The sequence below is a fragment of the Lactuca virosa genome, chromosome 2, assembly GCF_052849685.1.
Source record: "Lactuca virosa cultivar CGN04683 chromosome 2, Lactuca_virosa_CGN04683_v6, whole genome shotgun sequence".
NCBI lineage: Eukaryota > Viridiplantae > Streptophyta > Magnoliopsida > Asterales > Asteraceae > Lactuca > Lactuca virosa.
This window is the reverse complement of record NC_136427.1, coordinates 258933334-259005422: the sequence shown is the minus strand read 5'-3', so window position 1 is coordinate 259005422 and position 72089 is coordinate 258933334. Positions and strand designations below refer to the sequence as shown.

General features: G+C 38.2%; 5 protein-coding genes and 1 non-coding gene across 6 annotated transcripts; 3 read left to right on the top strand and 3 right to left on the bottom strand.

Annotated features, from left to right (window-relative positions):
* Positions 1-15392: 15392 nt before the first annotated feature.
* On the top strand, positions 15393-15466 carry TRNAR-UCG (transfer RNA arginine (anticodon UCG)). The gene has a single exon. It is a non-coding gene; the product is annotated as a tRNA-Arg (tRNA).
* A 21355-nt stretch (positions 15467-36821) lies between these two features.
* LOC145158439 (uncharacterized) lies at positions 36822-38303 on the top strand. Its single transcript, XM_079077335.1, has one exon. It carries the CDS (start codon positions 36822-36824, stop codon positions 38301-38303), a length of 1482 nt encoding a protein of 493 aa, XP_078933461.1.
* A 2220-nt stretch (positions 38304-40523) lies between these two features.
* On the top strand, positions 40524-41984 carry LOC145158438 (uncharacterized). Its single transcript, XM_079077334.1, has one exon. It carries the CDS (start codon positions 40524-40526, stop codon positions 41982-41984), a length of 1461 nt encoding a protein of 486 aa, XP_078933460.1.
* Positions 41985-44686: 2702 nt separating this feature from the next.
* LOC145158437 (uncharacterized) lies at positions 44687-46102 on the bottom strand. Its single transcript, XM_079077333.1, has one exon. The coding sequence runs from the start codon at positions 46100-46102 to the stop codon at positions 44687-44689; it is 1416 nt and encodes a 471-aa protein (XP_078933459.1).
* Positions 46103-54434: 8332 nt separating this feature from the next.
* Positions 54435-55871, bottom strand: LOC145158435 (uncharacterized). The gene has a single exon (XM_079077332.1). It carries the CDS (start codon positions 55869-55871, stop codon positions 54435-54437), a length of 1437 nt encoding a protein of 478 aa, XP_078933458.1.
* Positions 55872-65430: 9559 nt separating this feature from the next.
* Positions 65431-67307, bottom strand: LOC145160893 (uncharacterized). Its single transcript, XM_079080271.1, has one exon. It carries the CDS (start codon positions 67172-67174, stop codon positions 65780-65782), a length of 1395 nt encoding a protein of 464 aa, XP_078936397.1. The 5' UTR covers positions 67175-67307; the 3' UTR covers positions 65431-65779.
* Positions 67308-72089: the final 4782 nt, after the last annotated feature.

The following is a 72089-nucleotide window of genomic DNA, read 5'->3' as shown; positions in this document are numbered from 1 at the left end:
AGAGATTTCTCATACAGAGAGAGATTTGGGAGAGATTTCACATACTTGGAGAGATTTCTCATACAGAGAGAGATTTGGGAGAGATTTCACATACTTGGAGAAATTTCTCATACAGAGAGAGATTTGGGAGAGATTTCACATACTTGGAGAGATTTCTCATACAGAGAGAGATTTGGGAGAGATTTCACATACTTGGAGAAATTTCTCATACAGAGAGAGATTTGGGAGAAATTTCACATACTTGGAGGGATTTCTCATACATAGAGAGATTTGGGAGAGATTTCACATACTTGGAGAGATTTCTCATATAGAGAGAGATTTGGGAGAGATTTCACATACTTGGAGGGATTTCTCATACAGAGAGAGATTTGGGAGAGATTTCACATACTTGGAGAGATTTCTCATATAGAGAGAGATTTGGGAGAGATTTCACATACTTGGAGAGATTTCTCATATAGAGAGAGATTTGTGAGAGATTTCACATACTTGGAGAGATTTCTCATACAGAGAGAGATTTGGGAGAGATTTCACATACTTGGAGAGATTTGGGAGAGATTTGAGAGAGATCTCGTTTGCGACCTTTTTGAGTGTTTGGCTTCGTAACGCAAGGTTTGTACATCCCGTTAAGTCTCGTTATGATTGTTATATGCCCCCGAGGGTTATTGAGTAATGTTTTATCGAGTAGTTCCATCACTTACCCTGATTAGGGTTTAGAATTTCCGAACACGTGAAAACTCTAAGTGATACTTTGTCTTAAGATTACGAGTAGTACAATAAGAATCATAATGGAAACCCTAATATACAAGGGTTAGATGAGTTGACCGGTTTGTCCTGTTGACTTTGGTTGACTTTGACTTGACCAAAAATTGACGGTTGTCATAACCTTCACTTTCCTTTCCAAAACGGCAATCGGCCTCTCAATATAATTCAGGCGCTCATCAACCTGAATGTCATCCAGTGGCACCACTGCCTCCAGGTCCACAATGCACTTTCGCAACTGCGAAACGTGGAAAGTACTATGGATCCGACTAAGCTCCTCCGGCAGCTCTAGTCTGTAAGCCACCTTGCCAACCCTGGCAATGATCCTGAACGGCCCAATATATCTGGGACCTAATTTTCCCCTCTTCCTGAAGCGGATCACACCCTTCCAGGGCGAGACCTTTAGGAGTACCATGTCACCGACCTGAAACTCCAACTCGGACCGGCGTCGGTCGGCGTAACTCTTCTGCCGACTCTAAGCGGTCTGCAGCCGCTATTTAACCTGCTGAATCTTCTCGGTAGTCTGCAATACCACCTTCGTCCGACCCATCACCCTGTGGCCAACCTCACCCCAACAAAACGGGGTACGACATCTCCGCCCATACAACAGCTCGAATGGCGGGGCGCCAATGCTGGAATGATAGTTGTTGTTGTAGGCGAACTCTGCAAGCGGTAGGTGGGAATCCCAGCTCCCACCGAAATCGATGATACACGCCCTCAACATATCCTCGAGGGTCTGAATGGTCCGCTCGCTCTGACCATCAGTCTGCGGATGGAAGGCTGTGCTGAAGTGCAACCGTGTGCCCAGCTCCTCGTGAAACTTCTGCCAGAAGCGGGAGGTAAATCGAACATCCCGATCAGAGACAATGGAAACAGGAACCCCATGGAGAGACACGATCTCGTGAATGTACACGTCGGCCAATTTCTCGGCCGATGAGCTCTCCCGTATGGCCAAGAAATGGGCACTCTTGGTCAATCGATCCACAATGACCCATATAGCATCAAACCCCTTCGTCGTCCTCGGCAACTTGGTAATAAAATCCATCGTGATCTGTTCCCATTTCCACATGGGGATCTCTAGGGGCTGCAGCTTGCCATGCGGCCTCTGATGCTCGGCCTTGACCATCCGACAGGTCAAGCACCTCTCGACGTACCAAGCGATTTCTCGCTTCATGCACGGCCACCAATAGTTCAAACTCAAATCCCGGAACATCTTGGTGGCCCCCGGGTGAATAGAGAAATGAGACTTATGAGCCTCCTCCATAACCGTCTGCCTAACCCCGCCAGACATCGGAACCCAAACTCGACCGCATCGGGTCAATAATCCCCGACTATCATGCTCAAACCGTGTATTCTCACCCTTGATCCTCTCCAGCTTCCAATTCTCCGGTCGCATGCCCTCAACCTGGGCATCTCTGATCAGACTCACAAGCGGGGAGTCCACTGCTAACCTCATACATACCGCTGGGGTGGAAGACCCAGCTGACTTGCGGCTCAAAGCATCCGCAACCACGTTCGCTTTACCAGGATGGTAAAGGATCTCGCAATCGTAGTCCTTGACTACATCCAGCCACCTGCGCTGCCTCATGTTCAGGTTCGGCTGATCCATGATATGTCTCAAGCTCTTGTGATCCGTGTAAATGGTACAACGGACCCCATAAAGGTAATGTCTCCATATCTTGAGGGCGAATACCACCGCCCCCAACTCCAAGTCATGCGTAGGGTATCTTGTCTCATGCGGCTTCAATTGTCGCGACGCATAACCTATCACTCGTCCTTTCTGCATGAGGACCGCCCCTAACCCTGTGATGGACGCATCACAGAACACCATAAAATCCTCAACTCCCTCCGGGAGTGTCAAGACTGGGGCCTCGCACAACCGCTGTCGGAGGGTCTCAAACGCCCTCTGTTGCTCAGGGCCCCACCGGAAATCCACCCCCTTCCTCGTCAGACGAGTGAGGGGTACCGCAATCTTGGAGAAGTTCTGTATAAATCTCCGATAGTTCCCTGCCAATCCCAAAAAGCTCCTGATGTCTGAGGGAGATTTCGGAACCTTCCACTGCATAACCGCCTCGATTTTGGCCGGATCGACCAAAATCCTCTCTTGGTTAACGAGATGTCCGAGGAATTGGACCTCTCGTAGCCAAAACTCACACTTCGAGAACTTGGCCTACAGCCGTTCCCGTCTCAGAACTCCCAACAACTCCCGCAGATGCTCCTCATGCTGCTCATGGGTCTTGGAATACACCAAGATATCATCTATAAACACTATGACCGAGCGATCGAGCATTGGTCTACAGACCCGATTCATCAGGTCCATGAACACTGCTGGCGCGTTGGTGAGCCCAAACGGCATCACCACGAACTCGTAATGTCCATAACGAGTCCGGAACGCGGTCTTCTCCACGTCCTCCTCTCTGACTCTGACTTGATGATACCCAGACCTCAAGTCTATCTTGGAAAACCAAGATGCACCCTGCAACTGATCGAAGAGATCGTCTATCCTCGGGAGTGGGTAACGGTTCTTCACCGTTAACTTATTCAACTCCCGGTAGTCAATGCACATTCGGTGTGAACCGTCCTTCTTCCGGACGAAAAGAATCGGTGCTCCCCATGGAGAACTGCTCGGACGGATGAACTGCTTGCCTAGCAGTTCCTGTAGCTGTGACGACAGCTCCTGCATCTCTGGCGGTGCCAATCGGTACGGCGCCTTAGTGGTAGGGGCCGCACCTGGCACCAGGTCGATCCTGAACTCGACCTGCCTCTCCGGAGGTATCCCTGGAAACTCCTCCGGAAACACATCTGCAAACTCCCTGACTACCGGTACATCGGAAACCGAAATCTGATCCCTAACCCGCGTATCTACCACATACGCTAGATAACCCGCACCCCCGTGCTGAATGTACTGCCGAGCCCTGGCAGCTGAACAAAACCCTGATCCCACTATGGTGCCCTTACCATATACAGTCAGTTCTCCCCCACTTGGGGTTCGAACTACCACTCGCTGGCCCTCGCAATCAATCATAGCACCGAACCAACTGAGCCAATCCATGCCTACAATCACGCACACCTCCACCATGGGGATCAGAATCAAATCTATCGGAAAGGACACCCCGAGAATCTCCAAATCACACCCTCAATAAACTGAAGAAGCAGAAACCCCGTGTTCGTTGGCGATAGACACTCGCAACGGACACTCTAACTCGTCTAGTGGCACACGGAACTCCCTACTAAATGACTGAGATACGAAGGACCGACTCGCCCCCGAGTCGAATAAGACCAAAGCAGGCAAAGAGTTCACTAAAAACGTACCTAATCACAGGTACAACATATAAGCATACAGCAGATATAGTAAATGAGATAAAGGATAGAAACATACCAGCAACCACGTCTGGTGCTGCCTTGGCCTCCTCGGCTGTAAGCTGAAAGGCACGCCCCTGAGCCTTCGGGGGCTCTGCCCTACCCTGTCTCCCATCGGTAATCCTCAATGTAGCTGGCGCTGGAGCCTGCGCCGGCTTGGCCGCCAGCTATGGACAGTTGGTCTTCACGTGACCAACCTGATGACAATGATAACATATCCTCATATCCGAGGTAGGGGCAGACTGACGGCAGTCCCTAGCAAAATTCCCCTCCTTGCCACACCTATGGCACCCGCTACTAGATCGACAAGCTCCAGTATGACCCTTGCCGCACTTTCCATAAGTGTGGCCCTGCTGACCCCCGGTCCTAGAATCAGCGGTCTTAGACCGCTTCGGCGCCGGCTGCGACTGCACTGGGGTCGGCCGCTGCTCCCTCAACTGTAGCTCGATCTCCAACTCACGCCGCCTAGCGGCCTCCTGTAACTCCAATAGAGTAGCACATCGCTGCGTGGCAACAAACTGTCGAATATCAGTCTTGAGCATGCTCAGATAACGTATCATCTGGGCCTGATCAGACGCGAACTCAGGGCAGAACATCGCCCTCTCAGTGAACATGCGGGTGAACTCCGTCACCGTCTCTCCATCCTGTCTCAGACTCAAAAATTCATGTGCCAAACGTTCCCGCTCGACCCGCGGAATGTAACGGGCGTGGAACATGTCCCGGAACTGCTCCCAAGTAACCGCAACTCTCTGCTCATCCATGTATGACCCTGTCGTCAGTCTCCACCAGTCCTTGGCCCCGAGCCTCAGCATGTTCAGGGCGCACCTGACCTTCTGGTCAGTAGGACATGAACACGTGAAGAAACAACCCTCCATGTCGGATAACCACCTCATGGCTCGAATAGGGTCCTGTGTACCGTCGAATGTCGAGGGCTTCGTGTTATCGAAGTCCCGGTACTGGAAACCCCTACTGGCTCATCCCCCTGTCGCGGATATAGCTGAAGCAACTGATGCGACAGCTGTCTCTGCAATAGTCGTGTAGCGCTCATCAAAGTACTCAACCATGGCGGTCTTAATTGACCCGAACATCTCCGGTAACTGAGCCCCGGAATGCAGCAGCAACCTCATCATGCAGGACCTCTCGAATCTTGGCATCCAACTCCTCTGTACCCATCTACACCACCGGCTCAGGTGCTGTCGGCCCCTCCTGGCCTCTATCCCCTGATCCTGATCCCGAACCGGATCCAGCCACAAAGCGCCTCGTCATCACCATTCTGAAACATAACACAAGATATCAGATAATCCATATAAATAACTGGGAGTCAACTCCCTACTAATCCCTAGGGATTGTGACTTACTTGACACGTGTATGGGTCCTGTGCTTTCAGTAGTACGGACCCATAGTACCTTCCACACCTACCCATATTTGCCTCAAGCATCACCACAATGCCCTAACTGAATACTCAACATGGCAAGCGCTCAATCCTCACTCTTAGAGGAAATGCTAAATATCTCACAACTGGCCTCCCGGCCTCACACAACCCACCCGTCCATGGAACTTCCACCAACCCTGCAGCACTAGTGTATGCTAGTCATACATAACGCTGGACCCTATAGACTTTCGAATATCCAATCCTACCCTAAGCTCCCAATCAAACAAGAACAGAACATAAGGCCAAATCAAACATTCTCAGGCTATAAGATCTTAGTTATGTATAGCCGTGATGCATACACTAAGCAACTACAGTAATGATGTCAATCCCATATAAAGATAACCCTAGGCTAGCAGTCATCATGTAATCTGGCAATTCTATCATGCAATTTCTGAAGATCCCTAGCCTAGTACTAACATGTTGTTTTAACATATCACATAATCAAATACCTGTATGGTATTTTGGGGATTCTTACTGGCTCCGGCTGATCGTACATCCTGCATCCTCATTCGCTTATTTTGAAAATCGTTTAGAAATCATTTTGAAAACCTTTCCTTGATTTGAGATTGGATTCACACGCATGTTCCTCCAATTCACTCAAACCAAGGCTCTGATACCAACTTGTGACACCCAAAAATTCAAGCCAATTTAAACTTTTAAAAACATTTTAATCCATTAAGTCATTACATAGTTTGTTTTCAAAATACAGTTATCAGAGTATCCCAGTATCAAATCATAAAATTCATAACAGCGAGAGGAGCGGTACGATCATGCCTTCGCCTTCCCGCGATCACCAGAGGTACCTGAAACAACAACTGAAACTGTAAGCCTGAAAGCTTAGTGAGTTATCCCCCAAAATACCAACCACATAACCATGCTATATAAACATATAACCAAACAGCAAGCATAATGAGCCTTCAGCCTGACTGGACCGCCTCGCAGGCCTTCAGTCTATCTGGACCGCTCTCCGAGCCTTCGGCACGTCTGGACCGCCTCGCAGGGCCTTCAGCCTATCCGGACCGCTCGTCGGGCCTTCGGTCTGACTATCATACCCTCTAGGGTTTTGTAGTCTATCCGGACCGCCCTGGGTATGTTGGCCTTCAGCACAAAGCAGGACCGCCTCAACCCAACACCCAAATCAAACAACAGGTGCATATACATTCATAGGCTATCATAATAACAGACAAACCGATCTAACAGATCACATAGCATAGCAACATCCTAAACCAGGACACCGACTCGTTGAGTCCTTCCTGAACTCGAGAAGTCGTGAAATCCTTGATTAGCTCGTCGAGTTCCCCTTTAACTCGCCGAGTTCATACGTATCTAAGAATTGGGAGAAACCCTAGCCGACTCGTCGAGTCTTCGAACGACTCGCCGAGTTCAAGGCAATCTTCAACGGACTCGCCGAGTTGTTCATCAACTCATCGAGTTCATGCCCATCTTCATATGACTCGCCGAGTTGACCTTGCGACTCGTCGAGTGCCTTCAATCCTTCATCCATACAGATGCTTTTTAAGCCATGCTGAGGCTCCAAATTGTAGATCCAGCTTCCCAAGGCATGTTTATCACGTAAAGTTGCAAACTTTACGTGCATGCATGGTGATAATGACCTAAAACAAGCTAAAGAAGGGGTTCTAGGCAAAAGGGCTTCACCAACATGCTAAAGACTGAGACTTTATGATGATAAGGGCCAAGATGAGCCTAGATCTGAAGTTGCAACTTCAGATCTTGGTTCATCACTCGAAATGCAACACCAAATGCCCAAAATGGTCCCAAAACTCAATATAAAAAGGGGGTTTAACTTGAAGAAGCTCAAGGTGATGACTTGATACCTCCAAATGGATGATAAACTGAGGTAGACTTCAGATCCCCAACTGTTCCTTGTTCAAAACTTCTTGGTCTTCAAACCTTTCCTCACCAAAACCCCTTCCAAGCTAAGAAGCACACCAATATAGAGAACAACACGAATTAGGGTTTCTGAATTCGAGGGGAGCAGTAAGAGAGGCTAAGGGGGGGTAAGTGATCCTTAAATAGGGTGCAAACCCCCGAAATTTAGGGTTTCATCTGCCAGCTCCTACTCGTCGAGTCCCCTATTGGACTCGGCGAGTAGGTCACTTAAACACGCGGACCAACCCGCTGCTACTCGACGAGTCATAGCGCCTACTCGTCGAGTAGACCTTCAACGTGAAGTCTAAAAGGAAAAATATTAATAATACCTGACGGTTGGGATGTTACATTTGGCCCAAAGTCAAACTTGTTCAAAAAGTCAACGGTCAATGGAAGTCAACGAAAGTCAAAGTCCAAGGCTGTTGAGTACGCTCGGCCTACTCAATATACGCCCCGTGTACGCAGCCTGGTCCCACTCCGTCATTAAGTACTTTATCCCTTAGGGTCTTTTGTCTAGAGCTCAGATCTAGACTCAAAACATCGACTTAAGCCATAAAGTTTCCACCTGTATGACTTTCCATGGCTAGAAAAGTTACAAAAGCAAAAACCCTAACTTATTAATCCATTAAGACATCACAACTCTTGCATGGAAGGGATAGATGGACCAAGATCACATTTTTATGGTTCCTAATAGCTCCATAATGGATAAAGTTTCCAACTTTATCCATTAGGATGGTCCAAACAACCAAGATCTAGTCTTTAATTCTCAAAGGGGCCAAACTTAATCAATTAAGTCCAAGTCTCCAACCTTCATATCTGAATCAATATGATGCTTAGATGGATAAAGTTTCCAACTTTACCCATAACAAGGTCACAAACTTTCAAGATCCAAACTTTATGCACTAAAGTGACCAAAAGCTCATAACACCCAAAACTAGCTAGATCTAACAAATGCATCATCAAGATTCAAGCTTTATACCTCCAGAAGAAGAATCAAGGTGAACAAGGTTAGGATCTACAAGATCCAATGCAACCAATCACTTCTCCAATGAGTTCCTTCTTCTCCAAGATGCACCAAGAATACTCCGAAGTACTAAAAAACACAAGGATCTCATAAATGGGGATAGGGTTTCGAAATTAGGGTTAGAGAGGATGGAGGCTGAAGGTAATAAGGGTTTGGAATGAGTTAATGTCTTTAAATAGGGTCCAAGACCCAAATATTAGGGTTTACATCAGGCTTGCGTATGCCCATCGTACCGGGTTGATCCTCCGCAATCAGCCTTGCCTAGTACGTCCAGCATACACCATGTACGCCCAACGTACTTGCCTTAACCCACAACCTACCTAACTTCTAACGGTCATAACTTCTTCGTTCCAACTCCATTTTCGACGATCTTTATATCCACGGAAAGGTATTGAAGAGCCCCACAATATTATCTAGATATCTTGGACTAAAAATTCTCAAACAAAAATCCATATTTCATACAAGAACCTAACCTATGACTTTTCCCTTTCTACACTTCGACCCAATACACAGTTCAAGGGTTAAATCTCTTAGCCATCATTACCTCCTTCCACAAGGACTAATTTACTTCCTTAAGGCCCAATGCCTTTACACAATCGACTTCTGGGCCATGGCCCTGAAATAAGAAATGGCAGGAAACAGGATGTTACATTCTTTTTACTAAATCGCAAATTACAGGTTCTAAATGGGGAAAATATGTCAACAACAAGCTGCGATCAGCGTAGGGAAGAAGACAATGGCGATTTCCAAATTTGACACCTTTGGTCCTTGAACTTAAACATGATGACATAAACTACCCCAAATTCGAATTCTTTTACAGAAATGATATTCCATAAATTGTAAATAGACCCATGGACTAATATTCCAATTATTTTTATTATTATTATTATTATTATTATTATTATTATTATTATTATTATTATTATTATTATTAATTTAACCCCTTTACATCTATATATTGCCTTTTATTTAATTAATTCACTTGCCAAACCTATAAATTTAGTCTTTAATTAAATAATTATTCATTATTATTTATTAACCCTGTTTAGAAATCATTAAATGCAAACAGACATTACAATTTTTCCCTTAATTAATGGCCTACGACACACTGTTACTAAAAATTAACTAAAAGTCAAACTGGTCAGAAGTTAATGGTCAACGACCCACAGCGTCGTGGCAAACCCCTGACCGTGTCATGGTCTAGTCACGACAAAACAGTCGCGAAACTTCCCGTCCACCGCAGTGTGGTCAATCCATGACCCCGTCGCGGTTCAACAGGCATAGCAAAACCTTCATTAAGCTCTTAACCCGTTAAGTCCAAGCCTTAGACTTTCTAGAAGGCTTTAATACTTACCAATGGTCATAAAAAATCGTAACTTTATCGACATGCATGTCCTATGCATGTCTCTCATCATTTTAGGTCAAAACTGAGAAAACATAGTCCAAACTTCAAACATTGCACCAAACGGAGGTCAAAGACTAGATCCATGATACAAAATGCCCATGGGATCTTAACGGACCATAACGTCTCAACATTTATCTTGGAGTTCCCAAGACTCCACTAATAATCCATGAAAATGACTAGAACAAGCATATAACTCAAAATTCAAGGAGTAATATGCATAAAGATCAAATCTTGAAGACTTATAACGGCTCAGGAAGAGCTAACACTAAAAAATCATCACCATAAACCACTTCACAAGATCCCAGGGAGTTGTATCTTCCTTCCAAATCTCCAAGAACTCAAAAAAGATGAAAAGGAGAAGCTTAGGGAAGCTAGGTTTTCAACTGAGAAGAGGGAGGTTGATGAATGAGCAACCCTAATCCTAAATTCTTTAAATAGGGCCCAAGGCACGAGGCCTAGGGTTTTGGGTTGTGGCGGCCACCACGATGTGGACACCCAACATCAGTGGTCTTTATTTAATCGACATGGTCGCGCCGTGGACAACACACAACTACGCCGCTCTGGAAATTCATGAACCAGAAATTGGGTGTTACAACCCGCCACCGTCACCACCAGCCATCACCGTCACCACCAGCCCCACCACCACTACCACAACCGTTGTCGTTGCCGCCACCACCACCATCACCCGTCACCATCTACGTTGTCGCCACTACCGCTACCGCCTCAACCGCTGTAACACCCCTCAAAAACTAGGAGAAAATTTTTCATTTTTAATTAAGGTTTACAATCATAAGATTGATTCCAAAATCCAATACATAATCATCATCATATAAAATCATCAGAGTGAAAATAACAGTGAATGCGGAAAATGGTGGAGAGTGAATGTTGTGCCATCAAGTCGGGTCCTTCCCCTTAGAACCGGAAGTACCTGAAATCACAATACCAACTGTAAGCTAAATCTTAGTGAGTTTTTCCAAAATACCACATGCCAATCATACAAATGGGCCCTTCCTTGGGGTTTATTCTAACCCAAAAAAGCAAGTATGGGCCCCACCCTGGGGTATATTTCAACCCGAACATATCATAGTGGGCCCCGTCTTGGAGTATATTTCAACCCGTCTTGCCATATTAGGCCCCGTCCTAAGGTATGTTTCAACCCGATCACAAAATGTATCACACATTAACTAGCATACTACATAACCATATAATGGGCCAGCCTTGGTGCCTTCGACCAATAATATCGGGAAGAGACTCACCTCGGTCTGCTGATAAGTACTAACTACTCGGCTACTGATCCAAGAAATCTCGCACTGAACATAGACAAAATACCCTAATTAGAAGTGGGTATGACTATGGGCCTAAATTCTAATCCAACTCCTAAGATCAAGGTTCCCCTCTCCACCCTACCCATAGGCTTAGTCAATCTTGGCCCAAACACTGTAATGGGCCCTAAGGCCCAAAGGCCCTACTCTGAACACTTAAGGCCCAAAAAACAAGTCCAAAACATCCTCAGCTCAAAACGATATTCGGATGGCCCAAAATTCAGCCTTAAACTCCTAGAGTCCAAAATAGAGTCCAATACCGAAGAGCCCAATAACCGCAACCCACTGCTGAGTATGTGGGGCGTACTCAGCTTGTACGCTAAGCGTACACGCATACGGGCTTGTACGCGGCGCGTAAAAGCTTGTACGCCCAGCATACTTGCCCTACCTAGCCAACTTCATTCCTTTGCTCTTAATCAGTTAAGACATTAGCCCAAAACTCAAATCTGACTTGTTTGGGTGGTTTATCACGTAAAGTTGTCAACTTTACGTGCATGCATAGCTTAATGAGGACCTAGAGCTCAAAAGAGCTTAATAAATGACTTAATACTTGCACGGAGGTCACAAACACCATAAAGTTGCACCTTTAAGCTTAAGGAGTCCACTAAACATCCAGATCTACAATGTTTGGCATCTCAAGTGGTCTTAACTCTTCAAGACCAACCAAACGGACCAAAAAGGACCAAAACAAGCTTAAGAAGAGATCAAAGCAATAGATAAGCAAGGTATGGACTTTATACCTCCAAAAGCTCCCAAAGATAAAGTAGATGCTGGATCTAGAAGCTCAACCACGTCCACGGCTTGCACCACAAGTTATTCTTCTTGCAAACACACCAAAAATGGCTCCTTTTTGTCACTTCAATCTCAAAATCACCTCTAATGGCAACTTAGGGTTTTTAGGGACGTTTCAAGGTGAGGAGACTGATAAAGGTGAGGGTCCAAAGGCCATAAATGACTTTAAATAAGGGACAAGTCTGAAGGTTAGGGTTTTAGTCTCTGGCCACATACGCCCCACGTATGAGGCTCAGCTGCCCGATCAAACGTGCCCCTCTACGCTAAGAGTACATACATGTACGCACAACGTACAAGGGGGTCTTCTTTGCCAACTTAATTTTTCAAAAAACTTAAAAAGGGAAAAACCTGAATTCGGATGTTACAACCGTTAATGCCACCAACCACCACCACTACCACCACAATCGCGGTTGTCGTCACCTCTATATGCCACATGCCACCACTTCCATTGCCACCTACCACCACCACCTCTACTGTCATCTGCTACCATCGCTACCTGCTACGACCGCCAGAACCACCACCTACTACCCCCTTCGCCACTGCCACTAGCCACCATCACCACAACCGCTACGACCACCACCTACTGCCACCACCACCACTACTGCTACGATCACCACCCTCCGCCACCACCACCACCGCCATAATGCAATCATTATCATCCATCACCACCACCACCCCTAATACCACAACCACCACCACCATCATAACCACCACCGCCTCTACTGTCACTTGCTACCACCACCACTACCATCGCCACTAATATATGTGAACCCAAGATGCAAATTATAAGTGTGGAAGTTCTTCTTGGGTGAAGTCTAAGGTGTTTTACTAGGAATTTAACACCATGGTTGAAAAATCAATATATCATCGCATTTGATCTCTTTTAAATGATGAAACTATGATAATTTGGGTTTGTATATGAGACCTACTCTTGAAATTTAGTTTGCATGTATGGTTTAAGTATGGATTATGATGAAGGAATATGTACACGTTCTCTTGTAATTCTAAGTTGATTGAACATAGATTGTGAAATATTGTGGCATTTTTAGTCTAAAAATCACGAATATTGAAATAAGCATGTTATGGTTGATGTAACTGGTGATGAACAATGGTAGTCTTATTATTATTATTATTATTATTATTATTATTATGTGTATTGAATGGTATCTTTATGCTTGGAATTATTTGGCCAAAGGAATTCAAAGTTATATTTAGGGATATATACACTAAAGTCCCAATATTTTCGTCGATTTGACAAAAAAGTCCTAAACTTTATTTTTTTACAGTAAAATCCAAATTACCGGCAATTTTTGACACTTTTACACTTTTATCCCGGTTAGCCGGTAATTAGGACTTTTTTGTCAGAAAAATAAAGTTTATGACTTTCTTGTCAAATCGTCAATTAGGAATTTACTGTCAAAAAAATAAAGTTTAGGACTTTCTTGTCAAATCGTTGAAAATATTGCGACTTTAGTGTATATATCATTTTTTTTGTTAGAAATTTAATGGTATGATACTCTTTAAGCATAAGAGTTATTGAAACATTATCTAGTCAGCTAGATCCTATTGAAATCCTTAACGGTTGCTTCTTGTTAAATCGTTTTTTTAATCTCAACAAACCGACATTGAAAAAAATGGAGATAATCAAGAAAGAAAGAAAGAACCAGGGTTGTGTTGGCTTTTTGCAGTCCCAAAAATGGAGAAATAAGAAACCGAAAAAAAAAACGAAATTGCCCTTCTTTCCCTTCTCCATATTCACACCCTTTTGACTAGGTATGTGTTGTTTGTGTTTGTATAATCTGTCCCCACTTTTTAGTTCAAGATTTGGCGGCGAAGTAAAAAGAAAGTTTTACAAGTCTTTTCACCCTTGTAAAAGTTTCTTCTTGCTTCGCCGCCAAATCTTGAACTAAAAAAGTGGGAACAGATTATACAAACACAAACAACACATGCCTAGTCAAAAGGGTGTGAATGTTGAGAAGGGAAAGAAGGGCAATTTCTTTTTTTTTCGGTTTCTTATTTCTCCATTTTTGGGACTGCAAAAAGCCAACACAACCCTGGTTCTTTCTTTCTCTCTTGATTATCTCCATTTTTTTCAATGTCGGTTTGTTGAGATTAAAAAAACGATTTAACAAGAATCAAACGTTAAAGATTTCAATAGGATCTAGCTGACTAGAGAATGTTTCAATAACTCTTATGCTTAAAGAGTATCATACCATTAAATTTCTAACAAAAAAATGATACATACACTAAAGTCCCAATATTTTAAACAATTTGACAAGAAAGTCATAAACTTTATTTTTTTAACAGTAAAGTCTTAATTGACGATTTGACAAGAAAGTCCTAAACTTTATTTTTTTGACAAAAAAATCCTAATTACCGGCTAACCGGGAAAAAAGGGGTAAAAGTGTCAAAAATTGCCGGTAATTTGGACTTTACTGTCAAAAAAATAAAGTTTAGGATTTTTTTGTCAAATCGATGAAAATATTGAGACTTTAGTGTATATATCCCTTATATTTATGCTTGGAATTGTTTAATTTACAACACAAATATAACAAATTGGCATATTTAAAAGGATATAACACGTGATTTTCAATGTTATGAGATTATGATATTCTAAATGTGTCTTATGATAATATAAGAACTAGAATTAGATAACAAATAGCAGGATACAATTATGAGTGAATGTTAAATTAGTTGAATGGGTTCATTATACATATAATGAAGTGAACTTTACTCAAAAGGAAGGACAATGTAGAAATTACCACTAGACTAACTTTCCAAGGTGAATACTTGGTAATACATTTATCCAATATGCGATAAAAATATTTTATGAGCTATTACTTATATTTTAGAATAAATGCAATATGTTTTGTTATTAATGATAAAAACTATGAAAAAAAAATATGATTTTGTTTTATTGCTTACATATATTACATTTGATATTTGTGTGTGAATTAATGTTATTGGAAAGCTTATGATTTTATACTAATGCTTATACTATAGTAAGTTGTCACATTTAACCTTCGACATAAGTTCAAGAGTTTAAACCATTTTTTTACCAACAATCTCCAAGTAATGTTTCTTGAAAATTTTCTTTTCTATGTTTGTTGCGGGAATGTTATTAAAAAAATTAGGCATTAGGCTATTCAAAGTAATAATGAATTACAAAGTCGAGAAACGAGAGGAGTTCAATGTTCGGGATGAAATAAAGAAGGGGGCAAAGGGGCAGAAAATCAGAAAATCAGAACAAAACATGAACCGGCATAGGACCGCCGCTCGCAACTGGAACCAGGATCAACGGCGGACAGAAACGAGCAGGAGATGAGGAGTACAAAAGCGGCAGCGAAGAAAAAAAGATGAGAGGCGATACATATATAAGTTAATTTCTATGGATAAATGAACACAAAAGACCGCATAGCGCAGTGGATTAGCGCGTTTGACTTCGGATCAAAAGGTCGTGGGTTCGACTCCCACTGTGGTCGTTTTTTTGGAGATATGATTCGTTTTTACACATTGACCTTGTCATCATTGTCAATAAAAATTGAAACCAATGTTTTAAAACCCGGTATGATGACCGGTTTATGATGTTTTTCTAATTTCATATATTTTTACTTTCTTGCATAATACATAGACATATAAAACCAATAATTTGATGTCCACAAAGTTTAAACATTGAAAAACATATCAAAACATGTTATAGATCAATCTAAAACGGGTCAATCCGGTCCGTATTCGTATCCAAGCCGTATTAAAACGGGTCAATCCGGTTTTAACCAGTTCAACACAAACGGTTCGACCGCGGTTTAAGGGAAACCCGGCCGGTTCGATCCGGTCCGTTTTTTTACAAAAAACTGTTCTCAATTGACCCGCCTTCTACCCCGGGTCACGGTCCAACCGGGCGGGTCGACCCGGGTTTTAAAACATTGATTGAAACAAAATGCTCTACGACCTGCTCGTCAAAATTTCCACTATTAATCTATTTCATGTATCTTAGCTGTCACAACCTGTTTCATCAAATGCCTCAAAGGATCTTACTGGGTAATTATCAAAAGACAGTAAATTCCACCAATGGTTCATATGGTTTGGGTAGCTTGCGTTTGGTCCTTATTTATTTATTTTTTTCACTTGGAAGATCCTTATGGTTTAAATCTATTTCGATTTTGGTGTCTAATATACATAAAACGACTATATGGCATGGGGTAGCTTTGAGACATTTGATGAAACAAACAGCGCAATCCTTCCCCACCTCATCCGTCTTCTCTAGCAAACTCAAAGAAATCAAACAATAATTTTTCAAAAATCAATCTTTATGCAACCTCGCCAGTGACCCCAGTGAAAAATTGATAAGCTAAATCAGAACCATTGTCGTTGGTTTTCAGAACAGTAAAACCCACACACACACACAAAAAAAAAAACATCGGAGACAATTATGTTCCATCAAAAAAAAAGATGGATCTCCTTCCCTCTTCCTTTTCCACCAATAAACCACTAGAACCTATATATACCCTATCATTGGAACCATCTACAAAGGTTGTAGATGGCGGAGGAAGGTGTGCATTGATAGCAAATTTGTTTCATCCATCTTCGAAGATCGAGAAACACTAACATCATAGCCTAATAAAAGCACAATAGTTAAATAACAGTAAAGCTAGCAATGAGCTTACTTTGAAAACAGTTGTTAGCAATTTAAAAAAATCATAATTAAAAAAAAACTGAAAAACTGAAAAACTACAATAGAGTAGTAACCATGCCAGCTAAATTATAGTGGCAATCAATATGTATTTCACAATGATTCGGGTCTTTCTTGCTAAATAGAGTTTGGCAATTTTTTATGAATTCAATTACAATATAGGTAGCTTTTAATTAAAAGTATTCATAGACACATGACTCTTTTCGAGACAATTTTCTAAACCTAATTTTATGTCCTCTTGGTTTCATATACTTAAAATATATTGTTTTAAACCACATGTAACATCCCAAAAAATACTAAGTAAAATTTTTTATTTTAAATCAACCAAAACCATCAATCATTCGTTCCAAAACCATCAAGGTGGGATAATGTATAAAATATTTATCAGAGTACAAATCATACCTTAACTACGGAACATTCGTGGATGCGATGCAAATCACGTCGAGCTCTTCCCCTTAGAACCGGAAGTACCTGAAAACATTTTAAACATAAATCGTAAGCACAAAGCTTAGTTAGTTTCCCCAAAATATTACATACCATACATGGTCATCAAGTTGCCCGGCTCCAGAACCTTAGCCCGAACCCTCACTGGCACCAGAACTGCCAACAAGTCTACCTCACAATGTCACCATACTGAAAATAGACGAGACAAACCATCAGAATGCGCATCAAATATATATACATCGGGGAATTACAACTCCACAAGCTCCCTGGATTCATCGTAGCCCTCCTTGAGTCGAGTACAAATCCTCTGCTTCCAGTGGTACGGGCCCATACTACCTTCCACATCTATCCGTACTTTCCTCAAGGATTACCTTGACTCTACCAAGTCACTTTATAACCATACAATTCCCCTCACAGATAAGGCTCTCATCACTAAATCTCATCCTAGGTTTTCCTAAGGCAAACTCCACACCACTCTTCGCCATCAACTGCAGAAGGAACTCCCGCTAACTTGCTCTAACTAGCTCACGAATACAATTACATATTACAAAAAAAAACCAGATAATTCTTGGAATGAGAGGTCTCACACTACAACGGTTGGACTCAAACAAGAGCTGCACAATAGAGTTAAAACCTAACCTTCTAAAATTATCTAGTTCCCATAATATGTAACTTAGCATATTCGCTTACTAGTTAGCTAAAGTTAGTTACAACTCCTAAAAGCACAAAGCAGGCAACATTCGGGCATCAAGTAATTAGAACCAAGCATCACCTAACCAGGCCATCCTATCACCGACTGATCAGCACTAGCATGCAATTCTACAAGCTCACACAATAGGCATACAAATGCATCTCTCCTAGCATTATATCATGCAAAACTTAGCAGATCCTTAGCCCTAAATAGCATGTGATTCACAGATTCACAGATCAAAGCATATCTATGAGAACCCCTTCTCTAAACTTTACAATATTATTACTCCAAACATGCTACATGCATATTCATAATATAATTTACAAAAGTCTGGATACAAACCAACTATTAAGATTTTTACAAAGTTTTATATATTACATAACTTCCCAGGAATTTATACACTAAGTACAAAAGTGATAATATTAACTATTATACATCTTCTTACAGTGCATGACTATACTAGATGCTTATCACCTGCAATAGTTAAACACTGAGAGGGATAAGCAGGTGACGCTTAGTGAGTTCAATAACAGTTACAATATAACGCTATATCACACACACACACACACACACACACATATATATATATATATATATATATATATATATCAATATGACAGAAGCAATGAGGGACAAAGAACAACAAAAGCATATGTGAATCATATGACATACTTTCCATATCAACCAATGATTTGTTTCAAAGATTTACAATCAATGAGATACAACAATTTCAACATGATATACATCAATAAGACTTTAGCCCAAGTGGCACAGAAAATAAACAATTTCAGATTATCATTTTGCTAGAATATATAGGCTTTCAGCCCTACCTAGCCCGATGCCAATACCAAAAGTGATACGAGTCATGCTCTACATGGACAAAGGCACAAAGCCAATACCAGAAGTGATACGAGACATGCTCTACATGACCAAAGGCATAAATCCAATACCAGAATAATACGAGACATGCTCTACATGGCCAAAGGCTCAAAGCCAATACCAAAAGTGATACGAGACATGCTCTACATGATCAACGCTATAAAACCAGTATAACATAGGAAAGCACATTGAACATATAACACATAACATATAATTGTCCCTATATTGAACTCGCTGTGAAATAACCGAATGATAAAATGTTGATTTGGGCAGCACTTCGTTTCTAGATATGACTTTCTTTGATGAAACCGGGGATTTTAGTTGAAAACCGGGCTTTGTGTGGGCAGAGTTTTGACTGAAAATATTATTTTCTCGGGGTCTTCGGTGCGTCGGGGCTTGCTTCGGGTGTTGGGGTAGTTCCCTAGGCTTCGGGGGGGAGTTAGGGTAATTTGAGAGAGAGTAAAGGGTGAAAGAGTGTCAAATTTGTAAACAAAAACCGGAATACCTCGCTTTCTATTTATAGTAACCGAAGTCCAGCATTACGCTGGGCGTAACTCCTCGGTACGTTGGGTGTACCTCGTACGCAGGTATGCTGCGCGTAGATTGATATGTGGCATGTGCTCGGTTCTCGGGCCTCGGACGTGTTGAACCTGCATGATATGTGTCCTTCGTCCGTAGTACGTTGGGCGTACGTACAAAGTACGCTGGGCGTACGGCCTCCTCGAAGTTTGTGCCTAAAACTTCAAAAATTCATATCTTTCGCGTACGAGCTCCGTTTTTGACGTTCTTTATATCCACCCTTACGTGAAATTATACTCTACAACTTTCGTTTAGACTCCGTTGGCTAATTTTGACTTCATTTTTAATATTTTATTTTTAACAGGCCGGGACAGGAAAAGTCCGTTAAAATTTATAACTTCTTAATCTGATGTATGTTTTCGTCTGTCTTTTTTACCGTTGAGCTACTATTGACGAGATCTTCGATTATCGTTTAGGTTGTGTCAGCTAAAAATTGTTCGATCTATAATTCGAATTTCGAGTTGCGCACTACTATGTTGAATCTTAGAAAAATCATAACTTCTTCATACGAAGTCAGATTTGGACGTTCTTTTTATGAAAGTTCTCGGTTTAACGAATACTACGACTTTCATTTAGATCACAAAGGCTAAAAAGTAGTTTATCGTAAACTCACTTTTTACATCATATGACGTCGTGCCGGTTATGTCGCGAAACTTTAATAAGTCATAACTTCTTCGTTATAACTCGGATTTCAGTGAGGTTTTCGCCTAAATGTTTCTAACGAGATAATTTATATCTTTCAATAACATTAGTTTTACTTATTTCCAACTTAAATTTTACATTTTCGTTAATTTCAATATTTAACTTTTGATTGGAATCTCATAAGATTTCTCATCACTTTCCGAATGATTCTAAACATAGTTTTACTTCAAATCTCATAAAACTATCTTGTTAGAACTCAACGCTCAAAATCATATATTATATAATAATATTCACAATCAAGCTTACAAAATACGATAATTACACTAGGTTAATAACGTGTATGTTACAATATCTAATAACATGTATGAGTATTTTGGGAAACTTACTTGAGCTCGGCTGATTGCATGCACCACACCCTTTCTTATTTTAGAAAAACTCTTTCTTAAAATATATCTTTTTTTGGAAAACAATACTTTACCAAATCCTCAGTTTGAGTTCAGACACACCCGAGAATATGCCCAAATCCCTCAACCAAGTCTCTGATACCAACTTGTAACATCCCAAAAATATGACCCAAAAATTTCATTTTTAATTTAAATAAAAAACAGTATTCCAAAACATTGTTCATACAACCCAGAAAAATAAGTATATCAAACATCATAAAATCAGAGTGTGTCCCAAAACAGAATCCATATGGCATGTGCGATGCAGTCAACTCGAGCTCTTCCCCTTGGAACCGGAAGTACCTGAAACATAAACTAAAAATCGTAAGCACAAAGCTTAGTGAGTTCCCCAAAATACCACATACCATACATACATATCATATAACGAGCCCCGCCCAAAGAGTATAAAGGGCCCTGCCCAATGAGTATAACGGGCCCCGCCCTAACTCGATTAATGGGCCCCGCCAAATGAGTATAATGGGCCCCGCCCACATACAAATCATATAGAAACTAATAACATACACGATAATCATCGGGCCCCGCCCAGAAAACATACAAGCACATACACATACTAGTGTCACACAGACAATGAGTATTCTAACATATCATATCATGGGTCGGCATTGGTGCCTTCGACCCGCTATACATGGTGAGGAAACTCACCTCGAATGCTGAATCTCACTGAAGATCCCTAGTTGTTGTCCGGACGACTCCCCAAGCTATCAGTACAAAATAACACCCAATTAACACTTTTGTTCTAAACTATATCCAATAATCCATATTTAGGGTAAAATTACCATTTTACCCTTGATCTAGTTAACCCAAAACTAAGGCCAAAATCCAAAATCTAAAAGGCCCAAAACCAAATAATCCTTCATGGCCCATTTATGGCCCAATTTTCCCAATTAGGCCCATCCCTTTCATGGGCCTTCCCTAAGCCCAATAATCTTTTCCAAGTCCAAGATAATTGCTCTCAGAAGGCCCAACAAGAGCTCATAAACTCAAGCCCAACAGGAAGCCCAAACCCTCGGCCCAACTTGCAAAATCCCTCTGACTGAGTACGCGGGACGTACTCAGTTGTACGCTAAGTGTACTCACTGCTTGTTTTGTACACTGTGTGTACAGGCTTGTACGCCCAACGTACTCATCCATATAGCCAACTTTTCCATTAAGCTCTTATTGCTTAAGTCCAAGGGTCCAAACCACATATCTGATTCATGATCAACATCTAGAACCATAAAGTCATTGACTTGGTGACTTTGTATGCCCCAAATGAACTGAAACTCGAAATATAACATTCTACTTCCATTAAATGAACTCAACTCATGCACGAGTGAGTTCCAACCCAAAAGATGTTGACTTTAAGACTTAGAAACCTCAAAAACGTCAATAGGGGCAACTCATAACTTTTGGTATTGCATCAAGCCACCAAAACGCACTCATGGGACCAAAAGTTAACCAAAATCAAGCTAAAACTCGATCTAAGCTATGACACATCAAGTTAAGAACTTTATACCTCCAAAGAGTGCCAAATGATGATGATGCTCTGGATCCACAAGCTCTCACTCTTCCAATGTAGCTTCAAGATGATCTCTTTCCTTCAAAAGCACCAAAATACACCCAAAATGACCCTATAAGCTCAAGAACACTCTACAATGGAGTTAGGGTTTCGTGGAGGCTGATTAAGGACAAAAGGGAGGTTGATAGAAAATATCCTTGGGACATAATGTTCTTTAAATAGTGCTCAAACCCTAAATATTAGGGTTTTGGGTCTGTACACGTACGTCGTGCATACCAACTTGTACGTTCCGCGTACGTGCATGGCATCCGCGACTCATTTACTCATGTACGCCCTGCGTACATGGGATGGTACGCCCAGCGTACGACACCCCCACCAACACCAAAAGATTAAGTCCAAGATCTTCAAAGCCCAAAACAAAATTAAATGAGGAACCAAATTAAATAAATAAATACCTTAGAATTACCTGGCGTTACAATTAGCATCTTCAAAAGGCTCATATAATAGGTACTCATCCAAAATATATTCCTTCTTTTCGTATCTAAGAGTGATCCTTAGAGAACAAGTCCAGTAAGGTAGTTCGGACCAGCAAGTTTGTATCGCGAGAGGAGTTGAAGCAATGAGAAGTTTGATGATAAGGTATATGCGGGTGAACATGTGCACTGTCACCTGCAGTCATTTATAAGAATAAACAAAGTTTAAGATTAGTTTAATCAATATTTTTTTAAGATAATTACCCAGCTATAAAATTATTTAACAAAAGGTTAGGATCCATATTTCGCTTCAAGATGCAAAGTGGACTAGCTGAAATTACACAATGAAATTATTTAGGTAGGCAAACTTTTGCCAATTTCAATCTCTATGAAATTCCAAGATTTATCGATGTGAGAACAAGGATCTGATTGCGCAGGGACAAGGCTCAAAAACTCAAACCTTGAGTTAATGCTTAAGATCAATGTCTGCTTCTGATTATAAGTTCCAGTCAATTCTGGAAAGACCCAGTCAAGACTTAGAGATGAGAATCAACAAAGTATTTCAGGTATTTAATGGAGAATAATGAGTATAATCAAAGTAAAGATAATAAATGAACAAGTAGAATGTTTGAAAGAGTTTGATTTGAGAGAAAGATGCATGTGAAGTAAATTCAAATATAGCTATCTTTGGAGAAACAATCCGTCTTCTATTCTTGACACTAAACACTCCTTAAATAGGAGAAAGGAGTACATCGTACAAACTCAAACACATACATAGGACCGGAAAAAAGAGTTACCTCTGACACTTTGATTATCCATTTTGAAAAAATAAACTAAGTCCTATGTACTGTTACATCAAACTAAAAGACAAGCATAACTAATGCATAGACGGATAGACTGATTCAGACTTATTCTTTGTTTGGAACATCTTCTCTTTGAACATACTCTCTACTCCGGACACAAACTTCACTTCTGACCATAGACTGGCTCCGGACCATATTCCACTTCGGAACTAAGACTGACTTCGAAACATCCAAAGGTTAGAGATTGCTAGAGGTTCACTTTAAGGTTCCAACAATCCCCCCCTGAGTGAACTTAGAAATCCAATCAGCTTAGCTCGAATCTTCCTTGATGAACATGTATTCCCTGTACAACCATTCTCTGACTCCGATGTACCATTGCAGCTAACTTATGAACTTTATCTTCACGTGCTCAGGTGCTTCGGATTTTGATGCTCGATTGATGAACTTTTGAAGGGCCTTGGTGGAAACCAGGTGTTTGTCAAGGGCTTGGAAGAAGTCCTTCTGGTTTGTTTTTCTTTGAAGATAGACAAAACCTAGTACTGGTTCATCAATGGGTCCCTCTGCTAAAATTTCAGCTCAAAGTCACACTGGCAAGTATTTCTCGGTTCCGAACAAATGGGCCAGCTCAAAGTCACACTGCAAAATTCAGCAACATAATCTTTGAGGAAGCTCAAAGCAGCGTGGTAAGCTCCCATACTAAGATCATCAGATTGAATGCTTTGGAAGTGAGCAACAATTGTCATAATGTCGTTTGGGTTGATCGCAGGGAAGTCAGTATCAGTGATGGTTTTCTGAGTTGGTTTGTTTCGGAAGATGTGGTACCGGAACAACACATAATTAAGTTCGAATTTGGTCAAGATCTTCCTTGCGAATCCAGAAATTTTGGTGATCCATTTCCAAGACCAGACTTCTTTTTGAGGAAGTGCGTTCTTGGAATAGAAGGTCTTTAATCTTTCACGTTCAGTCTGGATGATCATTTGAGGATCATCTTCCAGATGGAGAGGAGCAAACTTTGTGTAAAACTTGCTGAAAGGAGAGAGAGGCAAGTCCATCTGGTCCGAATCTTGATTCGGAAGATCATAGTACATGAAGGGCACTATGTCAACGTCTTTCAAGATTCCATCTCTGCAAAGAGGAGAGATCCCTAGCATCGGATGAGGATTATCATCCTTAAAGGATTGGATCCGGATGCTTTCTTCAAGAGCTTGATTGATCTCTTCCTGGGACCAACCACTTCTATCTTTCAAGGGAGGAGTGGAGTAGGAGAAGTCCGAAATGGGCTTCTTGCCCTTGTCTTTTTGTTTATGGAGGGTAGAGAGGATGTGTTGCATGTTTAGATCAACAACAAACTTCGGAAGAGAGGAAGGCAAGGGCTCTTCCGGAATATCATCTGGCTTCCGGAGTGGAGAGCCTTCATCGATAGGAGCGATTTTTGGATTTGGAATTGGAGGCAACATTTATGTTGTAGCTCGGAAGGCGTCAGCGGTTAATTTGGTTTTTGCCTTAGTCTCTTCTATGCTTCTATGAAGAACATCAGCCAGGGTAGATGGCCAAGAGACTGCTGACCAAATTATTTGCTTTTCCTCCATTAGCACTTTAGCAGGATATTTCCTTGGAGCTTGAAGTCCTATTATTCCGTTGTTCACATACACATCTTCTTCATCACTTTCATCATCATCAGCAGCAGCACCACCTGGAGAACCTAAAAGGATTTGTAGAGAATTATCAGAGCTTTCATCTCGGATTCTGAACTCTGAGATAGGTTTCTAGGGTTGAGATCTTGAACTGGGGCCTTCTCCCCCTCTTGCAACGGAAGGCCCGACAATCGGTGCAAGCATAGTAAACTCCTGTAGGTTCGAAAACTTGTCAAACACCTTTTGAAAATTGGTGTTGAGCTGTAGAGTAAGGGCATCATAAGCTTTAATTGTGGGAGACTGAGCTTTGAGATGATCAAATAGCTTGGAGAGAATGGAGAGCATCTCGTCGAACTTGTGATTCGGAACATCCACAATGTTCCAGCATGCCCTGAGAATCTTGATTAGAACCTGCTGCATGATGAGATTTATCTCATCCTTCTTCCGGATCTCCTTCTCTAACCGCTGAATTTGCTTCTCATGACGAACATGAGTTTGTTTGATGAGGTCGTTTGTGGCACTGACCAAATCATCATGAACGTTCAGCATCTTTGTGATTGTGTCGAGGTAGTGATCGATAGAAGCATCATATTTTTGTACAACTTATTCGAAAGTATGCTTGAGGCGGAGAGAAATGAGCTGATCAAGTTGAGCTTCTCTTTCAGCAACAGTGGGTCTGGACTTGTTGGTTTCGGACAGGGATTGAAGGATTGCGTCAATCTTGGAATCCAGTCCAGAAACCTTTTCATCGATCTTCGTATTGAGTGTGGCCACAGAATTTTCGATGGCATCAAATTTCTTCATAGTGTCAGAGACATTGTCTTGGAGTTCCAGAAGGGCAAACGGATCGATGTAATTGCCTGCAGAAGATCCGGTGTCTGAAGTGGAAGTCCGAGACTTGTTCTTGTCATCTTCTTGGTTGACTGGTTGTTCGGATGTGCCAGGATGAGTTGTATCAGCGTTGACGTTCTTGGGAGTTGATTCAGTTTCATTTTTAGGAATGACTTGGACTTGATCCTCTATTTGAATGTCTGCATCAACCGGTGCCAAATATGATGATGAGAATCCGAAGTCGAAATCCGATCTTGATGAGGGAATTGAGGAGAACAACTGTGGAGCCGCAATCGAGGCACCTTCATCATCAAACATGACTTCATTTCAGAGTTCTTTATTTGGATCGGAATGCATTCCATCATGAAGATTAGTCTTTGGAGTTTCTCCGAAAGCGAACTCCAGATCTGTCATTTCGTCAATAGGGGCAACGAAGGGCAGGTTGCTTTGAATGGCCCTATTCCTCATAGAGATGAGAGTTGCTTCGACCTGAGACCTGGTGAGTTTCGGATGTCTTGTACAAGCCCTGTCAACAAAATCTTCCCATAAAGGATCGTTAACACATGGTCGTCTTGTACCCTTACCGGGTATCAGACCAGTTGAGGCACCTAAGGTTGGAGGGACTACTCCAGCCTTGGAATGCTTAGGGTCCGGAACAGGAGTTTCGGACCGTGCTGTGTAGAAGGAAATGGGATATCAAGTGTGACTCATGGGTTTGTTCCAAGGGGCAAGGAACTTTTATCAACACCGGCATAACCTTGTTGGGAAGGTGAGGGTGGATTATTAGGAGACTCCCCGTGTGTGTGTGTGTGCCTGTGATATTGAAGCTCTGAAGGGAACTTCGGAAGAGTGGGTGGTGGGGTAGAAGGATGGCCAGAGTCAACCGGAATGTCCTTGGATCCTTCCTTTTGAGAGGAGGAACTGACTTTGGTTCTCTTTCTGGCTTTTAGCTTTGAGGGGGATGTTTTCCTCTTGGAAGATTTCTTCTTTTTGCCACCTGAGGGAACAGTCTTGGCCACTTCCGGAGTGGGCTCAATGGGGACCAGGGCAGATTGTGTAGGACTATACACAATCGAGGTCTCCAAATGATGTTTCAAGTGAATAGATCCGGAAGGTAGGACGGCCAAAATATATTCCGGTAAGCGTCTAATTGGTCCGAATGAAGTTTGGTCCGAAATACGATAATGTCTAACGGTTTTGAAAGAAATAAATACCTATCTTGGAATCGTATCCACCGGAATTGGTTTGGACCTTTCACGGTAGAGTTGTTGGATCGTCAGGGCCCAAAATCTAGGGCTTGAAATCTCGTTTGGCTTCCTTTTGATGGCAAACTTCTGAAAATCTTGCCATAAGACTTCAGGAAGATCAACAGCGTTGTTCTTGTCGGAGAAGATATTGTACACCGTGTACAACCACTCTTTGCTAAGGGTATCCGTGTTTTCCGGATAAACCCCTAACAATGAAGTGCATCGGAATGGTCCAAAGGCCTAAGACGGCTGATTTCTTGAACTTCTTGGCTTTGTATGCTTGATCGTAGCCAATGTGGGTGAGGAACTGTTGAAACTCTTCTGCAGTGGGTTCTTGTACCTTGAAGTTTGAAGGGTTTTCTTTGACTCCAATAGCTGTGAGAAATGTAGACTTGTGGACAGGAACTATGCGATCACCAGTGATCTTCGTCTCAAGAACATCGTTCTCGATTTTGATACACTCGAACGTCGTGTGAAGAAGACGAAGAGGGATTGGTGGGTCTGGAATCTTGGTGAGTGGCACAGCAATTGGGTGATGAGCAATGAACTCAATCATCACTCTAATAGGCTCGTCGAAATCCATAGGATCAAGAGATAACAGTTGCATCGTGTCTCTGAGAAAGGGTTTATTTGACTGAGACGATGATGATCCCTTGGATGATTTCTTCTTTGCAGCAGTTTTGGGGATTTTGGGAGCAGTTTGAGTGATTTTGGGAACAATTTGGGAGATTTTGGAAGGAGGTGAGGAAGCCATTGTTGCAGGAGGTTGAATGCTTGAAGAACACAGTTGAGAGAAAGAAGAAGAAGAAGAATACTTGGCTCTTTTGTGCGCGTAAAGGGTAAAAGGGGATATGAGGAGGGTTTATATAGGTTAGGAAAATGGGTCGGGTTAGGAGTGTAATGATGAAATCCGAAAAGGAAATGGGTCGCATTATTTAAGTTGCCGAATATGGGTGAGTTGACCTGCAGTGATTAAAGATTTCTGTGGATTGAAGTGCAAAATAGAAACCATCACTAGGTTGATGGGACGTTCACTTTTTGGAGACATGCAATCATGGATCGAGTTTCGAGGGTGAAAAGATAGGCATCATCAAAAAGTAACCATTGAGAAGAAAAATGTTTCACCTGAAAACCTTTTGGACTTCATCATGTGTTTTGATTTCGGAACAATGGAGTTCCAGAATGTTTTGAAAGTGGTTTCTTATCATGATGAATCCGGGATGAAATTGAGTGATCTGGGAACATGAAAAAGGTCTGAGATAGGTTATGAAATGAATTTTTATGAGTTCCGGAGCCGAGAGTTAGGAGTGAAAAAAATTTATGAAATTCCAGAGTGAAATTTGAAAAGTTCTGGAGCAAAATTTTTGAAGAGATTCCGGAGTGAGTTCTGAAATGTTCTGGAGCAAAATTTAAAAAAAAAATCCGGAGAGAAGTGAGTTCAATACCATTCCAGACTTGAATTTCGGGATGATCTTATGAAGTAAGTTCTGAGGAGAAAATAGTACCAATGTGACTATATTGGTCATGGACTTCAAATGATGAGATGAGTTGTACAAATTAAAACTCCAAGAGGTGGTTAGATAAAAAGATACATAAAATGACCCTATTTATTTCGAGAGGCAATAGTTTCGAGATGAGAGAAAATTTTAATTTTGGAACTAATTTTCTTTCTGATGTTGCCATCAGAGAGTACAAACATCTTGAAAGAACTGAGGATCGGGCATCATCATACCCATTTTGTTCAGAAAACCATTGAATTTGGTTTCGTCTAATGCCTTAGTAAAGACATCAACAATTTCATCGTAATATGGAACAAAAATAAGTTCGATGTGACCATTTAAAACATGATCTTTAATAAAATGGTACCGTATGTCGATGTGCTTCGTCATAGAGTGCTGAATTGGATTGTGCGAGATTACAATGGCACTTTGAGAATCACAATAGATTAGGAGTAGTTGAAACCGATAACCATAATCCAAGAGCTGAGATTTCATCCAAAGAACTTGAGATGTGCAACTAGCAACAACAATGTATTCCGCTTCAGCTATTGAAAGTTCTCAATGGTGGAGTGTATGGAGCAGAAAAGTTGTGGTTAATACCCTTCTCGGTGAGAAAGTTCTCAACGGTGGAATTTGTGAATTCCGAACCATTTTCACTTCGGATTTGCCTTACTGGGAATTTGATGTGAACTTTAATTCCTTTGATAAAGTTGATGAGTTCGGAGGTTGTTTCTGACTTGAGCCTTAGGAAAAAGACCCAGGTGAACCTAGTAAAGTCATCCACAATCACAAGAATGTATTTTTTTGTGATGAAAACTCTCTACTGTTGTGGTCCACACAGATCAATGTGCAGAAGTTCTAATGGCTCCGAGATAGATTTTTCAATGATGATGGGATGACCCTTCTTTGACTGCTTTCCACACTCACATGCAGCACACAATTGATCATTTTCGAATTTGAGAAGTGGCAAACCTCTTACCATCTCACTGGAAACAAGATCATTCATATACCTAAAGTTCAAATGAGCAAGCCTCCTATGTCACAACCAACTGACGTCAGGAACAGCTTTTGAGAGTAAGCAGAGTTGGGGCTTGCCAGTGATCATGTTGATGTCAAGAGGATACATGTTCTTGTTATGGTTTGACTTGATTAAACATTCCTTCCGGTCTTCTGACATGACATAGCTGTGTTTATTGCAGAATTCAACTCGTCGATTCACATCAGTGAGTTGAGCCACACTTATCAAATTATTCTTCAAGTCAGCTATATATGCCACGTTTGAAATGGAGAAATTTCCATTTGTAAGGATGACATAACTTCGGATCTGAGAGTTGGAGTTGTTTCCATACGTCACATAGCCAGCATTTGGTGAAAGTTTGAGATCTCCCAGAAAGTTCTTCTGCCCAGTCATGTGTATGGATCAAGCACTATCAATATACCATATTGTTTCTTGCTCCGAAGCATAGAGTGCCTGCAAAATTAGTGATTTGTGGAGTTTTTAGGCTCTGAGTTAGGTTTTGGGACAAAGGCACGAGTCTTAGGCTTCGGTTGTGACTTTTGAGCAACAGGTGTTTTGGAAGGTTTGTTCCGAGATTCCTTAGGAAACAAACAAAAAGCCGTAGTTATTTCATCTATCCAATAATCATACTCAACGACACGAGGATTGGGAACAACTTCTCTCGGACACTCAACTTCCGGAGCAGTGGGAAACAATGTGTCTTTAGGAGTCACTGTTTCATTTTTGTGATTTTTTACTTTCCATACAAGATTTTGTTTTGAAGATTTTTGTGAAACTCTTTTCTTTAAAACGTGTTCTTTGGTAGATGATACATTTGGTTTTGAAAGTTGTTGTGGTTTGAAAATTGTACCATCAGATTTGGCTATGAAAACAAATGAAATAGTCCGAGGAGAGTTAGTTCGAATGGTTTGAGTACCGACAATAGGCTTTTTTGGAGTAGGACTGACCACTTTCTTATGTTCTACTGTATTGGGAGGATTAGATGGCCTTTTGAGAATCTTAGTGGGTGCAAAAGTGTTGTGACTCTTTGTTGGAGGGTTGACAGTCCGAGATACACTCTTTTTGGATTTCTCAAGGAATCTAGAATTTTGTCTCGACTTAACTTCCTTTTTGTGAGCATTCCGAGCTTCTGCCTTAGGGTCAACAACATCTTTCCTGTTCAACATGGGCTTCCTTTTGGAATGAAGCGAAGATTAGAAGTATGTCCTACATAATGATGGTTGAACACAGGCTTGATTGGAACTAGTTTTGTTTTGGAAATCACTTGGGGTTCGGAATCACATGAATTGACGAATCATCGACGTCACTGTTGGGTTTTGAGCATTCTAACACTCCTAAGGTGTTCATGCAACCCTAGAAACCTTGGATCTATGTTTTACTAAGATACATGCAAAATTGGTTTTCCAAGGTTCATAATCCTATCTAGCATACATGGGGAACTTTTAATGTAAAAGTAAGCTAGAAAACATACCTTGTAGTAGTTTGGATTCCTTGAAAACCTTGTGAGCCTAGCACCCCAAGTGTGATGCCTCAAATGTCTCACACAACACCAAATGCTATTGGAATGACTTGAGAGAAATGTAGAACACTTCTAAAATCGGCTAGCCCTCTTCTTTCTTGCTTAAGTCCCGATTTTGGTGAACATAAGGATCCTTATATAGTGTGTTACAATTAGGGTTACACCATGTAAACCCTAATTGTCATGACCTTTCATTTCCATGACCCATGGGTTCTATAACCACCATGGAGCATCCATGGATCATCCTATGGGTTTTAGCCCAAATTGATAATCCATGGAGCATTAGCCCACTATACAAATATGAGTGATTTACACAATCAACCCATATATTTAATTAGTCTTCTTTTGATCACTTAATTAATTCCAAATTAATTCTTGATCAATACTAATTAAATAATATTATTAATATATTAGAACTTATAATATATTAATAAACCTTAAGTGTTATTTCTCTCATTTTAGTCTATCCAAATGCATGATGTCATGCAACCCAAATGGACCATACCAACCGGGTCAAGTACATCCCAGAAATAGTTATGAACTTAGACACCTAATCCAACAGTCACTATCTAAAGATGTCCAAACACACTCAGAGAATTCCGGTCCAGTTGTCTCAGGAAAAATGTCCTCAACAATACAGTTGTTACGAGGGTTGTGGTTTAGAATTTGAACGACAGAGTTCGGAATACTAGATTGGGATTTCGGGGTCCGATTCAGGTCCAGGTTTATCAGAGGCGGAAGAGGCATGGAATCAAGACACTTGACAACTATAATCTTAAACTCAGGAATTAGTGATGAAAATTGGTCAGAAGTCTCAGGAAGGGGTGACAAATGTGAGACAGGGGTGTCCGAATGTTTGATGTTCGGAACGTCTCCCATAAAAGTTAGGTTTTGTAACTCCTTCAAGGGACGAGCAATATGTTTCAGAAACTCACTTCCGAGACCAGGAGCTTTTGACCAAGGATGACGAAAATTTTGAGTCATCTGTTCATTTGCTTCAAGAATGTCAATGGAATTATGCAAAGCATCTATTTTAGCATTGAGACATTTGTTGTCAGATATTAAAATATTTCTTTCAGAATAAGTGATTTCATATTTGTCTTTAAGAATGATACATTCATCTTGTGACATTACAAGCTCTCATTCTAAAGACTCTATTTTCAACTTCTTATCCTCAAAACGTAATCTAAGACGACTTAATTCACTTTCCTTCTTCTCACTGGCTTCTATGGCTGACTCATAGGCTTTGTAAATGATGTTCATATCTGATTGGATCTGGGTTAGATATGGTTCACAAAGAGATAAGTCAAAATTATTATCAGTAATCATAGATTTTACCTGTTGAACGATGCTTCTTCCAGGTGGATCGTTGGTAGCCATGTAGCAGTAGTTTGGTTCAGCATTTTCTTCATCTCTCTCTGACCCAGACGACCAGTAGCCTTCATCACATTCAATTTCTTGTCGAGCCATAAGACACATGTTTCTGCCAGTGGTTATGTCATCATCATCTCCAGAAGACCAATATCCTTCCACATCCCTTGATACAGTGGTAACAAAATCCATTTCACTTTCTACCATTTCTTGAGCTCGACGTGCATAGTAAGCAGAGTCCTTGATCTTAGGTTTCTGTGGGACTTCGGCTAAGCAATCTTTGGCAAAGTGATTTACATGACCACATTTGTGACCTACAATCTTGGGTTTTTCCGACTTCGGAGTCTGTGATGATTCCAAGGAATGATTTGGTGTAGGGAGGTTAGGTTTGTAGGATGGTGGGTTTTCTGAAGGTTTGTTGAAGGGTTGAGGATTATTTTGGTGATTATCATGAAAACGGTTGTGATATGACTTGTTATAAGGACGATTGTATTTCATGGAAAGTAAGGCAAACTCTTGTTGAAAATGGAGTTCGGAGTCCATGTCTTCAGGATTAAGGTCACCAGCTAACTGATAGTTGTTATTGGTAGGAGCATGCATGGTTGGAGGTGAGGGTTGAACAGGAGGGATATATGGAAAAACAACTGAGAGAGGGTCCGAAACAGTAGGGTTTGAAGTTAGTAGGTCGTAGGAACTGACTAGAGCTAGATGACCTCCAGTGAGTTCTCGTAGGGTTTGTGCAATATTTGATTTATGACCTTGAAGCTCATCAAAAAGTTGGTAGAGCTTCAGCTTTTTTAGGGATCCATTACTCTGAAGACATGACTTCACATTTCCCCAACCCTTTCCGAGGCTGTTTATGAACTTGAGGTTGTATTCAAGTGGGGTTCGGACTATCCCATGAGTTGTCATGTTGTTAACGACGATTTGGTATCTGTTTGAGGCTGAGGCAACAGATTCACCAGGTGTTGTAGTGAAAGTGTAGAACTCATTTACAACCGAGGTTAGACGCTTATCCTTCATGTTCTCTGACCCTTCGAACAAATCTTGAAGTGTGTCCTAAATCTCTTTTGCGGATTTGCACAGTTTGATGTTCTCAAAGAGAGAAGGTGGAACAACAAACACCATTTCGGAAAAGTCAACTTGATCTGCATGCAGCTTTTCAAGGTCATCAGCAGTGAGAGGTGCTTGACGTTGTTCATCCTGTCCCATGAGATTTGCAGCAGCATCTCTAACAATGGTTCGAACTGGAACATGAGGACCTTCTTTAACTGATCTCCAGATAGATTCACTTTTTTCTTTTCCAAGTAAAAATCTTTCCATTCTGACTTTCCAGTGATCATACTCTTCAACAACTAGCAGTGGGGCACGTGTAGGGCAACCCACGCTATTTGCTATTTCCATTGAGTACATTTGTTGAGAATTAGAAGCAGCCATTGAAGTTAAGATATCTTGAGCAAAAGTGGTATATAGAAGAACTTTTATCTTGAGCACAGAAATTATCGAAATACCAAGGTAATCTTGAATCAACTATAATCTGTTCTTATGGATTCAAAGGATAACCACTCAAACTCTGATACCAATTGTGAGAACAAGGATCTAATTGTGCATGGACAAGGCTTAAAAACTCAAACCTTGAGTTAATGCTTAAGATCAATGTCTGCTTCTGATTATAAGTTACAGTCAGGTCTGGCAAGACCAGTCAAGACTTGAAGAAGAGAATCAACAAAGTACTTCAGGTATTTAATGGAGAATAGTGAGTATAATCAAAGTAAAGAAAATAAATGAACAAGTAGAATGTTTGAAAGAGTTTTATTTGAGAGAAAGATGCAAGTGAAGTAAATTCACATATAGCAATCTTTGGAGGAACAATCTGTCTTCTATTCTTGACATTAAACACTCCTTAAATAGGAGAAAGGATTACATCGTACAAACTCAAACACATACATAGGACCGGAAAAAAGAGTTACTTCCGACACTCTGATTATCCAAAATAAACTAAGTCCTATGTATAATTACATCAAACTAAAGACAAGAATAATTAATGCATAGACGGATAGACTGATTCAGAATTATTCTTCGTTCAGAACATCTTCTCTTTGAACATACTCTCTACTCCGGACACAAACTTCACTTCTAACCATATACTGGCTCCGGACCATATTCCACTTCGGAACTAAGACTGAATTCGGAGCATCCAAAGGTTAGAGATTGCTAGAGGTTCACTTTCAGGTTCCAACAGTCGAAATTTACTGACTTTAGTTAATCGCATGTTAATCTATTTAATGCTCATTTTAGCATTCATGACTGGATTAGTCGAGGATCTTAAATCAAAATGATGAATTAACCATGCAAAGGCACGATGGTATTTAGCTCAAGTAATTCTTGAGAATCATGGTTATCACATCCTTTTATAACTATATCCCCATATTGATGTTCCGGAAAGCCACACACGCATCGTCAACATAATATATGAAAATGTGTATTTTTTCATGGATAACATAAGACTCACGTTTTTACTTATTCAAAAACGAGATTTTGTTTTAATACTTTTATGTTAAAACTTTTTAACTAGACACATCGTCTTATCAAACCCTTTCGGTAACTCTACTCAGAACGTAAGAAGGAAATGAGGGTGGCTAACACTAATGCTTTTAAAAGTTAACCTCATTTGGAATCAGAAAGACCCACTTAAACCTTCCTTATAGTGTGAGAGTAGGTGAGTGTAGTCATGGTAAGACCGACAATGCATTCAAATATGTGAGATATCAATGTTTGTTCTTTCATGTTTATATATATATATATATATATATATATATATATATATATATATATATATATATATATATTAGGGAATTAAAACTTTTTAAAATTTTATGTCTTTTAATTCAATTGGACATGCGAGAATGCATTGTCAATAATTAATTTAAACATGTATTCAATATTTGATCCTTAATTAATTAATTAAGCATTAATTAAATAATTAAACCTATTTTTTGGAATGACAAATCTAACCTAGTCCTACTAAACTACTTCTAATGTCACATATGTTTCGAACGAGACTTTAATACTTGACCTCAATGAGGAAGAGCAATATCTGGTACAGCTGGGTTTGAAGCCCTTTGGTATTAAACTAATTAGTATGATGTTTTCCAACTCCAGAAAAATTGACAGGTTTGCATGTATTCGAAATCGAGGCAGACACGCAAGGGACAAATGTGCTTGAAACAAAAAAAAAGCCTTTCCGAGAATAGAGGCTACGCACAGTGTAGGAGGACCTACACTGTAATAGTTGGCTTTCAGCTCTAATCTTCGATTTCATCACAACTTCCTTTTTTAAAATATCTGATTATCTATTAGGGTTAATAGTTGGTTTTTTTATTATCTGTTTTCACTTGATACCCTTCTATTCTTGATTTCTTTGTTGCTGTTTGATTTTTGATTTTTTGAGTTAATTTTTCCATTCATTTTTTGTGTTGCTAGTAAACTGAATCTTAATATGTTTAGTACTTGTCAAGGTATTACAAGATTTATATGATTTGGTAAACTAAACCGGTAAACCTTAATTTGTTTACATCTTGTGAATTGTGTTTTTTGTGAATTTGTGTTTACCAAATTTGTCAAGGTATTCTATTTGATTCATGAACTGACTATAACTATTGTTTTATATAAAATGTTTCTTTTTCTTAGCATATTAAATAGAAATACTTGGGTATGCAAATCAAATAGGGAAAATGTTTCTCCTGTTATGAGCAGTCTAAGGAATGTTGGTTATTATCTATTGATCAATTTCTATGTATATGGCTTTTGGCTTGTTCATTGATTTTTGTGTTGAGTTGTGTATTTTTGAGTTAAAATAATCCTGCAAGTTTGAGTTCTCCTTTTAATTAAAACAGTACAAGTTTAAACAGAAAAAAAAAGACAATCTTCACTTTTATATTTGTTTTTATTACACAATATAGAATCAGGGTTGGAACGAAAGGGCCCCAAGTTTTTAGTTCGCTTAGAGCCCTAAATCTGGTTGAGCCGCCCCTGCGTCGGATCTTTGTTGGTAAACTCTTTTTACTACTAAATACCAACGCAATAGGCTGTTGGTACCCTTCCTATTTTCTAGTAGTGATATATCTAATTTGCGTTATTATTGTGGCTGAGTTACATGAATTATCCAATTTCTCCATTGATTCCAAGCTTTGAATGAAATGAGAATTCAATTTTGTGGATGTTCAATCAAACATAAGTTTAGGAAACGTAATTATCTTTTTCTGATTTTTTATAAAATTTATCGAGGCCCTTCAAAAAAGTATTTAGAAAATAATTCAAAGGAAAAAAAAATTATTAATAGAAAAAAATATGTTAAATAAAACGGTTATAGAAATTCAGTTCGTTTAGTTTTTCTGTTACTCTGTTAGAACGCTTGGCTGGAAGGGTGATGGAAATTTTGTCCATATAATTTCAAATCAAACGTCTTCTCTCATTCATCTTCAAAACAGTTTCAAGTTTCAACAACTCCGATTCATTCATGCAACGTAACTAACTTCCAATCATCTCATCAACGATGACGACGCAATTTGAACTTCTCTCTGAGATCGATCCATCGAAATTCGAAGCAGTAACCCCGTCGCAGTTCATCACATTCACAATGGTAAATTCCCTCAACCACCGCCGGTGGCTCCACGCTCCAGCACTCCGCGTCGCCGTACTCGATTCTCCGATGGCCAAAGCTGACGATGAATCCCCAATAATCGCTGCCGTGATTGTACCGAGGAACCGGGAAACAGACTGGACCTTCTGTACTGAATCAGGCCATTTTCAGCTCCTATTCAAATTCCATGGCGTCTCCCGCCTCTTTCTAATCGGTAATATTCCGCCTCATCTTGGCGCTTCCGTTTATAAACCCCTTCCGGTTCTTGATTCCGAAGAGCAAGAGAAACTAAAAAACGAATTGAAACCACTACTAATGTCTTGGTATCCCAAAAAGAGTACTGATAATGATTTTCCAGAAACCCTATTCTTGACAGACGAAGATGATGTAGCGTATCGTGTGACTCTAGCTAAATTTCTGAGCCCCATTGTTGGTGAATTTCTTGTTGAAGATGTTGAATTGGTCGGTGGTGATGATCGCAATAAACAACTCCGGAGGAGATTGCGATTTAAGAGAATGCCTAAAGTGATACAATCGGAGGCCCTTCTTATTCCTATCATTCCCTATGACGAAGCTACTACACTGACAAATTTGGAAAGTTTGAGGTCAATAGAAGGCGCAAAGTTTAATGCTGATACAACAGTTTTGGTTCAACAATACTTGGTTCCCATGGTTGCTGGTATGTTCTTGATTGCTTCACATCTGAATGAGCGAATTCACCAATCGTTAGCTCCAACAGCTTTATATTTAGGGGTTGGTGGTGGCGTTTTGTTAAATTTCTTGGACACTGAAATGGGGTTTGTAGTTACTGGAGTGGAGGCCGATGCTATGGTTATATCTGCTGCCAGATTTCATTTTGGGTTAAATAATTCAGGGTTTAATCGACTAATTGTTGGAGATGCCATAGAAACTATTCAAAACTTTCCACCCCCAAAGCCAGAAGAGGACTCAGATGAACTAAAGGTTGATGATGATATACCAGAAGGAGATAAAGATGATTCAAAGGTTGATGAAAATGTACCACAAGAATATCATCCTAAATTTGATGTGATTTTGGTTGATTTGGATTCAAGTGAGGCTAAAAATGGGTTTAGTGCTCCACCACCAGAATTTGTTAAGAAACCTGTTTTTGAAAGTTTGAGATCACTTCTTGATGATCATGGTGTTCTTATTATCCATGTGGTTTCTTTGAATCAAGTGTTCTATACAACATTGGTGGAAGAACTTAAGGAAAATTTTCACAAGGTTTTTGGAATTGATGTTGGGAAGCAAGATAATTCTGTTGTTATGGCTACTGTGTCACCACCTTCCTCCATTGATGATGATAATGATTTCTTGAAGAAGTTGAAATCTGTGACTCCAGGGACTAATATGGATTCCATAGTGGAATTGTGAAGCATTTTGTATGACAAGTTTATAAAAGCAACACTAGAAAAGGAATTGCATCTCTTAAAAGGTGGTGTACATGATTTTGGAAAGGTAAATACTTTGTTTTCTTTCCATTTGAATAGCAAAATAGATTGAGGTATAGTTCTTGCAGACTTGATGGGAACCATTTAAGTCATTAAATGTAAGATACGTTGTAATCAAGAACAAGATTCAAATAAAAGTTGTCCCAGTTCTGTCCATTGTCTTTAATATGCTCTCCATATATACTTGTGTTAATTGTCCAGAAAAAGCTACATGTTTAGAATGCATTCAAGAATCTTGGTGATTTTCATTTTTTTTTATTGCAATCTCTTCTGATGCAGAGTTTGTGCTGATTTTATGGAAATTTTACGTATAAACATTGAACGAAAGATTTACTAGGGGTGGCTCTATTTAATGACTCAAGAAAATTGGACCTTGAAAGGTCTTGCATGGTCCTTTTTAATAATATGTATGAATGCATAGGTGATTTTGGAAGATGAATTCATAATAACTTGTTACATTTTTAGTGGAATCTTACACTTTTTTTTTTGTTTTTATTTTGAATATTTTTTTACTCGAAAACAACACAACAACAATGACAAAAGAAAAAAAAAAAAAAAAAAAAAAGAAGTAGAGAAAATTCCTAAGCTTCTATGATAAAATTCTTTTTTCTTATAAGAGATGGTGCGTTTAGTGATAGCAATGGTGGTTATCAAGAATATCACTAGTGTATAATGGTTAAAATTCAATTACGATATAGTTATAGAGTTTGTAAGAGTTAAAATCATGGAGGTGATTAAAATAGAGAGAATTTGGTTGCAGAAAATGGAGTTGTTTATAATTACAGTAAAGAGTTTTGTTCAAGTTACCATTTCAATTCATCACCCGTTTACTTCCTTACATAATTATTATAAAAAAATAAAAAGGTTTAGCGGTGCAACTTGTCGCCCGTTTGCCTTCTCATTCGTTGTACGATGATAACTAAGATATATTTACTTATAATAAATAAATAAATAAAAAGAAAGAAAGAAAGTGAGTTTCTAAGTGTTAACTGATAGTTCTCTTTCGATTTTAGAGTTCCAGAAATTTTTTATTTTTGTTTATGTATATTTCTATTTTGATTTCCACTGTATATTTCTATTTGGACTCTGCATATTCTTTCATAGTGTCATATATTAGGTGATTTTACACTTAACTTGTGTACGGAACGAAAATTATAACCTAAAAACTTTTAACTTGATTCAATTACTTGAAAATACTTGATTCAAATTATGATATCTATTTCTTCCGGGCAATCATACATGTCATCTACAAACAATGCATTATGAAGAAGCTAATGTAAAATGATTATGTTATTGTTTAAAGTTTTTAGAACTGTGATACAAAATACACATGTAAACATCATGTAATTTTACTAGAACATCTAGTATGATTTTTATTAAAACAAAATAAAAGAAAAAAAACTTAATAGTATTAAAATTTAAAATATTAATCAAATTAAAAAAATCAATCAAAAAACAAGGTATATGACTAAATGTCATATGGACCTGAAGAACTCAGCTCGAATCCTTCCACCGTTAAGCCAAGGTGAAGAAACAGTGCCAAGGAATGAAGAATATCATAAACGAATATGAAATGAAATAGATTTTTTTTTATGAAGGAGAATTGTTTTATTTTTTAATAAATTCAGAAGGAGAAATTGGTCTTTTTAATAGGAGAATTTGAATTCCTTGGCCCTTCCCCTAAAAATGATAAAATCCGTTTTATGGAATTTTAAGGAATTTGATGGAATCTAATTGTATCATTTTATCAACCAATTTATTTTGTGTGTGTGAGTGTGAGTGTGGGTGTGTGTGTGTTAACTCGTGGAGTTGTTGAGGATTCGATTTTGTGGATGTTCGATTAAATATAATTTTGGTAACTATAATCAATTTATGATTTCTGATAATTAATAAAGAGAAAACAACTCAGAGGAAAACAATCATTACCAATAATTTATATTAAATTATATAGTTAATATTTAAATAGAAAAACTAAGGTTATAGAACTTGAATTCTGTTGGTTTTATGTTTGGAACCGTTAGCCTGAAGGATAATGGAAAATTTGGCTATATAATTTCAAATCAAACGTATACTCTCACTAAACTCTAAAGCAATTTTCAACAACTCCGATTCATGCAATTAACCTCCGATCATCTCATCGACGATGACAACGCCATTTCAACCTGTTACTGTGATCGAACCATGGAAATTCGAAGCCATAACCCCATCGCAGTTCATCACATTCACAATGCTAAACCCCCTTAACCACCGCCAGTTGCTCCCCGCTCTAGTGCTCCGCCTCGCCGTACTCGACTCTCCAACAGCCAATGCCGACGACGACTCCCCATTAACCGTAGCCATGATTGTACCCAAAAACCGGGAAACAGACTGGAACTTCTGTACGAAATCTGGCCATATTCAGCTCCTACTCCGATCCCGTAACATCTCCCGCCTCATCCTTATCGGAAACAATCCCCCGTGTAATCCCGGACTTGCCATTTATAAACGTCCTACGGTTACTGATACATTGGAGGAACAGAGACTAGTAAACGAATTGAAACCGCTACTAATGTCTTTGCATCCCAAAGTGAGTTTTAACCGAGGTTTGCCAGAAACCCTATTCTTGATGTATAAAGACGATGTGGCGTATCGTGTGACTGTTGCTAAAGTTAAAGGCCACATTGTTGGTGAATTTCTTGTTGAAGATGTTGAATTGGTCGGTGGTAGTGATCGCAATAAAGAACTCCGGAGGAGATTAAGGTTTAAAAGAATGCCAACTTTGATCCAATCGCAGGCCCTTCTTGTTCCTGTTATTGGCTATAACGAAGCTACTACACAGACAGATTTGGAAAGTTTGATGAAAATAGAAGGCGCGAAGTTTGAAGTTGATATAAGGGTTTTGGTTCAGCAATACGTGATTCACATGGTTGCAGGTCTTTTCTTGATTGTTTCACATCTCAAAAAGCGATATGAACAAGGATTCTTTCCAAGGGCTTTGTGTTTAGGGATTGGTGGTGGAGTTTTGTTAAGTTTCTTGAATACTCAAATGGGGCTTCATGTTACAGGAGTGGAGTCCGATGTGTCTGTTTTGATAGCTGCAACAGAGCATTTCGGGTTCAACAAATCACTTGCAATTCGAGTAATTGTTGCAGATGCCATGGAAGCGATTCAAAACTTTCTGCCCCTAAACCCAGGAGGAAAAATGGATGATAAATTTGATGTGATTATGGTTGATTTGGATTCAAGTGATGCTAAAAATGGGTTTTGTGCTCCACCACCGGAATTTGTTAAGAAATCTATTTTTGAAGATTTGAGATCACTTCTTGATGATCATGGTGCTCTCATTATCAATGTGGTTCCTTTGAATGAACTGTTCTTTACGACATTGGTTAAAGAACTTGGGGAAATTTTTCACAACGTTTATAAAATAGATACTGGGAATGAAGATAATTTTATTGTTATTGCTATCTTGTCACCATCTTCCTCAGGTGATGATGATGATGATGATGATATATTCTTAGAGAGGTTGAAATCTACGATTCCAGGGACTTATCCATTTGTTACTTTACATCCCTTACAAGGTGGTGTACATGACATTAACATCCCAAATATCATATTCCTATAGATTTCATTTCCCAGAATAGGCTTATTGATCAATTTGTTACTAGTTTTAGAAATCATACTTTGATTTTTCATTAGAATTGGTCAATTGGAAGTTAGATTGAAGTGCAGTCAGAGTTGATGGGAACTAGAGATCGAGTCACTTCAATTCTTACAAGTGTTTGTTGGAAAAAGCAAATGTGCCAATTATGTCTATGGATATGTATATATGGATGATCTTTTTGAACTTTGTCGTCCTAAAATCAAGTCAAATTATGAAGTTAAAAAGGAATTGTCGCTATAACCATGTCATGTTTTGAATTTACAATGAAAAGTAAAGTATAATCTTAAGCCATATAGCTAATTGTATATTGAATTTTAAGGTGATAAAACTATTATATTCAATGTGTAACTCACAACTTCTTTTAGGAGATGATTTTCTAAGCTAAATAAAGAAAATACAATATAATAAACAAATTTATGTTTGTTAAAGTGATTTCGTCAATGTTGTTTTAATTTTTTTGTCAAACATGGAAAATACATGTAACCTTTCACCTAATGGTATAATAACACGTATTAAATCTTCAAATCTTTAGGTTGAGATTTTAGCCTTACAAGAAATACTTACATGTAAGTTTATTTTTGTCTAAAAAACAATATCTAATTTTTATAAGTGTAGTTTTTCTACTTGCATACTTTTATAAAGAAATTTATCAAACACAATCACAATCATTTTCATGAAGAAAAAGTTAATATATATTAACAACATCCCTGGTCACATTAACTTATTTTAACTCATTTAGGGGATTCTTTAGCTAAAAATTGCTCAAGCGGAAACAAGGAAGAAATCACTTTAATTATTGGTGATTTCAAGGGTGCAAAGCAAAAGGAATTTGGTGTTCTCGATTAAGTGGACGATCAGTGTGGTGTTGTTAAGGTACCTATTTCATTCCAAATCAAGTGAATAACCATTGTGCTTTTGTGGCCATGTGTTGGATTCATGATATTTATAGTTTAAGGTGATTAATGGGATGATTATGGTGATTGTTGCATTGATTAGCATGTCTTAAGCGTTGTCAATATATTTTAGAAGTTATCCATTGTGCTTCAAAATTGGTCAAACTCATGAACATGGACGAACTAGAGATTATGCCTATTTTGCACAACTTTACATGTACATGATGTAAAGTCTATGGTGCAAAATTGTACACCAAAATAGGTGATTTCCTGACCAAGTGCACGACTTTAAAGGAGTCTCTATAAAATAGTGTAAATTGACTTGATGTTTGGGAATTGTTTTAGACGCCTAGTGTTATGGTAGCCTTGTAAAGCCATGTAATTGACAAAAATTGGGGATTGTAAAATCATAGAAACCTTAATTTTTTTTTAACTCTTGGGGATTAGTGTTCTAATGTAAAATCCTTATGTTGAATATAAGTTATTGGGCTTATGGGGAGCTTACAGCTAAGAAGAATCAAAATTGACAATATATATAAATTTAAGTGGATGAAACAAAAATTGCCTTCGAAAAATCAATCCCCATTGATAAACCTTTCACAGGAACTTTAGCACAAAAGGGAAAGTTCAATTTTCCTTCTTTTTTTTTTTTGGCTTAAGAGAAGCAATACATGTGGCCAACATTTAAAATTTAAAAACTTCATAGTAAATGGTTGCTAATGAAAAGATACTGATGGTTGCAAATACTCCAATAACAATTCTTCTTATAAAAAAAATAAAAACGTAAATATATGCATGCTAGGAGAGTGTTTGGACATGTTTATTATGACTTAATATCACATAATCAATTTATTACAGATTTGACAAACTGCTTCTGATTCTAATATTTACAGGAGCAAAGCAATTGTATTTGTAAAAAAAAAAAAAAAAACAAATGATTGTTAATGACTCAAAGTCAAAGGAGAGCAACAACAATGAAGATGAGAAAAACACCCATGAAAGTGTACTTTACACCAGCCATCAAAGTCGCCATTGTTGCAACAAACAGCTGCCGCAACACTTGTACACCAGCCCATGCCAACGCCCCAGTTAAACCCACCGCTACAACATTATCCGGATCCGGATCCAAAAGCAACTCGCTCCACCTCAAATTAACTCTCGGAACTTCATCTCCTCCTCCTCCCTCTTTTCTCAAATCTTCTTTACCATCGCCATTACCATTCGAATCTTCAGAAGATGATACCTTAAATCCTCTACTGTTTTTTCTCCTTGATTTGAGTTGCAAATATGAGAAATCGTTAGGTAGAAATTGGAAGACAGATCGACGGACTGTTTCTAGTTTTCGATTTGGATTCATGAATGGAATCGATGAAATCTGATGGGATTTGAGCCCTAGCATGTTTAGAGTGAAATGGGGATTAACCATAAAATCAGCTAATTAGGTTTTTTATTAACTGTAATGTAGCATAATTTCAATTGATGTCCTTTTGGTTTAATTTTTAACAATGGCATCCCTAATTTTGTAGAACTATTGCATTTTTCCCATATTAAACACATGAAAAACTTTGACAGAATTGGGTAAACTTTTATAGGAATCTTGTTCTTGATAACAATGTAATGTATCTTACATCTAATGACTTTCTCTGGTTCCAAAATCTACAAGAACTATACTTCATCCATTTTGCAATTCTAATGAAGAATCAAAGTATGATTTCTACAACTAGTAACAAATCCAATAAAACCTGTTCTGGGAATTGTGAAACTGATACTTCACAATTTATGTAGGGACTCCATGTCCATGTAACCTCCCGGAATCACAGATTTCAATTTCTCCAAAAAAGCATTATCATCACCATTTGAGAAAGTTGGTGGTGATACAGTGGCCATAAGAACAAAATTATCTTCTTTATCAACGTCTGTTTCATATACCTTGTGAAAAGCATCCTTGAGTTCTGCTATCAATGTCTCATAGAACTCTTCATCCAGAGGAACCACATTCATGATAAAAACACCATGATCATTAAGAAGCAATCTCGCAGCATCAAAAACAGATTTCTTAACAAATTCTTGAGGTGGAGCACAACTGCCATTTTGAAACTCGCTTGAATCCAAATCAACCATAACTACGTCAAATTTAGCATTCAACCCATCAATTTTAACCTCTGAATCTGAATCATCTGTTTCCTCTTCTTTTGTTGCAAAGTTTTGAATCACATCTATTGCATCTCCAGCAATTAGTTGAATAGAATTGTCATTGTTCAACCCGAAATACTGCTTTGCAGCAATCAACACAGCATCATCAACCTCCACTCCAACAACTTCAAACCCTAGTTGAGTGTTCAAGAAAGTTAACAAAGCACCACCACCAACCCCTAAACACAAAGCTCTTGGAGTAATCCCCTGTTGAATTCGCTCATTCAGATGTGAAGCAATCAAGAAAATACCAGAAACCATAGGAATCAAGTATGGGTGAACCAAAACCCTTGTATCAACTTCAAACTTTACGTTCTTCATTTTCCTCAAACTTTCCAAGTCTAACTCTGCATTACTATCGCCATCATCAAGAATGGGAACAAGAGAGACCTGCGATTGAATCAAATTAGGCATTCTTTTAAACCTCAATCTCCTCCGGAGTTCTTTCTTGTTTTCACTATTACTTCCCAATTGAACATCTTCCACAACAAATTCACCAACAAAGGCGCCGAAAAATTTATCTATATTCACACGACACACCAAATCATCTTCATAATTCAAGAATACTGTTTCTGGCGAACCGTTTTGGAAACACACTTTCGGATGCAAAGCCGTTACTAGTGATCGCAATTCTTTTTGGAGTTTCTTTCTATCAACGGTATCAATAGCCGGAGGGCGAACATAAATGCAGGGCTGTGGATTAAGCGCGAGATCATTACCGATAAGGATGAGGCGGGAGAGGTCTTGGAAGTTGAATAGGATCTGAAGTTGTCCGGATTCAGTACAGAACTTCCAATCTGTCTCCCGATGTTCCGGTACAATCATGGCGGCGATTTTTGGGAGCCTATCAACAGCAGCGGCTATCGGAGAATCTAGTACGGCGACGCGGATTCGTGGAGTGTGGAGATGGCAGCGGTGGTTAAGGGTGTTTGCGACTGTGAATGTGAGGAACTGCGATGGCTTTAGGGTTTGGAATTTTGGGTTGCTCGTCATTAGTAGCGTTGATGAGAGAACTCAGTTGCATGAATGAATCAGAGTTCTTGAATTGTTTTGAAGATGAGAGAGTAGACGTTTGATTTGAATTTTATATGCAAATTTTCCATCATCTTACCGGCCAAGGTTCTAAACAGAAAACTAACGGAACTGAATTTTAATAATTATAGTATTATTTTTAGACAAAATTGAAAAAATAGTCCATATGCTATATATTTTTTTGGGGTTTTAGTTTTAAACTCCGATTTTTTTGGATTCGTGGTCCTTTTGAGCTAGTTTCGTTGCGTTTTTTATCCCTCTGAAAAGTGAAATGACGGTAATACCCTTTGGTTATTTATTTTACATTTTTCTTTCATTTCTTTTTAAATCTAATATTAATATATTTATTTTAATAATTAATAAATTAAGAGGGGCCCTCTCTCTCTCTCTCTCTCTCTCTCGTTGTACATCTCCGGCGAGGAAAGAATCCGGCGAACCAAGGTTGTCGTCCATGTTTCAGTTTCTCTCCTTCCTCCCTCATTCTTCCCAGTCAATCAACGATTCAAAACATCCCCTCGTTTGTAGTGGTCCTCGATTTTGGCTTCGATGAAGTGAGAGGAAGAAGAACCGGTAAACTAGCGAGCTGTTACAATGTGACATCCCCAATTTCACGGCCAGAAAAGACCGATTTGTTTATGCTTTGTTTTTAAAATCAGAGTAATCTTTTATAGAAAACAGATGCGGAATTTGTTCCCAAAACAAAATATGATAAGAATTTATCAAAGCATTTCTTTAAAGAAATGTATTTTCATTATATAACAAAATCTCGGGATGTCATGTTCAATACAGACCAAAAGCATAAACGGATCAAAATAGACCTTACAACAATTATTTATAACTACTGGCCTATAATCCATTATCTCTCGTCGTGTCAACCAACTTATGCCCTTGCGCCACTACCTGTAATACAAAGAAACTGAGTGGGTCAGGCTTAGGAGCCTGGTGAGCATATAGGGTTTTCAACCCACAATAATATAATTATTATATTTAATCATCAAACAATCAACCCAATTACCCATCCCCATTATCTTCTTTATTTCTTAAGGTTTTACCCTAAGAATCAACTATCCTTCATTCATTCATTCCTAAGGATTGACCTAAGGAATTGGCACAAAATCCATTGTTACATAAGGCGCATCTACCAACTTTATCCTTTAAGCGCCTCTGCCAGGATTACGACATTCACTATTAGGCACCACTGCCTGGATTACGGCATACACTATTAGGCGCATCTGCCAACATTACGACATACACTATTAGGCGCATCTGCCAACATTATCCTTTAAGCGCATCTGCCAGGATTATCCTATAAGCGCATCTGCTAGTATTATGACATTTACTATTTAGCGCATATGCTAAGATTATCTATAACATCTTTCATACCACATCACTTATCTACCCATGTTTTACCCGACATATTCGTAGATATAAATTACATATATGGTTTAGTTCATTTAAAAACCTGTATAAAACATTCATTCCAACAACCATCTCAAGTAAACAAACAACGTATAAACACATAGCACGTATTTCATAGCAAATACTTCATATCTATGCGGTAGAAGAAAGTAACTACACACTCACACAAAACATATACTTAATACCTCCAAACAATACTTGTATTAAAATCGTATTTTGAAAGGGACTATACACTCACACATATAAACAACAATATATATAAACACATATCACGTATTTCATAGCAAATACTTAATATTTATGTGTTAGAAGAAAATAACCACACACTCACTTGATCAGAAGATGATCGGGCAGCACTACGGCTCTAAGAGTAGTATTTCTTCGGTGAAACTAGAAGATCTTCACACACCGGGCTTCTCGCGGGCAGAGCTTCGGCTCGGAAACTCTTTTCTTCTCGGGATCTTCGGGCTCCGGGACTTGCTTCGGGTCTCGGGATGATAACGGGGCTTCGGGGGGTTAAAATAGGGCTTAGAGAGGGTATCGGGAGTGGGAGAGAAGAGATAGAGCAACCAAAATCGACTGACCCTCGATTTCTATTTATAGGGTGAATTTTCTGAGTTCACCTCGTGAGTTTCTAATATTCACCTCGTGAACTGGCTCACCTCGTGAGCTCGATACGTCATTGCGTTCGTCACGGCCACGTGCCCTGGAAGACGTCCATCATCTGTTCACCTCGTGAGTCACTAATGCTCACCTCGTGAACTGACTCACCTCGTGAGCCACATATGCTCACCTCGTGAGCTCTGACACAGCCTTGGGGTTCACGCCCCGAACTTCAGAAATTCATAACTTTCGCATACGAGCTCCGTTTTCGACGTTCTTTATATCCACGCGTAGGTGAGATTATGCTCTACAACTCTCGTTTAGACTTCGTCGGCTAATTTTGACTTTATTTTTAATATATTTTATTATATTATTTTTAGTAGGCCGGGACAGGAAAACTCCGTTAGAAATCCATAACTTCTTCGTCTGACGTCCGTTTTCGTCTGTCTTTTTACCGTTGGACTAATATCAACGAGATATTTAATTCTCGTTTAGATTGTTTCGGCTAAATCTCGCTCGATCTCATATTCGAACTTCGGGTTGTACACTGCTAAGCCGAAACTTCGAAAAATCATAACTTCCTCATACGAAGTCAGATTTGGGCGTTCTTTTCACGCACGCTCTCGGTTTAACATATTCTACGACTTTCGTTTAGATCGCTAAGGCCAAATATCGCTCTAACGTAAATTCACTATTTATGTCGCGCTGTGTCATACCGGTTTTGTCGCGAAACTTCGATATGTCATAACTTCTTAGTTATAACTCGGATTTCGGCGTTCTTTATATTTTCGGAAACCTTGAGACATATACTACAACTTGGTTAAGATTAATCCTTCTAAATAATCTTCCATCAAAAGTCATTTTTGATGCTTATCGTCTCTAAATTGACTAGCCCGGATCTACGGGCGTTACATACAACTCCCCAGCCATCCTCACTTGGTTCTCTGTCACCTCTAGCACCTCCTCTCTTCGCCTACTGTTGGTGATTTGAAGCCACATCTCCGACGAGTGAGCTATCAGCCGAGAAGGAGCTCATCGGAAAAACCGGTTGCTCTTCCCTCTTCCACCATTATAGCCGCCTTCGCCTTTCCCCCTTTGTGACTGCTTAACTACTGCAAAACCACACTCCACCATCAGAGCTTCCTGATCGCAGCCTTTCATTCGTGATTTCAGCTTCTCCGAACAGACGAAGACGGAGACCTGTTCCCTTAGCTATCAACCGGAGATGATGCAAGTTAAAGCCTCAGAGGGTCGCCGGAGATCGACCACTCTGTCCCTCCTCGCGATTTGAATGACCACCATCGGAACTTCTCATCGCTTCCGATTCGTTCGTTCCTCTAAATCCTCAAACAGATGAATGACCCCCTTTCACATGTGCGTTTTTTTATGTTGAGAGAGAGAGAGAGATGTGGGCCCAAATTAATTATTTATTTCCTTTTTCATTTAAATTAAATAGAAAAAACATTTAAAAAAATATATCAGAAGGGCATTACAGTAATTTCAATTTTACGAGGGACCAAATTTACATACAAACATGGCCAAAGGGACCACGAAGCCAAAAAAGTCGGGGTTTGGACTAAAACCCCAAAAAAATGCATACCACAGGGACCATTTTTGCAATTTTGTCTTATTTTTATTTAATTTTAATTATATAATCTAATATAAATTATTAATAATGGTATTTTTATGAGATTGTTTCTTTCCTTGAAATGCTTTCTCAAAACTGATAGCTAATAACCAATTTGATTAAGAATATATAGAATTAATACATGTAATACAATTATAAACCATGGAGATGTTGAAGAATTCACTATAACTCATCCACAATAATGATGTGGTATTAGAAACGTTCATACAAGGATATGTGAGAATGATAAGCAAGATGGTTTTAACTTGATATAAATTATACGCATAGTTTTTTTATTGGGTAAAAAATATATAAAACCTACAAAGATTCAAGATTGTTAGATGCATTTTTATGCATTATTTAGGATATTTCTCCTTTTTTTTCATAGCATTTCATACACACATCATGCATTTCATTACTTTATGGAATTTTGTACATATCTGGTGGAAATGTGGAATAATCTAATGTTTTGCTTTGTAGGACATATATTTGGGAACACTTCAAGATGCATTGGGCCCATCATTTTTAGGAGCCAGAAGGTAGAAACTGAAAAAGTTGGAAACCCGTTTTACATAATCGTGAGGTTTTGCATTTAAAATTTACATGAATGTACTGAAGAAGGATTCGGTGTGGATTTAGCAATTACATGACCGTGTAAACCCATGAATAAAATTTTACACGACTGTATGGGTCAATTTGTTGATGGTTATAAGCATTTCTTATGCACGGTTAATAATGAAAAAAAAAATCCAAGGAGGTTCAAGAGAGAAATACAAAAAGAATGGGAGAAGTTTCAAAGGAATTTAAGTGATTAACATTCAAAACAATCTTTAATTATCGTTTGTAAGTGACTAATTAGTAATTTAATTTTCTATTTTAATTTTGTAACCAGCACTTAGCAAACATGACCAGCTAAATCGTTAACTTTTCGACTCTGGGTTTTTAATGTCTTGATCGTGTTTGTTTCTTATATTTGTATTGGATTCATGTTTGGAATTAACAATATATGTTTGTTTTACTCAAAAATCGCATTGATCAACAGGGACGAAGTTTATGTAGGGCCAGGAGGGGCTGTGCCCCTGTTTTTTTTCATAACTAACCCTTAAGTATTAAATTTTTTACACATTAAGCCTAAAACTAGAAATTTTGACTTTGGCCCCCCCCCCCCTATTCCTCAATTTTTATACATATTTTATTTTTGGCCCCCCAAATCAACACTTCAAGCTCCGTCACTGTTGATCAAATTCACTACTTTGAATTATGAATAATTCAGCTATGTTTTTGTGTTTCTAGACTTTGTACTTGTTTTAGGAGCCAATTTAACTATCAAGAGTCGGAAAGGGAATGCTTTTCTATAATCATACATCACATGTTTATGAAACATTTAAGCTTACGAAATGCAACAACATCAACAACATACCATATGATCGAATCTCATTAGAATAGGGTCGGGGATATAGATTTCGAGAGTCATATCCCTATTAGGGGTAGAGAGATTGTGTCACATATAAGCCATGTGACATGTCCAAATTATAATTTATAAATAAGACAAACAAAGTGAAAATAAATCAAAGTGAGTACTAATGATAATCAAAATGGTAAAATATAGCATATGAATCTGGGAGCATGGATAGTTCATAATACAACAAACGAAACCAATAAAAATTTGTGCTTAGGAAAAGGTAAAATGTTATTGAGAATCTTTTGATGTGTAAAGCAAATTATTATTTACTCAAAGTTAATTAATAACATTAGATTTAACTACCGAGGTCGTTTTGGCTACACTCTAATGAAAACAAGATGTGTTAGAGCTTGTGAACACATCGCAATACCAATTTAAATACATAACTTGGAGTCCTTTACACTGTGTGAGGACTGTGGTTGGGGCGAGACACATTCTTCAACATGGAATATGTTCGAAGTTGTATATTTTTTTTAAAATTGTGTATCAATTTATTTCTTTTAATAGATCTATTTAATAAATATCTTTCGTAATGGTCTATTTGAAAATAAGTTTTTTTTATGCTTTAAACAATGCAGAAGGGTCCCAAAGTAAAAAATTTACCAAAAAAAAAAATTAAATATAATTTCCAAAATAGCAAATTGGATTGAAAATGCTAGTGAGGTGCACATGGTTAGACATTATATATAAATACAAATATGTAACAACTTAAAAGGATTAACAATAAGTACTTTTTATAAAGATTTTTAAATACATTGTTTCTATAGTATATCCAAATACATAATTTCCATAAATATTTCCAAATACCATATAATGTTCTGAGTATCTCTAATACATATCTTTCTTAATAATACATATCTCTAATACATATCTTTCTTAATAACTCCATATATGAAGTTTCAAAGGGTTGTCAATACATAAAGCATTGCATTAGTTTAGAATATACACTTTAAGTGAAGAAATATCAACATCTAATATCAGTGCCGGATATAAGGGTGGGCAATAGGGACATTTGCAGAGGGCCCATATATTTTAGGGGCCCAATTTTTTTTTTTTACTTTATATTATGTGTAATTAAAATTGCAAGCCCAAATGCTTAGCTCCAACAGTCCCTGAAGCGTGCAGCAGTCCAGAGATAGACAAAATTCTGCCGACTTGTCGAGATTTTGTGATTTCCGACTTTCTGTGAGCGTGAGGTTGTGAAACGTGAGAAGGGCAGTCAATCATTCATCATTCAGGGACATCCGATTACTCCACAGCGTGCAGGACATTCACATTTCATATTTTTATTCAGGGATATTCATAATCATTCAGATTTCAGAAAGCAGAAGGTGAGAACTGAGAAGGGCAGCAGCGGTATTATTCCACAATTTTCTTGTTTTATTTTGTTCCAGACTTCCATCCAATCATAAATCATTCATCATTCATCATTCAATCATAAGTTATTCAGACTTCAGTTATGTTTAATTGTTTGTTTTATTTTTGAGATATTGAATGTTGAACCACAGTATCACATGATCATATTAGATAATTAGATTACTTAGCAGAATTACTCATCAGAAATTGAATTACAATTACATTGTAAATTGTTCCATTGAAATTGAATCAGAATGTGAATGTCATCATATTATAGTTAGTGAATGATGAAATCAAACATCATAAAAAAAAACAGTTTATGTAATTTAATTCGTTACACGTTAATGCCTAAGGACCTTTTTTTTCCACCTCGTCCCGGGCATTTGAATCCTCAGGACCGGCCCTGTCTAATATCATAATGTATGTGAATGCAATACATGTCATGTTTTAATTGGTTTCTCAATTTCTATTTCCATTCTATTAATTCCTTGAAAACTAGTTTGGGTTCTGGGAAGACCTTCCTCACACAGCCCAAACAAGGAGATGTTTGGGCTACTTAAGATATGTGCTATTTCATGGGCTATCATCCGATCTATATATATGTTCACATATCTTAGGGATACATGTTGGGGTGGCTACCATAATTTATAGTAGCTACTTACTCTTCCATGAGGCTAGTCAAGTGACAAGTATAACATGGGATACCAATGGTAGCTACCCAAACACATTACACATATTCATGTATCCCCAAATTCCTAAAAGTATCTTTCGGTTTGTCTATTTTCAAATGGAGATTAGCTAAAAAGACACCCCATTTTTAACTTCTCAATGTTTTCCACTCATGTTCCCTGTATGAACACATATAGCACAATAGCACACATGGTTTACCAATGTTACTCAAATATCTGTAAATACAAAAAATGAATCAAATGCATACATATAATTATACAAGTGTCTTTAAATGTTATACATGATTCGAAAATATACATATGATTTACTCAACTATCTATAAATACTATGCATCATTAAAATATACATATAATTACCACATATTTTTAAATGTTATACAAATACAATTACCCACGTATAAGTTTCCAATATGTACGTATAGTACTAGTGTACTACAATAATAGCATGTATTCCAATTCAATACAATCAGCTAAGTAGAGCATCCACTCCAAGAATCGTTAGAGTGGTCCAACTTTTTGTAAATTTAAAGGAAAGGAGTACATTCAAAATGTAACGGATTTTTAACTTCAAAATAATAATATATTATGTTATTAATTTTTTATATGACAATATTGCTTATTACAAAATGAGACCCACGTTAAATAAGTTTTGTCAAAAAAAATGCTAAAAGTTTTATTTTTGTTTTTATAAAAATGAGACAAACACTTAATATATTGTTAGTTATATAAAAATATTTTATTTTTGGTTTTATAATTTCAATTGCTATCCTTCTCGTTTGATATTTTAACAAAGTTAGTCCCTTAATTTGTAGATTTATTGTATCTTGTCCTTAACAATTTTCAATTTTCAATTTCAAGGTTTCAATTTTGGATGTCTATAAGCACAACGATAGAATTGGGACACAATTGTTATCGGAATCTTGTTCTTGATTACAATCTATCTTACCTTCAATGACTTCTCTGGTTCCCATTAATTCTGTAACAACTATACAATTCAATCATATGTCGCAAAATTCTTCATCTATTCTGCTATTGTGATGAAAAATCAAAGTATGATTTCTGAAACTAGTAACAAAATTGAATAACCTGTTCTGAGAATTATATTGGAAGATAGATGGAAGTTGATGAACCGATACTTCACAATTCAACTACGGACTCTAAAAGACCTTCAGGAATCTCATACATCAACTTCTCCAAGAACGCAGCAGCATCCTCGTCCATGGAGGAAGTTGGTTCTGATACAGTGGCCACAAGAACAACATTATCTTCATCCTCAACATCTATCTCATGTACACTGTGAAAAGCATCCTTAAGTTCTTGAACCAATATCTTATAGAACAGGTCATTCACAGGAACCACATTGATGATACAGACACCATGATCATCATCAAGAAGTAATCTAACAGCCTGAATCACAGATTTCTTAACAAATTCTAGTGGTGGAGCACGTATGCCATATCGAGGCTCATTTGAATCCAAATCAACCATAACTACATCAAATTTAGCATCCAAACCATCAATTTTAACCTCTGAATCCGAATCATCTGTTGCCCCCTTTTTTTGTTGCATCGCAGAGTTTTGAATCAGTTCTATAGCATCTCCAACAATTAGCTGAATAGAATTTCCATTGTTGAATCCGAAAAACTGCTTTGCAGCACTCAAAACAGCCTCGTCGATCTCCACTCCAACAACTTCAAACCCCATTTGAGTGTTCAAGAAAGTTAACAAAGCACCACCACCAACCCCTAAACACAAAGCTCTTGGAGGAAACCCTTGTCTAATTCGCTTATTGAGATGTGAACCAATATAGAAAAGACCAGAAATCATAGGAGCCAAGTATGCGTGAACGAGAATTGTTGTATCGATTTGAAACTTTACGTTCTTCATTTTCTTCAGATTTTCCAAGTTTATCACGTCAGCAACAACCTTGCCATCATCAGCCATAACAGGATAAAGATGGACCTGTGATTGTATCAAACTAGGCATTCTTTTAAACCTCAAATTCCTCCGGAGTTTTTTATCAACGCTATCATCATGAACTTCCATTAACACATCTTCAACAACAAATTCACCAACAACAGGGCCTATAAATGTAGCTACAGTCACCCGATACAACAGATCATCTTCATATGTCAAGAATCGGATTTTCGGCAAACCGTTTTGAAAACACACTTTGGGATGCAGAGACATCACTAGTGATTGCAATTCGTCTTCTAGTTTTTTTCTGTCAACATCAACGGTATCAGTATCCGGTGGCCGAGTATAAATGCAAGGATGTGGATTAGGCGGGAGATCATTGCCGATTAGGATGAGACGGGAGATGTTAGGGTAATCTAATAAGAGCTGACGAAGACCAGAATTAGCACAGAAGGTCCAGTCTGTTTCCCTCTGGTCCGGTACAATCATGGCGGCGATTTTTGGGAGGTCATCGGCAGCGACGGCTACCGGAGAATCTAGTACGACGACGCGGATCCTTGGAGTGCGGAGGTAGCAGCGGTGGTTAACGGGGTTTGGGGTTGTGCATTTGACGATCCGCGATGGCGTTAGGGTTTCGAACATTGGGTCGATCGACATTACTTGCGTTGATGAAAAGATTGAAAGTTAGTTGCTGGAGTCGGAGTTGTTCACAACTGTTTTGAAGAGGAGCACAGTATCCGTTTGATTTGAAATTTATTACCGTCGCCCTTTCGGCTCTCGAGAAGGGATTGAATTTTTACAATTATTATTTTTGTTTAAATTTAATCTTAATATAAATTATTGATAATGGTCTTTTGTGAATATGTTTTTTCGAGTTGAGCAGAAAAAATATTGAAAGAGTTCCGAGTAGAACATTTGATATATCAAAAGAATGAGTTATTTTACAAAACTACTTCGTGAAAAAATATTGAAAGAGTTCTATGATTTATTTTCCAACAAAAAATAATAATGTGAGCTATTCATGGAATTCCGTAGGAAAAATAGTAGAATTATAAATCCATGTACGTAACTTTGCTTAAACAACCTCATTAACCTTCGATTTTGAGCCTCGGTTTTCTATTATTGACGAACGGATGTTAAGTGTCGAAGTTAACTACCAGGGGGTTTTGTTTTAAATCCATTATAGCACATTACATTACAGAGGGTGTGTGCGTGTATCAATTGATGATGTGGATTTTGAAGAAAAAAAATTACCCGACTTAATAAAGTACCTTATTAGCTTGATCAAGGGCTTTATTACAAATCTTTATTACTTTGTCAGTTATCAAATTTTGGCAAGATGTTTGAAGTTATTGATATGTGATATAGATTTCAAACAATACATAGTTAATAGACATCGTAATTGTTGTCATATATGTATGTACATTTAGGGATATTCGTTTGGATGGAGGTGATTTGATCCGATCAAATCAAGTGAATCCAAATTGATTTTGGTTTTTAAATCATTGATTTGAATAGTACAAACTAAATTCAAATCCAATATGATTCAACCAAATTACAATTCGGTTGGATCGGTTTTATAGTTCGGTTTTCAAAAACAGAAACATTTTAAAACAACATATAAATAGAATATTAGTCAACTTTATATAATATACAAAAACAAATTATTTAGTTGTGGTTTAAAACTTATAAACAATTATTAAAAAAAATATATTATAGTTTAATATTTTATATATAAAACTTTTGAGAGAAAATGCATATTAAGGTTTTTTATTAGATGAACTTTAAATATAGTTAGAAAACATAAAATACTAAATTAATAAATAATTATAGATATATATTGAAAATAAACAAATAGTAAATTGTTATTTGGTTTTAATGGATTATTCGGTTCTTCTTTATAAACAAAAACCAATCCAAAATAATAATTCGGTTTTGTTGAAAACCAATCAAAAAATACAAATATTCGAACCAGTTTATCCAGTTAGACAATGCGGTTCTATCCAAATAGTGAACAATCCTATATACATTGTGTAACATCCATAAAATTCAAGCTAATTTAAAACTTTTTCAGACATTCAAAAACCATTATTTATTACAAATGTTTTCAAAATAGTTTCATATCAGAGTATCCCAGAAATTAAATCATAAAAATGCTAGGAGGTGCACGATCATGCCTTCGCCTTCCCGCGATCATCCAAAGTACCCGAAACAAAATCCAAAACTGTAAGCCCGAAGCTTAGTGAGTTCCCCCAAAATACCAACGTCATACAACATAACCATATCATAGCAAATAAACAGTATGCATATAGAGTCTACAGATCACTGGATTGCCCTCACCGGGCCTGCAGTCTATCTGACCCACTCTCAGAACCTTCAGCATGTCTGGTCCGCCCACCCGGGCCTTCAGCCTGTCTAGACCGTTCTTCGGGCCTTCGGCCTGACTGATATGCCCTACCAGGCCTGCAGTCTATCCGGGCCGCCCTAGGTATGTTGGCCTACAGCACAAAGCAGGTCCGCCTCAACCCACCCCCAAACATAATCAACACATAGATAATAATGCTAGCATATACAAATAGTCAGACCGATCTAACAGATCACTAATCATAGCATCATCCTATAAACCAGGATACCGACCTAACAGGTCACTAAACATAGCATCATCCTATATACCAGGATACCGACCTAACAGGTCACTAAGCATATCATCATGCAATAACCAGGATAACAATCCAAAGAGAAGGGTCGGCATTAGTGCCTTCGACCCTGTTAGTATAGTGAGGACAACTCACCTCACAATGTCGATAGGAAATGAAATATCAAACTCCCGAAACACGGCTCCAAACACCAACACCTACAACCACCAATGATCCACTTCCATAAATACCCAATTTACCACAATACCCCCAGAAGTCAAACTGGTCAACCCTTGTTCAAATTCAAAGTCAACGGTCAAGGTCAAAAATCCATGCTGGCCCATGCAGTGTCCAAAATGTCGGGAAAACCCTAACCAACTCGTCGAGTTAATTCACTAACTCGTCGAGTTCATGCAGAATCCAGAAAACGGGAAAACTTCATCCAACTTGTCGAGTTGACTATGCAACTCGTCGAGTTCCTTCAACCATTCCTCATCCAGCTCATTTCAGTCAAGTTCATGGCTTCAAACTCCATATTTGGCTTCCTGTGGTGAAGTTTGTAACGCCCGTAGATCCGAGCTAGTCAATTTAGATACAATGAGCATCAAAAAATGAGTTTTTGATGGAAGATTATTTAGAATGAGTAATCTTAACCAAGTGGTAGTATATGTTACAAGGGTTTCGTACATATAAAGAACGCTGAAATCTGAGTTATAACAAAGAAGTTATGACCCGTCGAAGTTTTACGGCAAAACCGGCACGACACTGGGAGACATAAATAGTGAATTTACGATAGAGGAGTTTTTAGCCTTAGTAATCTAAATGAAAGTTGTAGTATACGTTAAACCGAGAACATACAAAAAAAGAACGCCCAAATATGACTTCGTATGAGGAAGTTATGAATTTTCTAAGATTTGGCATAGCAGTGCATGGTCCGAAACTCGAATTTTAGTTCGAGCGGTTTTTGGCCTATGTGACCTAAATGAGAGTTGAATATCTCATTAATAGGAACTCAACGGTAAAAAGACATACGAAAACGGAGTCCATATGTAGAAGTTACAAATTTTACGCGGACATTTAACAGTATAATCTCCTCATACTGTTAAATTTAAGATCGGTCGAGAACTAGCCAACGGAGTCAAAAGTAAAGTTGTATATCTTATTTTTACCTACGTGTGGATATAAAGAACGTCGAAAACGGAGCTCGTATGCGAAAGTTACGGGGTTTAGAAGTTGGCAGGGTGCTGCTGCAAAAGGGATGACGTGGCACAATCTTGGTCATTGCTTTCTCCCCAAGGCTTGCCACTAGATGGTGATATGTGGCACCAACTTCAGCCATACTTCACCCTATAAATACAACCCCTTCCACCCTCATTTTCTTCACACCTTTCCCATTCTTTCTTCTCTCTACACTCTCTCTAAACCTCCCAAAAAAAACTCCCCTGGCGCTAGAAGAAAGCCCCGGAGCGCTTGACGGCTCCGAGAAGAAAAGCTTTCGGCTCAGAAGTCCTCCCCCTGCAGAGCCCGGCTTCTAGCCAAACCCCCTCGTAGGTAAGATACGCTACCTAATTTTTAATATAGCTTTTATTTAAATATAGTAACGTTATTAGGACCTTATAATAATTATTTGAGCTATTATTACGAGTTATATAAGTGTCGTTACAATATCTTTTTAACTACTCGCGGTACGGGGAATCTGGTTTAAAGGGTCGCGTAGGGTTGTTGGATTTCAGAAGTGCTATATGCCAAAATGGTCATGCCCTCCGGTGTTTTATGTCTGGCCCCTGTCTGTACATAGTGGTTGGAAAATATTGTTTAAACGCTTATATAATAATAATAATGCTAACACTAATAATTAGTCATGGTAAATATTAGACTAAAATTTAGCGATAATAATGCTAGGTTTCGTCGAAGGAAAATAGAATCGTTAAAAGTGAAGCGTTGCCCGAGTTTGGAATCATCACTTTAACAAGTGAGTGCATAGTTACTTTCATCTTACACATAGATATGAAGTATTTTATATAAATTACGTGCTATGTGTGCAAATAACCTGTATACTTGCTATCTATGCTGGATGAACGATTTTAGACATGTTTTAAATGATTTAAACTATATACGTATTTTATATCTACAAATATGTTGGGTATAACATGGGTAGATGAAGGATGAGAGATAAAAGATGATATGAGTGAACATTGGCAGCTATGAACTTAGTGCCTATTGAATAAATGTTGGTAGCTATGGACTTAGTACCTAATAGATAAACGTTGGTAGCTATGGACTTAGTACCTATTATATAAACATTGGTAGCTATGGATTTAGTACCCGATGAATGAACTTTAGCAACTATGGATTTAGTGCTTTACAAATGAGCATTGGCAGCTATGGACTTAGTGTCTGTCTTATAAACCCTGGAAGCAAGGGACTTCGGAATGAACGAATACAGGATAGATGACTCTTAGGGTAGACCCTTAAGAGTGAGGAAGATAATGGGGATGGATAATTGGGTTGATTGTTTGTTGTTTAAACATAATAATTATATTATTGTGGGTTGAAAACCCTATGTACTCACCAGGTTTCCCAACCTGACTCACTCAAGCTTATTTGTATCACAGGTGTCGATACGAAGCTATTTTACACTGAGAGATTTAAAAGAGATGTAGATCACTAGTGTAAATAAATGTAAGTTCTGTTTATGCTTATGTTTCTGTATTGACGATGACATCCCAATGTTTTGATACATTTCTTTGGAAATGCTTTGATAACCTATTTATCATGTTTTCTGGGAAACAAATTCCGCAACATTTTTATTAAAAAAAGTACTCTGATTTTATAAAGCATAAACAAAATCGGTCTAATGCTTTGATAACCTATTTATCATGTTTTCTGGGAAACAAATTCCGCAACATTTTTATTAAAAAAAGTACTCTGATTTTATAAAGCATAAACAAAATCGGTCTTTTCTGGCCGTGAAAATGGGGATGTCACAAAGTTACCACATAAAGTTGCAAGCTTTACGTGCATGCAAGGCCTTAAATTCCAAAACCAAGCTAAGGAAGAGGTTTAAGCCAAAGAGAAGGGCCAAAGCTTGATAAATTTGATAACTTTATGACTATGAGGGCTTAGAGGAGTCCAGATCTAAAGTTACAACTTCAGATCATGCTCAATACCAGAAATGACCCACAAATATGCTAGAAATGGCCTTAAACCCTTGAATGAGGAGATCTAACACTAGAATGATCAAAGTGTGACATCCCCATTTTCACGGCTAGAAAAGACCGATTTTGTTTATGCTTTATAAAAATCAGAGTACCTCTTTTAATAAAAATGTTGCGGAATTTGTTCCCTGAAAAACATGATAAATACGTTATCAAAGCATTTCCGAAGAAATGTATTTTTATTCATTTAAAAACACTGGGATGTCATCGTCAATACAAAAATATAAGCATAAACAGAACTTACATTCATTATCACTAGTGATTTATATCTCCTTAATCTCTCAGTGTAATGTAACTTCATATCGACACCTGTGATTTAAATAAACTGAGTGGGTCAGGTTGGGAAACCTGGTGAATACATAGGGTTTTCAACCCACAATAATATAATTATTATGTTTAAACATCAAACAATCAACCCAATTACCCATCCCCATTATCTTCTTTACTCTTAAGGATCTACCCTAAGAATAATCTATTCCTCGTTCATTCATTCCTAAGGATTATCCTAAGGAATCGGCACGAAGTCCATCGTTGTCATGGTTTACTCAATAGGCACTAAGTCTCATAGTCGCCAGGGTTATTCTCTTTTATCGACAGTAACGATTCCGAGACTCCTCTCACAACACATGTCAAGGGGTTTAGGCACTACGTTGCATAGTCGTCAGGGTTAATCTCGTCTATCGACAGTGTCGTTTCTGAGACTCCTCTCACAACACATGTCAAGGGGTTTTTTTATAGTACAACTGGTGAGCACACAGTTCAAAACACCTACATGTTGCGAGCCTGCTAGTGTCCACTGGACTGTCTAGAATAGTCCGTGGTTGTCATCCATACTCTGCTGAATGACGGGGCCAACACATGGGTAAAAGGCTTCTCTCATGGTTTACCTCTCACCCTTATCTCACGGTCTATATCACCTCTCATTTCATCATCCAACTCATATTTCATCTACCCATGTTTTACCCAACATATTTTGTAGATATAAAATACATATACAGTTTAGATCTGGATAAATAGTTTAGATCTGTAAAGAAAATACATATACGGTTCAGATCTGAAGAAAAAGGTCTAGATCTGAAAAACAAAGTCTAAATCTTTCATCATACTTTCAAAGCATAAAATACATATACAGTCTAGATCTGAAGAAAATGTCAGATCTGGAAAGATAGAAGCTTAGATCTTTCATCCAGTACAGATCTCAAGTATAAATCATCCATATATCAGGTTTAGATCTGAAAAGTTCAGATCTGCAGTGAGAAAGTCCAAATCTGAAGGAAAAAGTTCAGATCTGAAAGAAAAGGGTTAGATCTGACAAAAATACATATACCATTTAGATCTGAAGAAAAGTCTTAGATCAAAAAAAAAAAGTTTAGATCCGAAGGAAAATCTAGATCTGAAGGAGAAAGTTCAGATCTGGAAGAAAATGTTTAGATCTAAAGGAAGAAGTTCAGATTTGAAAAGAAAGAGGTTTAGATCTTTCATCCAGCAAAAATCTAAGGTAAACAGACAGCGTATATTTAGACACATAGCACATAACTTATATAAAATTATTCATATCTATGTGTAAGATGAAAGTGACTATGCACTCACCTGATAAGGAGTGATTCGGACAACACTTCGCTTCTTAAAATAATCTTCTTTGACGAAACCGGGAAGTTTGCTTGAAAACCAGGCTCCGCGCGGGCAGAGTTTCAAACCAAAAAAACTTTTTTTCTTGGAGACTCCGAGCTCTCCGAGGCTTTCTTCAAGTGCTAGGGAAGTTTCCTAGGCTTTTGGGGGGTTTGGGGAGTTAGAAAGAGAGTTTAGAGAGAGAAAGTGAAGGTTGAAGGTGTGAGAAAGAGTGGAAGCCTCACCTCTTATTTATAGGGGCTGGAGGATCACTCACGTCGTGAGTTTCTTGATGCTCACGTCGTGAGCCAGCTGGAGACACCCAGGCACAGTCGGGTGCTGACACGTGGCATCGCACACAGGGTGTAAATCAGCCGATTTTCAAAAATTCATAACTTTCGCATATAAGCTCCGTTTTTGACGTTCTTTATATCCACGCGTAGGTAAAAATAAAATCTACAACTTCCATTTTGACTCCATCAGCTAATTCTCGACCGATCTTAAATTTAACAGTATGAGGAGATTATACTGTTAAATGACCACGTAAAACTCGTAACTTCTTCATACGAACTCCGTTTTCGTCTGTCTTTTTATCGTTGAGTTCATATTAATGAGATCTTCAATTCTCATTTAGGTCGCGTAGGCCAAAAACCGCTCGAACTAAAATTCGAGTTTCGGGCCTTGCACTGCTATGCCAAATCTTAAAAAAATCATAACTTCCTCATACGAAGTCAAATTTGGGCGTTCTTTTTATGGACGCTCTCGGTTTAACGTATACTACAACTTTTGTTTAGATTACTAAGGCTAAAAAGTCCTCCATCATAAATTCACTATTTACGTCTCCCGGTGCCGTGCTGGTTTTGCCGAAAAAAACTTCGACAGGTCATAACTTCTTCGTTATAACTCGGATTTCGGCGTTCTTTATATGTACGAAACCATTGTAATATATGCTACCACTTGGAAAATATTAATCCTTCTAAATAATCTTCCATCAAAAACTCATTTTTGATGTTTATTGTCTCTAAATTGACTAGCCCGGATCTACGGGCGTTACACAAGGTAACAACTTATTACCTTAAAATGGAAGCCAAGAAGGAGTAGGTACTGGATCTACAAGCTTCTCCTTGATCCAAGCTCTTGAGTCTTCAAGTTTCTTTCACTAAAACCACCTTCCAAGCTTTTATATACACAAAAATGAGGAGTAATACACGATTAGGGTTTTCTGAGGTCAAGGGGGGGTAAGAGAGGCAGAGGGTGGCTAATGAGCCTTTAAATAGGGTGAAAAACCCTGGAAATTAGGGTTTCATATTCTAGCTCCAACTTGTCGAGTTGGGTCCTCCAACTCGTCGAGTAGGTCCTAAAGTTCACGCGGACTGACTAATCTCTACACGACGAGTTGGGGCCTCCAACTCGTCGAGTAAGCTTCCTTAATTGCATGAAAATCCCTAAAATCTCATTCCTGGAAATCGGGATGTTACACATTGGCCATCATGATGAGGACATATTGGATTTGATTGCAAAGGAAACCATTCACTTACTAAAATTGATTTCAGACATGATGAAATTGATGTGAGTAGTGAGGAACAAGATGACGAAGTTGATGACAGGTAGTATGAAGATGGTGAGTAAGATGGTTTGTCTAATGATTGCCCAATGGAACATGAAATTGATGTGGAGAAAATAAAAACTAAGGCTAGCCTTTAGGATCCATTCGTGAATGTGTTCTCTGTAAATACTTAAATAGTAATGACAATAGAATTATAGAACAAAAACAGTTTCGTACACATGACCCCACATTAAATTGGAAGCCGATGATACCAATTTGTGGCATGTGTTTTGAAGACATATATTGTTTGGAATATTGTTTGGAAGACAAAAACAGTTTCGTACACATGACCCCACATCAAACATGTTGATAAACTTTTGTCGGACAGAGTACTAGCTTTAGACCCGTTCAGAACCCTCATCAAACAACTCATATGTAGTGGAGGGACGTGAGAAGGTTAACGGTAGTTGTGAATATTTGTTAAATATGAATAACAAACCTTTAATATTCAAAAATCCTATGATCGGTATTATTGTCCACATAAACAACGGAGACATGGTAAACAACTTATCAAATATTGTTCATTATGTGTTGCCACAAGTGGTTACATTAATATGTTGTGTGATATCAATATTGTTCATTATGTGTTGCCACAAGTGGTTACATTAATATGTTGTGTGATATCGATGGTGTTGTGTGTCATCGTGTGGAAATAGATATAGTGGAAGGGGATCAACAATCGGTAACAATCAAGTCCCTAGTACGATGATTTCTCAAACCGGTCAATTTAAGTATGTTCATCAAAAATGGAAATGAGATGATTTGAAACCGTCTCCATTTATGGAGAAGATTAAATTTTGTATGAATTGTTGAGAATAATAATGATAATTCAAGGGATGAATACGATGGAGTCGATGATTATTGTGTGAAAATGAAGAAGTCGGTGTTTATGGAACCATAAATGATTTTTGGTGTAGATCTCCCCTGTTACTATGTCTAGGATCTATTAGTAAAACCAGAGTACCAATACATTATCAACCTACTTTACATGTCTCACCCCGTTAAATGTTCAAAAGAAAACCGGCTTTGAAATGCACTGAAGAAGACTTTCTAATTAAAACAAAACAAATAATCCAAAAACATGTTTTAGTCGTATTGTCTTTCTGAAAACTAAAAATGGCGTGTTATGGTCATCTTGGTAGAATGTATTGAATTTTTCCAAAGTTCGAATAATGAAAGACCGATATGTTACATTATATGTTAGAGTTGATCAAGAATTCAAATATGTTACATGATATGGATTGCATTGTGAATCTAATGATTTTGACTACTATGCTATTTACCTTTATGCTGTCAGCTTTTCTATCATTTATATTGTGAAGTACAAAGCTACTTACAGAAAATGCAACCTTCAAGGCTTCAACTACATGTTTTCAACTCTAAATTCAAGATTGTTAAGGACCAATGAACAACATGGTCTAATATTGTTGATCACAAACCTGTTCTGGGAATTGCATTTGTACAAGAAGAGGCTCTTTGAGATGCCAATAGCATGCTTCACAATTCCACTATGGAGTCCATATAAGCTCCCTGAATCACAGATCTCAACCTCTTCAAGAAAGCATTATCATGGTCATTGGAAGAAGATGGTGATAAAGTGGCCACAAGAACAAAATTATCTTGATTCCCAACATCTATTCCATAAACATTTTGAAAAGCATCCTTAAGTTCTTGAACTAATTTCATATAGATCACCTCATTATGAGGAACCACATTGATGATAAGGACACCATGATCATGAAGAAGTAATCTCACAGCTTGAAAAACAGATTTTTTAACAAATTCTGGTGGTGGAGCACTAATTCCATTTCGAGCCTCACTTGAATCCAAATCAGCCATAACTACATCAAATTTATCATCTAAACCCTCAAAACTAACCTGTGAATCATCTGTGTCACCTTTTGTCGCAAAGTTCTGAATCACCTCTATTGCATCTCCAACAATTAGTTGAATAGATTTCCCATTGTTTAACCCAAAATACTGTTTTGCAGCACTCAAAACAGCTTCATCGGCCTCCACTCCAACAACTTCAAACTCCATTTGAGTGTTCAAGAAACTTAACAAAGCACCACCACCAACCCCTAAACACAAAGCTCTTGGAGTAAACCCTTGCTGAATTCGCTCATTTAGATGTGAAGCAATCAAGAAAAGACCAGAAACCATAGGAGTCAAGTATGGGTGAACCAAAACCGTTGTGTCGACATCAAACTTTGCGTTCTTCATTTTCCTCAAACTTTCCAAGTCTAACTTTGTATTACTCGGGCCATCATCAAGAATGGGGATAAGAGGAACCTGCGATTGAATCAAATTAGGCATTCTTTTAAACCTCAATCTCCTCCGGAGTTTTTTATCGCTATCATTATTACTTTCCATTTCAACATCTTCCACAACAAACTCACCAACGAAGGGGCCTACAAATCTAGCTATAATCACACGATACAACACATCATCTTCATATGTCAAGAATAGGAGATTTGGCAAACCTTTCTGAAAACACACTTTGGGATGCAAAGCCATTACAAGCGGTTGAATTTCGTCTTCTAGTTTCTCTCTATCAACAGTATCAGTAACCGGAGGGCGAATGTAAACGGGGGGTTCTGGATTAGGCGGGAGATCATTACCGATTAGGATGAGACGGGAGAGGCCAGGGATGTTGAATAGAAGCTGAAGATGACCAGATTCAGTACAGAAGTTCCAGTCTGTTTCCCGCTGGTCCGGTACAATCATGGCGGCGACTTTTGGGAGGTCATCGGCAGCTACAGCTACCGGAGAATCGAGTACGGCGACGCGAAGCCTTGGAGTTTGGAGGTAGCAGGGGTGGTTAACGGGATTTGGGACTGTGAATGTGATGAACTGCGATGGCGTTAGGGTTTTGAATATTGGATCGTTCATTACTTGCGTTGATAAGAAGATAGAATGCAGGAATCGGAGTTTTATAAAACTGTTTTGAAGATCACAATACACGTTTGATTTGAAAATTCATATCCAAATATCCCATCATCGTTGGAGTCGAGCGTTCTAGGTGTTTGGGAGTTTTTTTAGAATGATTTAATTTTTTCAAAAGTCAATAATTTAAAAATCCTACCTCCCTCATAAATGAAAATAATTTTGTCACATGTCATTCTCTCATTAACTTGGACACATGTCATTTTTTGGTATTTTTGATTAAATGTTTTTTCCATTTGTCATTTTCTTATTTTTTTTATTTTTTCTTAATTAACACATCATATTTACACCTTAATTAATTATTGCCTTAATTGAAAATAACCAATAAATTACAATATTAGTACTCATATAGTATTTAATATGTTTCCTTTTAAATTCAAATTTTAAATTTTAAATTTCAAATCTAAAATTTCAAATTTAAATAAATTTTTGTTTAAACTTTTATATTTAATTTTTGTTTTACCAAACACGTATAACATACGGGTCTCACACCTAGTATATATATAAACCGACTTTTGGATATAAAATAAACGGGATGATTATCGGTTAAACAATTGACAGAAATTTTTTATTTTTCCAAAAAAACTAAAAAAAAAGTTTGAGAAACAATCCCAAACACGTCCATCTTCATCACTCTTATTAACTTTATTGATTAATTTACGGTTCAATTATATCAAAATTCCTATTAAAAAGTAAAATAGAAAAAGCTATAAGATTTTTTAGGAAAAAAATAAGTTTGGGTTTAATCAAGAAAAAGTTTAATATATGGAATCATTTATGATATTACCCTAATTTTTAGATATAAAATAAAATAAATGATTAATATCATAAAAGACGGTGTATATTGATTTTTTTCGATTCAATAATTTTAATTCGTTTAATGATAATCATCCGGTTTTATATAATTTTTTTTTGGAAAATCCATTAATTTTTTTTAATAAACCTTTAACTTTTTTTTTCCGAAACTCCTCACGTTGACAAACTTTTTATGTTGAACATTTTTTTTTAATTTAGCTCATAATTTCAACTAGTAAACCCCCCCCCCCCCCCCCACACACACACACACACTATGTTGCGGGTTTGAAACAGTTTAGTGTGTCGGGAAATTGTAACATACAAGTTTTATGATTGATGATTTGTTTTTTTGTTAGTTATTGGTTGTTTTCTAATTTTTTTTCTTCTACACACATTGAGGTAAAAAAAAAAGGAAAAAGGCAGATGACTCTGCGAGGAGGGTCGGAAGTTATCAAATGTTTGGGCAAAAAGACAAATAAAGAAAATTTAGTATTTATAATTGATCTTAGAGACTAAAAGTGTCAAAGTTGGCAAAGAAGGGTGACAAAAGTTTGAAACATAATAATTTTACTATTCCTAAGGCCATTGAGAATTAATTACATATATACTTGTTTTTTATTTTGTTAGTGTTTTTGATAATTTTTAAGGAAGTCTCCAATAAAATTCTATTATTTTGTCATAATTTATGGAAAACTCTCAAATTAAGTATTTTGCTTCAAAAAAGACACAATACCGACTAACGTAATCAAATCAACCCATTTTAACATGCTCATGTAACTTGTTGTTTCATGGAGGCTGCGGTGGCCTAGTTATTTTACTATAAAAGTCAAAATCCGACTTCTAATCACCAATATCATCGTTGTTTCAACTTTCCTTCAAATCGCCAGCGTCATCGCTAATCATTAGCAAAAAGATTTATGATTCAACACAATGAAAGCTAGAATCCTAGAAATAACATAATCCTAACTTAATCTCATAACTAATCTAAACATCTATACAAATATATTATGAATCTTATTCAACATTCACAAGTTGTATATATTATGGGTGGGCATTTGGACCAGACCGGATCGGTTTTGCAAAAATTGGTGGACATTAGACCATACCTGTTGAGGCTTACCAGGTCCAAATCTAGGTCTGGTTTTCGGTTTTTGGACGTAGGGGTGAGCATTTGGACCTTACCGATTTTGCAGATTTAAAAAAATGGTTTGAATGGAAAAAATAAACATGCCTTTAAGGAATATAATACGTTAGTATGGAGCAAATTATTTTTAGGATTGAAATGTTTGCAACGGAGAAAACATGAAAACTGGAATTTGATTACATAAAATGTGTCATTTTATGTGTCAAATGTCAGAATATTTTCGGAATATTTAAAAAAACTGTTCAAAACTGGAAAATTAAAGGTAAATCCGCTAATAATATCAATAAAAAATAAAATTAAAGGTCCATTTTAAGCAAAAAAATCATGGTACAAAACGAAAAAACCTAATATATACAATATTTTTTCCATATCATAAAAAGTTGTTTTTTTATAAAATTTTACGACGATCTAAAAAAACTAATCAAATTAAATATAAATTACTATTAAAGGCTTTATTGTTACATTGTTTTTTCTTTTAGTGTGTTTATTCAAAATTAATGATTAACCAATTTGATTTAAATATAAAAAATAATGTAAGTAATACATAACTAGTAACTCGCCAATCATGTGTTGCAACAGATAATTCTTGAGCTTACCTCGATCCTTCAACCTTTAATGACTCCCAGGCTCAACGTGATCCGACAACCACTAATGACTATCGGGCTCACTCGATCCTACAACCACTAATGTTTCTCGCGCTCGCCTCGATCTAACAACCACTAATGACTCTCGGGCTCACTCCGATCTGTCAACCATTGATGACTATCGGGCTCACCCCGATCCATCAACCACTTACCATAGCAGGATAAACTATCATAAGACATAACCATATTTATGAAACTTAACTATCCCTATCAAGCTTTTGGATTGTGAATCGAACCCCCAAACCCCCAATCAAATAAGAACAGACAAGGAGGTCTTCAGCACAATCCTCAACCTGAGTCCCTAACATCCTAGAACCCTAGACATGACAAATGCCTTACAATTTAAGGAAATACCTTCGCACCCTACAACTAAGGCTACCCAGAAGGAATTTATAGCAATATATACAACACAACCAACACAAAACTCTGAAGGTCGCACAAACGTGCAAAATCCCTCAAATTGAGCAGTCTGACAGGAGATCAATCGGCTTAAAGCCCTTTTACTGCGAAATCTCCAATCTCCCCCACTTGGAATTTACGAATCATTAAAACAATGTCAACACGTCATCAAGAGATCCAAATCGACCCAACCAGGATAATACTAACCTAGATTCTAAGAATTAAATTCGAAGTGGAATTAAATAGTCCTTTGAACCATCCAACTCAACCCTAAAACATTCATTAGGCAATAACATGTAGAATGGTCAAGTCAAAAGTTCTGAGTTTATGTACCCCCATTACTATAGTCTACCAAAAAGCTAAGAATGTCTAAATTAAGGTGCATTCACAAACAAAAATCATTATAGAGAATATCTCAAAAGTAAAACTCAATGCATAAGCATAAGATAACATAGTTGGAATCATACCAACAACCATCATAGTTTTCACTCTCAAATCCTACGAAATAAGTTGGTTGGCTCTCCCCTCGACCCTAGGAACCTTATCCCTCCCTTGACGTCCATCTGATATCTGCCAAGCTAAAAGTTAAAGGTTCTGCACTACGCCTGCAACGAGAATGGGACAATTGGCCATGATGTGGCCCACCTGATTGCAATGAAAGCAAAATCGTGTACCCTGCCTGCAGTCTCTGTTATAGTGACCCTTTTGCCATATTTGTGGCATTTAAACGACTGACATACCCCATCATGAAACTTCCCACACTTATCACACCCTGGCCCCCTCTGATCTATTGCTCCTGACCTCGAGATGGTGGATTTGAACCGCTTGGTCGTCGAGTGCAACTGAATTAGGACTGGCCTCTTCACTTTCCTCTGGGTCTCTATCTCAATCTCTCTCATACTAACATTCGACTGCAACTTAGCCAAGTTCTGGTACTGGGTGTTCACCACAAACTTCCTAATCTCGGTGTTGAGCATACTCAAGTAACGGGTCACTTGTACATGTTATGAGGTTGTATACTTAGCATAGAATAAGACCCTCTTGGTGATCTCAGTCACCAACATTGCCGTCTGATTGAACGACAAATACTCCTGAGCTAGCCGCTCCCTCTCCACAAGGGGGCATACTCTGTCCGGAACATCTTTGAGAACTGCTCCCAAGTCATCACGGGTCGTTGTGCAAGAGAAAAGGTTTGAGTCGCAAACTTCCACCAATCCTTCCTCCCAAGTGCAGAAGGTTCAATGCAAATCTGAACTTCAGGTTCTCCAGACATGAAAATGTATAGAAACACTCTTCCACATTAGAGATCCAACTCATTACAATGATTGTGTCCTTGACCCCATCGAACTATAGACTCAAAAATGTATGGAGTCGCCTCTCGGATCGTTACGGCCGCCTCAGTGGTAATCATCCCACGAATCTCCTCATCACTCAGACCCGACCCCTCACGGCCGATGGTGCCCGAACCGAAACCTCTGGTCATCACCATACTGAAAATATACTAGAGTACGTCAAGAAAACATGTCATAGAAATCATAGGTTATACACGCATTTACCAGCTCATCAGTGACCGTGAGACTTTTCTTAAATCACGTACAGATCTTGTGCTTTCGGTAGTATGTGTAACGCCCGTGTTTCAAGGCTAAGCATTGATACGATTACGTAATAGTCTAATTCAACCGTTGTAACCTATTTTAAAGTAATAAAGATTAATTATGTGAATTATGTGTTTTTATGTGATTATATACTTGTTTGTAAATATATAACAAAAATAAGCGTCAAAAATAAAATGTTAGATAAGCGCAATATCGATGAAGAAAGTTGTAGTGGTCATGACAAGGATTCCGGAGATATAAAGAACGCCGAAATCCGAGTTATA

Bases quoted from the DNA above. Each gene is read 5' to 3' on its own strand.
- LOC145158439 (XM_079077335.1), top strand. From the start codon at position 36,822: ATGACGACGCAATTTGAACTTCTCTCTGAGATCGATCCATCGAAATTC.
- LOC145158438 (XM_079077334.1), top strand. From the start codon at position 40,524: ATGACAACGCCATTTCAACCTGTTACTGTGATCGAACCATGGAAATTC.
- LOC145158437 (XM_079077333.1), bottom strand. From the start codon at position 46,102: ATGACGAGCAACCCAAAATTCCAAACCCTAAAGCCATCGCAGTTCCTC.
- LOC145158435 (XM_079077332.1), bottom strand. From the start codon at position 55,871: ATGTCGATCGACCCAATGTTCGAAACCCTAACGCCATCGCGGATCGTC.
- LOC145160893 (XM_079080271.1), bottom strand. From the start codon at position 67,174: ATGAACGATCCAATATTCAAAACCCTAACGCCATCGCAGTTCATCACA.